The following is a 72,089-nucleotide window of genomic DNA, read 5'->3' as shown; positions in this document are numbered from 1 at the left end:
AAACTCACTTTACCACTTATTTGCTAACTGTGAATTTGGTGTCAGGAGGTCCTTTGACTGGCCTTAAAAACTGACTCGAACACCTGATCGAGCTTTGAAATCTGGCATACTAAATCTCTATACCATGCACTTGCACCCTATCAAATATCATCTCATGATGAATTTAGGGTCAAAGGATATTCACTATCAAAGTTAACCTCTCAGAAGTACCTACAAGAAAACATGTCAGAAAACAACAAATTGGGTTTGAATTTGGCTTTGAAAACTAGGTAAACGGACACTTGGGGAAACAAAACTTGGGGTGTTGGTTCTCTATCATGAGGTGAGTATGAATCTATGATTTGGGATAATGAAAAATAATTGGGCGCGAATGGCTAGTGGTTTAAGTATGGTACTTGGATTTTGTAAATTGGAAACACTCACAGAAAGCAATTTTTGGAAATAGAATGGACTTGGAAAAGTGTGCATACAGATTGGTTATGTCTTGTAAACTGACACACTTGGAGTATTTTTAGAGAAAAACATAGTGGTACAATCCATTTGGTCTTACCAATCACAGATCCTAAGTTATAACATCACGAATAGGGGTTTCGACAAATCTACAAATGCTGCAACCAGTTAAAAGATAGAAATTGTGTTTGGAATCGCATTTGAAAATTGATCAAACAAATCTGTCATAAGTTGGAACTTGAAACATAAATTTTTTTTGATGTCTACAATACAACACAAATAGAAATTTAGCATTTTGGTCAATTGGTCAAAAGTTGTAGCATGTCAAACAGGGCTCCCTAGAATTTTGAACTAATTGCATTAGCATGACAATGATAACTGACCAACTTTGAGGGATTCAAAACCTGATCAAATAAACTCAAAATGACTCAAAATCTGAAACATAGGTTCTTAGGTATGGACACTAGACACTCTCAAAGCAGCTTGTCATGTAACATTTCTGGGTACAAGATATTTAGATGCAAACAAGGCCTCCTATCGCTGTCTGACACTAAGGGTAAAATGCAGATTTGAAACTTGCTCAAAATAAGACTTAATGAAATGATTCAAAATGTCAATTTACCATCATGGAACACTTAAATGCACTAAAAGAAATGTGTTAGAAAAATTAAACACCTTAGGGGTCTCAAAGGTACAGCCAAATACAATCTCATTCAAAAACATTTATAGGGCTCAATTTTCTCAATAGTGCTCAAAATTTTGACTACAATTTTGAGAGCCAATAGCGGCTCTATCTAGGGATTCATGTCCCTTGTAGGCATGGCAAGGATTTAGATCTCTAGGAGAAGCAAACCACACACCCGACTTCAAAAACTTCTCTCGAATAGCTTTATTTAAAGTAGGGAAACAACTAAAACTACTATATACAAATGATGACCCCGAGCCACCAAACTTCAAAAAAATTGTTTACCTCTATCATATACCTAATTTTTATTCCTTTCCTCATCAGGTAAACTAAAATTTCTTCTCCTATTAGTTTCACCAATTAGATAAACATCATGAAATGAATCACTTGGCAAAACAAAATCATCACCTTTACTTTCATAGTGCATATAAGAACTTACTTCATTTTCAACCATTTGTTCATAATGAAATTTTTGATTAGCATGCTCAAACATATTAGGCTGGAACTAAAATTCCTCTTCATTTAATAAATCATGCATGCTATCAACTGTGAATATGAATGCATCATATTCAACATGGAGAAAAGGATCACTCATACCTTCAAAATGTGAATCCTTATGTATGAGTAGATGATACTCAAATGAACACTCTGACTTGTACTCACACATGTCATCAACATTAGAATCTGAAGCTAATCCACAATCTTCAAATGGTTCTTCACAATCAACAAACAAATTAATCTTCACATCAGAGAGTTCATCATAAAACTCATTGCAAGGTGCACATTGATTTTCAATAATATCTTCATCAACCACCTTGTTATCATAATCAGATGCAACATAATCATCAGTTTTACCATCAAACTCGAAAGAAGAACATTCTGATCTCTTACAACAGTAAGACAATGTATCATCATCAAACTCATTGTCAACTAAATCTGAATTTTTCATGTGCTCTTCAAAAAAAGGATTGGTAACTCCATGCAATGACCCTCTTTGAACATTTTGACAAAAAATGGGTTGATCATCATCATCATTCTCATCATATAAAGCATTGGCATATACTTTAAAACCATTACCCATGTTGTCTTCATGGAGAGTTTTAGCATGTGAAGAAAAATCAAAACTACATGTGGACTCACTTTCTACTCCATCAACGAAGCATGTAGAATATAAATCAAAGTTACTTTCATTGTCTTCATGTAGGTGATTCAAATGTCTTGGAAACCTGTCATTATTTATCTTACCAATAGGTGCTGATGCATTAACCTTAGAATCATTTGTCTACTGATTATCACTGCATGTATCCTCAAGACATTCATCGACACAACCAATCAATTCTTCGTTATAAATAATCCTTTTATCTTCATATTGTGTAGACAACTCTTCTTCATAACTTTCAACCTCAAACTAATTTGCACAATTCTGAACTAGAAATTCATTTTCAGATTTAAGAAAAGAACTCATTCCTCTACCATCATAAGAGTTACAACTTCTGTCATTGCTTTCTTCTTCCCAATCAGCACCTGATTCACATGAAGATGCATATGTACTAGCATTTTCCTCTTCTTGACTTAACCAACAAATCTCGTCATCAACTTCATATGACACCTCTTGATAATATATTGGATCAACAACTTCATTATCATCATTTGAAACATAACTTTCAGCTTCTTCATACTCACATAGAGATGACTATCTTTCAAATCTAGATTTAATACCACTTTCAACATGATGTAATCTCTCAATAAGATAATTCATTTCTTGCCTATCTTGCTGATTAAGAAAATGCATCTTACCCTCTACTACTGAAACATTAGAAATATATGCACTCTATTCTTCTAATTGTGACTAAGATGAATGTGACTCACACTCTTTATCTTGTGTTTTCTCCTCATAGCATGTCAAATCAGAAACACCAAACTCATGATCATAGACATAACTCCTAGCATCCTCACTTGCACAAAATTGAGATCTAGGTGTAGCAACCTCATTAGCAACATCATTATGTACATGATCATCACGAGAGGAACTTACTACTCTAACCAAACCTTGATTCATAAAACCAACACAATGCTTAAACCTATCAAAGTCTAAGATAGTTCTTACTGCTATAACACTAGGAACATGTGTAACTTCATTTGCAACTAGACTAACCTTCCCTATACACACATTCTGATTTGAATTTTCAACCTGATTATACATTATAGTAGGGGCGTTGACATTATGATTTGAAATTGAAACATCTACACCACACTCATCCTTTCTTTCAAACACATTATACTAGCAATCATTCATAACAAAATGACCTCTAGTCAATGCATACTTCATATTATTTTCAATATCCCTAGTGGTCATGAAAGCTTGATATAACATCTATGGTTCTTTATCCCTTAGTAGATAATTCATTTTCTTGTCAAATGCATCAAAATACACTGCTAAACACATTTGATCATTAGGTCTATAACTCTTAAGGATTTCATTTAGAACCTTTGCAAATCTGATATTAAATTGAGGAACCAATTTACCACCTTCAATGTGAATCTTCAAGAACTTATCATAAGAATCAGATATGCTTACCTGTTCTCCAAATTGCTCCATGAAGGTGGAAAGCAATTCACCCCAAGATGAAATAGAACATGATGGTAGAAAAGAAAACCAGTCTCTAGCATCACCTTGAAAAGTTTGAATGAATAACTTCATATGAACGTCTTTATGAGCAATCTCATAGTCACCCATCAAATCACTAAACAATTCAACATGATGACCGGCTGAAACAAGATGATTCCCATTGAACTTAGGCAAACATTTTCTAACATCATTAGGAATGACATTCGGGAAACCATGAATACCATCAAAATTTAATTGCATATACCTCTTAGTAGAAATGGATCTAGGAATTTCACTAACTGACTGCATATTAGGTGAAATGAATCTTGACATCTTTAAAAAAAAATGAACCTCATTCACCCCTATTCTAATTTGTAATTTGCAGAAAATCTACACCCTTTACCAATGAATCACTTCAAACTATACACTAAAAAAACTTAGAAACAACAATTGAAATTTGATCCAATGAAGTGTATGAATCCTATTACGCTATTCTCCTATTCTTAGTGCTAAAATTCACTTGATGGACAACACTTTTCACAATCAATTTTCATGAAAAGGAAAATACATGAATATGAGAATACTTCAAGATTTGGATGGCTGGAAGTTCTCTATCTACTTTTTACAATAGTAGACCCAAAATTTTATCAAATCCTTACTAAACCTTTTGAATCAACATGCCACAAATCTTGCAACCATTAAATGTCTCAACCTTTCTAGATTTGTTCTTCTCCTGCAACAACTAATCACAATTCATGCATAAAACTGCACTGGTACAGAGATTAACTTAAAGTCGCCACTCACATTAAGTGAGACATGAATTGAATTAGATTTGAACAAAATTACTAACTGATTTGTAACAACAATAGATAGAATAAACCTCTCCAGATTGATCTTGACTTTGAAATCTCTAAACAAAGTTGAAACATAACTTCTCCACACATTTAGATCAGAACTACACTTCTCTTTTCAAACAAAACCTTTCAACAACAATTCCAGATCTGGCCAACAATGTGTTGAAAGCCCTTACCAAAATACACAAAATTTTTAAAGCCACTGGTTGTAGAGATAGAGTTGTCACTCACAATTGTGAGAAAAGATTTTGAAACACAAGTTATTACTGATCTAATTCTAAACCAGACTCTCAACATGAAACAAACTTGCAGATCCTCAAATATTTTGGAAAGAGAACAAGATATTGATCAATCCTTCGACTTTGAAACTTTATAACAACACTTGTAGAGACTAAACTGATTGAATACAAACTTATGGCATTCATAAAACATAAATTAAATCCAAGTCTCACAACATACTGCCGTAAAGGGATAAAACTTACCGGGGTGCATGAATTTCAGCAAGGATATGGAGAACACGTCACAACCTTGCTGCTGTAGCAAAAAAATTTTGATATATTGAATCCTCTTCAAATTCTCAAGGTTTTTCTACCATTTAGATTAAATACAAGTCCCCAGCAGAGTCGCCATCTTGTTGGTGTTTAAAAAATGTAGAGGGTTTTCAATTATCCCACTGAGAAACTAACATATCTAGAGGCAACTAAGTCCCATTTTCAACACGCCATTTCTAACAATAGGCCAACTATAAGGCATGCCCCTTCTTCTACTTTAGGCTCTACTAAACCTAGGCATGTAGACCTTAGATTTGATTGATACCATACCAGTGCAAAAGCATATCCCTGAATCTATTACACAGATTTTACCCTTATTTCTCCTAAAGAATTATGAAATGTCATGGACCTATAGTAGCTAAATGTAGATTTATGAAATTCATAAGTGGAGTGAGGGTTAAATATTTAGGTCCTTCAACATGAAAGGGAAAGAAAATTTGATCAATAATGTTGAATTCAACAAAACCTCAGATATGTAGCAGTAAGACCTAGTGATCCTGTAGCTGACCAGTGCCTAATCAATTGGAAAAATCTGTGAATCAAGTGCATACATATGGATATCTGATACTTATTTATATACTCAAATATACGATCTATCTATTTACCTTGTAAATAGACATCTGTGCTTAATCTGAACCTCATTCTTACATGATATCCTCATTAGTAAACTTGCAACCCTGTTAATTCCCTGAAGCATTTACATAACTTCTTGAGTCATAAGCAACAATGAAATAACATACAGCCTTAAGGGACTACAACTACAACCTAAGCCCTTTGTTCAAAGATCATAAAACATTGAAGATCATTGATAAAGGGAGATGAGAATCAGAATGAAACTAATGAATATGTTGTTCTTTTTATTAATTTCCTTGAAACAATACAACCATATGCATGAAATGAAAGACATGAAACCACCTAATAGATTTGAACTATCTATATATTCCTTCCTATTGTTGTTCATACAACAGAGAATATGCTGAAGAATGAAGGTGGAATCACAGTTCTGGATCCAAATGGTCTCACAGAATGATTGAAAATTTCCTACCAACAATGGTCTCACAATGAAAAAAAATTGGAACCTGTACAATGAAAAAGAAAAGGAATGATAAAGAGGAAGGAATTCCTGGATTGAATCTGCAATTGACATTTGTCCACTTGGAAAACCTTCTCAATAGGTTGAAACATCCTTTTGATCTTCTCCCTCAACTGGTGAATCAAATCTTCAATATTATGGCTCTACAAGGCAAAAATATCTGAGATATTTGATTCACCATCATAACTGATTTCTGATGTTAAAGATGAGTTCACGGTAAAAGGTGATAAACCAGTTACAAAGTGACTTCAAAAAGCTAATACAACCTTTTGACATTATTTTTCTCCATATTTAGGTTTCAAAAGGTTTTCTAATCTACCTTCTAGAAATCTCTAATGCTCAATCATCAAATCTGCCTATTATACTGCCAATGCCTCAGAAATCATAAATTGACCTATAGCAGGAACTGGTGAACACTTGTGCTAAAACTGACCTTAGATTCAAAAAATTTAGATCTTCACAATTTTGACAATATATAACATCGCCATATTTGCGTACTAGAAACCCCCTGAAAGCTAGTTTGAAAAATACTCCCCTGTTACAAAGCTCAGGGCTGCACTTAAAATATTTTAAATTTTGAGAATTTTAAAATAACATAAATTTTTAACTTTAGAAAGAGGGCCCATTTTGAATTTAAAATGATCTGTTGTGCACATATTTGAGGAAATAATAAAATATTATTTTTTATTATTTTCAAACTTTTCCCTCCTCCTCAATCTAGGTCAACAAACTTTGACTAGGCACCATGTGGCAACACTCAATTGGTCGACCTTTGAAGCCACATCATCATAGGTCAGGATTCACTGCCATGTGGTGCGTCCTTGCTTCCCCGCATTCCTTAACCTTTGGGCATCTTCTTATTGCAGGAAAGTAATCTCGAGCTCCTGCAGATCTCCACGCTGCCACTTGTCACTTCATGACTCACCTAATAGATGCCACATGTCATTTTGAGATTCATTGTTGGGTCAACCTCATCTTTATGTAGCAAGTATGCCACATCACCATGCTCGAGCCCACGACACCACATGTCATATGCCCACATGCCCACATCTTTTTATCTTTTGGGCACTTTGTGTTTGCAGGCGTGCATTGTTCATCAGATTGTGACACATATCATGAACTAAGTGATTCCTTCAAAGACTAATCTATAGTGCCACCTTGCTAAGCGAGACCCACTTGATACATGGCACACACCTGAAATCTCGCACTATTTAAACTCCGGGCAACTCTGGGAAGCAGATATCTGCCAAACCTTGGATCACGACACTTGGTGCAATCTGGTGCTTTCATCGCCACATCAGAGCACTTGTTTCTTTGTGTAAAATTTTGCAAGGGCTTGAAATTTGATGTCATCTGGCTGACCACGGGCCCCACCCTTTGATCAGCGGCCTCTCAAAAGCCTCTGCCTTCAATTGACAAGGCCTCTTGTGTACATTTCTATTTAAACTATTAAAATTTATTTGCCCAGCCAATGTGGGATATACTGATTTATTCCTTTGACTATGGCTAGCATGGGCAACTTCTTTTAAGACTGTAGGATTGCCTTTAACACTGGTGTTCTCACCTTTTTAGCTTGTTGCTGATGGTTTCATCTTACACAGGTAGATTTCCTTTTTCTTGGCAACTTCCTTTTGAATCTACATTTGTACTATGATTGGCGTGGGCAATTATTTCTTTTAGTGTAGGGTGCTTCTTCCAATAATTTAGCGTGAGCTTCCATGGTTATGGGCATATCTACTTGCTATGGTTCCATTGCCTTCTCTTCATGTTGTGGCCTCTTACGTGAGCTCTCTTCAATGTTTGGCATGAAGGGCTCTTCTTTCAACTCCCTTATCCATTGACCTAGGGCTTTGCTTTTCCTTTTATGGCGTGTGGATTTCTTTGAATTTGTTGATTCAGTGCCTTCACATGGTTTTCAAATGGCTCCCCTGTTTATTTGAAAATGTGAGACTTCCTCTTTGTAAGGCATGGGCATCTTCTTTGAAATTGAACCTATGGTTTCTACTTTCGTTTATCTGTGTCTCCTTCACTTACTAGGTGGCTTTCACTACCTACCACTTCTACTTTGTTCAATGCCTCCCCTATTGCTTTTTTCAGCATAGGCTGGGTGTTCTTTTTAAATACTTGAGCATTTTTTATATTGCATGTATTCTCAATGCCCTTGTTCCTCCCTATTTTGACTTAAAATGGCTCCTTCTTCTAAAAGGCGGCTTTTCTTTTTATCTCCCTCCCTATCGTGGAGGACTACCCTTTTTAAATTTAGAATCATATGGTAATACCAGCATATGAATATGTGATTACTAGTAAAATTTATGATAGATCATCATTACTTCTTGTAATACCAGTAATACTACGTTTTGTAGTAATACCAATAAAATCATATGGTAATAGCAATAAACTTCATGATAGAAATATGTACTATTACTTTCTCCTTCTTGGCAGTTTGGATGTATTCGCCCACACACACTCCAAAATTAAATCCACACTTTTTTTTATCAAATTCAAAACCTTGTTTCCTCTTTTATGAATGGATCTCCTCTAGATCTTCAAATGAAATTGCATTTTCATCACAAGTGTGGGTAAATAAACATAAAACGTTCCACCTCCATTGTAACATCTTTGACTTTCAACCCACCTATAAATCTCATTTGCTCAATCCTTGATGGTTGTCACAAGACTCAACAATTATAACAAAAGTTATGGAGCAAATGGATTCATCAATTCTTCTTCTAGCCTAGAGAGATATGCGCCTTTGGATGGAAAATTAATTATGAAAATTCTATCTCTTCATAATCTATTTCACAATGAGAACTTGATGTAGATGCTAGACCCAACTTATCCTTTTCCTAAAAGATTAGTACCTTAACAATCTGACAGGACTAGTCAGACTCCAAAGAAGGTCTAGCTAAAAAAAAATTCATTTCCAAACAATTGATCCTTCAGATAAATCCTTTTGGCATCTCGAACTGATTGAAAAAAAATCCATCATTGAAACAACATTTAAAACTCACTTTACCACTTATTTACGAACTGTGAATTTGGTGTCAAGAGGTCCTTTGACCGGCCTTAAAAATTGACTCGAACACCTGATTGGGCTTTGAAATTTGGCATACTAAATCTTTGTACCATGCACTTGCACCCTGTCAAATCTCATCTCATGAAAAATTTAGGGTCAAATGATATTCACTATCAAAGTTGACCTCTCAGAACTACCTCCAAGAAAACATGTTAGAAAACAACAAACTGGGTTCGAATTTGGCTTTGAAAACTAAGTAAACAAACACTTAGGGAAACGAAACATCGGGTGTTGGTTCTCTTTCATGAGGTGAGTATGAATTTATGATTTAGGCTCATGAAAAATGACTGGGCATGAATGGCTAGAGGTCAAATTAGGCTACTTGGATTTGGTAAACTGGAAACACTCATAGAAAGCAATTTTTCAAAATGGAATGGACCTAGAAAAGTGTGCATACAGATTCGTTATGACTTGTAAACTGACACAATTGGAGTATTTTCAGAGGAAAACATAGTGGTACAATCCATTTGGTCTTACCTATCACGTATCCTAAGTTATAAGATCATGAACATGGGTTCTGACAAATCTGCGAATGCTGAGACCAGTAAAAAGATAGAAATTGTGTTTGGAATCACATTTGAAAATTGATCAAATGGATTTTTCATAAGTTGAAACTTGAAAAATAACAAGTTTTTGACATCCTCATTACAAAAAAAAAGGAAATTTATTATTCTGGTCAATTGGTTAAAAGTTGTAGCATGTCAAACAGGGCTCCCTAGAATTTTGAACTAATTGCATCAGCATGAAAATGATAACTGACTAACTTTGAGGGATTCAACACCTAATCAAATAAACTTGAAATGAATCAAAATATGAAACATAGGTTCTCAAGTATGGACACTAGACACTCTCAAAGTGGCCCTATCATGAAACACTTCTGGGTATGAGATATTTAGATGCAAACAAGGCCTCCTATCACTATTTGACACTTAGGGTAAAATGCAGATTTGAAACTTCCTCAAAATTAGATTTCACGAAATGATTCGAAATGTCAATTTACCATCATGGAACACTTAAATGCATTTAAATAAAGGTGTTAGAAATATTAAACACCTTAGGGGTCTCAAAGGTATAGTTGGGTACAATCTCATTCAAAAGCATTTATAGGGCTCAATTTTCTCAACAATGTTAAAAAAATTGGAGTACAATTTTGAGCTCCAACAAAGTTATTCTATCAAGTCTAACCTATATAAGACCATATCCTTCTCTTTTGTTAGTCCGAGTGAAATTATCCCCCCAAGATCTATGCCAATAATACTAGAACCAATGAAGAATTTTCTTAACTTTGCCATACTTTCAGAGAAACCTTCACTACCCCCCATTTCCTTTAAGGGGTGGATAGGGGAGTTGAAATATCCCATAAAAATCCATTTATTATTTCAAGATTTGTAATGTTGTTACAAATGAATTCATTTGGGCACGATTGTTAGGGGCACAAACATTCACTAAGTTCCAAGATAAGCTAGAGATGAGATCATTGAAATTAATAGTGGAAAAGTTACTAGAGGAGTTCAAAAAAGTACCTGAAAATTTGTCAAGGTTCCAAAAAACTAAAATATCACCCAAGGCACCCTAAGAATCTTGGGATAAGAAAGAAGCATTAGGCCAGACAAATTTAACCACCTTTTCTATACTTTCTCTATTCATTTTAATTTCCTAAATCAGGAGGTTATTTTCTTTGAGATCCTGAAGAGCACACTTCAATAGATGCTATTTTATGTAACTATCCATCCATCTATGATTCCATGATAGAATTACAACCACAATTTTTTTTAATATTGTACCAAAAATGTGACCATAAGAACTATTGATCAAATAAATAAGATTGAAAAATGAGTGTCAACACACTTAACTATACATGTCAAATACACAATGGGAGCCGAGCTAGAATTTCTTTATATGCCAAGTCAGTGAAATTGCCGATAAAACTATAGTTGTTGCCGAGAAAAACACATTTCAATATATGCTGAGCTATACAGAATTTAACATGTGCTGAGTAGATCAGAAGATAGTGTGTTCCGAGCATTGCGAAGTTAATAAGAGCCAAGTAACATAGGAAACATAGTGGATGCCGAACATCAGTATTACCTCATGTCCTGAGCAACACAGGATTAGCATAAGAGTTTATGCCAATACAAACCAAGATGTAAAACAGTAATGCATGACTCATGACAGGATAAGGTGATAAGATCAAATCCTTCCACTTACCTATGCGATCCTCATGCAGCCAATCAGAAAATTGGAATTGCATGCAACCAATGGGTGAATTTCAAGGGTTTGAGTAGGAACACTTTATCCAAGGATGCATAATGATCCACTAATCTTTATAAAGGAGTCTTGATGCCATTGAAAGATAGTAGTAGAAAAGAAGAAATTGCAGAGTCTTTTTAAGGTTGTTACAGAGCTTTGGTATTAAAAAAATTAAGTGGATAGGACAACAATTAGGCATTCAGTTGATTAGAACAAAGTAAGGGACATGAATGAATATCAGATCTCAGGAGATCAAGATCAGGGAAAGAAGATTAAGTGCCTATATTCAGCAATCAAGGATTGTAAGCTATCAGGTTTGTTATACCTAATACTCTTTAGCCATTGTATTAGAAAGGAAACCCTGTGTTGATAGGTTAGCTTAACAACTATCTTGTAGATCCTTTAAAAAGGTGATTAAATCCTTTAATAGGGTAACACTTCATGAAAAAGTGTTTGTAAATCCTTTAACCAGGTCACTATTGACACAGTGTAATGCCTTTAACAGGGCAGGCCTTTAATAAGGCAAACCATCAGAAGTGGTTGAAATCGATTGCTGCAGTTTTTTCATGGGTATCATCCCCACCCCAGTTTTACCTTCTTATTCTTGGAGGGTTTTTGGGTCACCAAAATCTCAAGTGTTATGTGGTAATGAATGTTTGTTTCTCATGATTGTTTAATGTTATCTGCATACATGTTAATTTCAGTTATATGAGTTTAAAAGTTGTTAACCGACTAGTACTTCTGATTCACCCCCCCCCCCCTCCCCTCTTAGAAGATATCTTCCCATTAAGACATTCCAATAATTGGTATCAGAGCTAGGTTCTGTCAAGGAGAAGCCTAACAACTTGGAGGAAAAGATCTGAAGATGGAAGTCTTCAAACTTGGGAAGATCATTGAGAACCAGGTGATAGATGTGCATCTTTCTCTACACAAGGTAGAAGAAGCTAGAAAGGAATTGAGAAAATCCTTAAAAGGAAGGAAGGAAATAGCTATAGCCGAAAATGATATTCACTACAAGGAGATTGACACCACACAAGTATTTTCCAAAGGAAATTCCAAAGAATTTGATGCAGCAATAGCAAAACTGACAGAGAAAAACAGAGCTCAAGTAGAAGAGATAAGAACTCTTAAGATAGAGCATGAATCATAGGCCATGATGCTATGTGAAATTATTGAACAAAAGAAAAGAGGAGTTGAGGATAATGTTATGATGGAAGATGACAAAATCAATCTTGCAAACAGACTTGAAGAATGCACTGAATTAACAAGGATCTCAAACATGCAGATGGATACACTTGCCCAAATGATGAACCTTCATCATGAACTTAATATGAAAGATATTGAGATCTCTACCTTGAGGATATAGAATGAACAAGTGCAGAATGAATTAAACAGAGAAAAAGAAATAACAGAGAATCTCAACAAGTCAAGTGAAGCCATCAAGTACTTTGAATAGTTGCTTAAATTTCCAATATCATCCCATGATACATCAGGACTTGGATACAATAGCACTGGAGTTGGGGAATCATCAAAGAGTGTCGAGAAAAGGAGTGAGTCATTACTGTAATAAAAAGGGACATACTGCTAATGTTTGCAGGAGTAGAAGGATCAATTAGCCAAACACATCCAAAAGAAAGGGTTACTGTCACAAGTGCAACATGCAAGGACATATGACACAAGATTGTAGGTCCAAAGTCACAAGGACACAAATATTTGATGGACATTTCCATAATTGAAAAAAATATGGACATAGAGCCTTTGAATGTAGATCAAAGCTTATGTGGACACCAAATCAGCATGTAAGAAGGGACAACTATGAACATCATTACAATTGGGACTATAATACAAGGAAAAGTTGTCACTATTGTCAAGAGTATGGACATATACTGCATAATTGCATAAGAACACATTTCAAGGGGAACTATAAAAGATGGTTGAACCAAACTACTTGCTTCAGTTGCTTGAAAACTAGACATGTTAGCAAAAATTGTCCAACAAAGGCCATGGCACCCAAGACAGAAATAAATAAGGGAAAAGAAAAGATTGATGTGGAACACATCAGAACAAACATGAAGAAGACATGGAAAAAAAAGGATGGATCAAGTACATCTAATGAAAGGGTCACTTCACCCATGAGGGAAAGTGATCATTTCTCATCTAACTAATCACAAGATAAGCCTATAGGGCAGATACATAAGGAAGTATCACACATCAGCCCTAAACCATGAAGAAGCATTGCAAAGTATAAATTGGCATGAGACAAGATGCTAAGAATAAACTTAAATGATGATACCGAGTTGTCTCTGGATGCTGAGTGAAACTGCTTTGGGTGTCGAATTAAGAAGTCAAGAGGAGACCGAGTTACTAACAAAGTATTCAGATGCCAAGTAAGTATAGCTACTGAGTGGATGCCAAGTTGAAAAATATTTGAAAGTCAAGTGACAGATGTAAGTACAAAAATGCATTAAATGCAAGGGTTTTTGTGTCACATAAAAGGTGAAAATTGATTTATTTTTGAGCCATTCAAACAAAGAGCAATTACCAAGAGCACGACTGAGTGATTTTCAAGCTTTCAACTAATGTTTTGCAGTGATTCAGTATCTACCCAAGTGATCTAATCATTTATCTAGGTATTTCCTTCAGGTGCCAAGTTTTACAGTTTGAGAAGTTTGCTTTAATCATTAAACCCTAGTTTAGATATAAATGGTGTGTAGTTTAAAGATCACCCAAGGAAAAGTGAGCGATGAGATTCAACTTGTTAGCAATGAGGTTAAGCAACCTCAGTTTAGACCTATACCAGTAGTTACATATAAAAATGATCCCACTGGTGCCCTATCCGCCATCCCTGAAAAATTTGTTATGGTCCAAGATGTGCAAAAGTATTATAATTGTAAAATAGGAGCCATAGGAGACTTGGAAATCATTGATGCCTTTGACAAACTCTTTGATAATGGTATATTGAAAGATGAGTTTTCTATCATAGAGAAGAAGGATTTAACCGAAGCCCTAGTTTTTTCAATCATATTCAAAATCGAGTGGATATGCATAATACTCAACAGAATCCATGATGGGTCATTCTGGTTAGAACAAGGACCAATCAAGATTACCAAGAAGATGGTTCATAGGGTTATAGGTTTTCCAACCCTAGATCAGCCAAAGACATTGAGAAGTGAAAAGAAGGAAACAATTGAGAAGAACACAGGTGCAAAATGGAACAATAGAGGAATGACCATAGATACCATAACTAATCCCATTCTAGACTTTGCTATAAGGATCATATCACATAAGTTTTATCAATCTAGCAGGTTAAATAATTTACCCTGCATAGCAGTGGATGTGGCATATAAGCTTGTAAAGAAAGACCACACCTATGACCTTGAAGAGCTCTTGTTGCAACAGATCAATGAAAATCTTGGAGCTATTAGAAAGTCCAAGGGAGCACAATGTAAATTTGGTTCAGTGTTGGTTTGTATGTTCTTCTATGTAATTTGGTTCAGTGTTGGTTTGTATGTTCTTCTATGTAATGAAGGAATTCCCTTCATTTGGAAAAATTAACTGGAGTTAGAATAGAACCATTGTTGATCAAATTAATGATTTCATTGCACAAATGGGAGATAGCTTTGATGATCAAATGTCTATCTATTTTGATGATTTCAAGAATGCAATGAAGAAAAGAATGAGGATACCAGTTTCACTGGTAGAAAAGCATGTAAATGACATATGTTTTCTTGTTGATATTGATTATACTTACATTCAAGTAGTCCTTCCAAGAACAAGATGGCTTAGACCATTGGGATATGAGCTTGACATTGACCAAGCTTCTGCAGCCATCACAAGATTATTTGCAGAGGAAATGGACAAATCTGCAAAGGCATTTGGAACATATGACACTATCAAATCAAGACTTATTATAGAACTCAAGACAGCCACAACAGTAAAGAAAAATGACAAGTTGGTAAAGAAGATAAAGAAGAAATTTGGTGTTGGAGAATCAAGTATGGTAGGTGAAGTAGAAGAGATTAGTGAAGGAGAAGAAGAAGGTGAGCCAGAACAAGAGCCACTTGAATTTTCACAAGGCCAAGGTGAAGACATAGATGAGAGTGCCAAGGAAGAAGTAACCAAGGAAGCACCCATCAAAGGCAAAGTCATCAAAAGGAAGAAAAAGACACCTCCTACTTCTCAGCTTTCACCAAAGAAAGTTATTGTACAAACACCCAAGAAGCCAACAACCAGAGCTACAACAAGGGCCTCTACACAAAAGACCAAAGAGGAAGCCACAAAGAAGAAGAAGACAGTTAAAAAGGCACAGGAAGAGCCAAGGAAAAGAAAAAGATATGTGTCTCAACTTGATACTGATGAAGAAGATCAGAAGGAATAGGTAAGTCATCAACCTAAGTCTTCAGTTGATATATTATGTGAGAAGATTAGGAATGGAGACTTAAGTAAAATAAAAGGGATTGATTTCAATAAGTTTAGTAGAGAGGAACAAAATAGCATAGAAGAATCAGTCAATGCATCAATGGCACAATTCAAGTATACACCTCTTGAACTAAATGGACAATTGCCAAAGGAGTTGTCTAAAATTGTAGAAGACAGAGGGCATTTTTGTCTAATGATAGAGAAGGAGATGAGGGAATCAACCCTAGCAAGCATATTGCCTAATTTAACCAAAGAACAGATAACTCAAGTAGTCAAAACGCATAACACTAGGTTGACACCCAAATATAGGGTATTCTCCATCCTACAAAATAAAATGGAAGAAGTTGTACAGAGAACCACAAGAGTTTGGAAAAACTTATACAAGAAAACTGAAGATGTCCTTGAAGAGGAATACAAAGAAGAAGCTGCTGCTAATCCAGAGGAAAGAAGGAAGAGGAAAGAAGAGAAGACAGAAGAAGAGAAAAAGGTTGAAGAAGAGGAACACAAGGAAGAAAGAGAGGAGGAAGGAAAAGATGAAGACAAAGGCACTGATGAACAGAAAAGTGTGCAAGACACACAACTTTCACCTCCTAGCCCACCTCACTCTACTACCACACCTGAAGAGATCATAAAGATTAAGGATGTTGTTGACACCACATGTCAAAAAATCAATCCATTAACTGTAGAGGATCTTACTAAGATCCTTGACCAAACAACTCTATAAGTGCAATTGTGTACAAGTCCTATATTGGTCAGTGCGGATGATCTCCAAAAGTCAGTAGACAAACTCAAAGAAGCCAAGGTGTCACCACAAGAACCACCTCAAATCATTCAAACTACTGGGCTTAGATTTCTACCATCTCCATCACCACCAAGAATAGCCATTCAAGCTCATCATGAGCCAAGTGCAACAATAGAGGTAGTCATAGGAATAACAGTTTAGACAACAAGTATACCTCCAATAGCAGTGACATAAGAAGAAGAAGAAGCCAAGAAAGAAGAAGAGGAAAAAGAAGAAAAACAAGATAAGGAGGAGTCTACAATACAAACTTTGGTTGAATTACTAAAAATAGGAACTCCCACCAAATGCAGTCATAAGCTAAGTACTAAAATAATGACCTTACATCTCAGTACACCAAGCTCAAGTTCTACAAGGGTAGCGAGGACCATTCATTATGGAATTCCTGAGCTTGATGAATAAATTAAAATACCCTATTATGATTCTAGCACTCTAAATGAGGAAAAGATGAATGAAATACAGAGTGCATTGGACAAAAGAATTAGGCAAGAGGCAATGAGGAAAGACCACAAATACAAGCAGGAAATGAAAGAAATCAAAGATATATTCATGGATGCCTTTAGCCTACAACCTCCAAATTCAAGCAAGCCAATCCTTGAGAAACTATCTGATATAGTTGACCAAGTAAATAATGAAGACCATGATATGAATGTAAAACTCATGGACTAGTCAGATAAAAAGTTTGAAGGAAAATTTACCTAGAAGATAGCTAATAATATCATTTTGGGACAGGTTGATCTAGCCAAGAAATTAGATAATGTAAAGATTGTATTAGGGAATATCTTTTCCCTTTAAGTATTTTTTGACACTCATGTCAAAAGGGGAGATTGTTGATCAAATAAATAAGATTGACAAATGAGTGTCAACACACTTAACCATACATGCCGAATACACAATGGGAGTCGAGCTAGAATTTCTTTATATGCTGAGTCAGTGAAAGTGTCGAGCAAACTATAGTTGTTTCCAAGAAAAACACATTTTAGTATATGCTGAGCTATACAGAATTCAACATGTGCTGAGTAGATCAGAAGATAGTGTGTGTCGAGCATTGAAAAGTTAATAAGAGCTAAGTAACACAAGAAATACAGTGGATGCTAAGCAATCTAGAATAAATGGTGTCGAGCATCAGTATTACCTCATGTGCCGAGCAACACAGGATTAGCATAAGAGTTTGTGCCAATACAAACCAAGATGTAAAATGGTTATGTATGACTCATGACAAGATAAGGAGATAAGATCAAATCCTTCCACTTACCTATGCAATCCTCATGTAGCCAATCAGAAAATTGGAATTGCGTGCAGCCAATGGGTGAATTTCAAGGGTTTGAGTGGGAACACTTTATCCAAGGATGCATAACGATCCACTAATCTTTATAAGGGAGTCTTGACACCATTGAAAGATAGTAGTAGACAAGAAGTAATTGCAAAGTCTTTTTAAGGTTGCTATAGAGCTTTGGTATTAAAAAGATTAACTGGACAAGGCAGTAGTTAGACATTTAGTTGATCAGAACAAAGCAAGGGACACGAACGAGTATTAAATCTCAGGAGATCAAGATCGGGGAAAGAAGATTAAGTGCTTGTATTCAGCAATCAAGGATTGTAAGCTATCGGGTTTATTATACCTAATACTCTTTAGCCATTGTATTACAAAGGAAACCCTATGTTGATAGGTTAGCTTAACAACTATCTTGTAGATCCTTTAAAAAGGTGATTAAATCCTTTAATAGTGTAACACTTCATGTAAAGTGTTTGTAAATCCTTTAACTAGGTCACTATTGACATAGTGTAAAGCCTTTAACAGGGAAAGCCTTTAATAGGGCAAACCATTAGAAGTGGTTGAAATCAATTGTTGCAGTAATTTCGTGGGTATCATCCCCACCCTAGTTTTACCTTCTTATTCTTGGAGGGTTTTTGGGTCACCAAAATCTCAAGTGTTATATGGTGATGAATGTTTTTTTCTCATGATTGTTTAATGTTATCTGCATACATGTTAATTTTAGTTATATGAGTTTAAAAGTTTTTAAAAGACTAGTACTTCTAATTCACCCCCCACCCCACCCGCCCCCTCCCCCCCACCCTCTTAGAAGATATCTTCCCATCAAGACATTCCAACAAAGAACCAATACCCAATTGACTAGTTAGACTTTGCCCTCCCCATAGGGATGCCCATTAACATCAGAAGTGCCTAGCTTCCTTTCAATATTATTTTGATAATGAACCATCTTCCTTAGTTATTGTGACAATTTTTCTCCATTCCAAACATCAACTTTATACTTCCTTTGTTCTTCTTATCAACCTTAGTCCAGTCACTCTCCTTAGTAAAGTCACTTTTTGAGATAGTTGCAATCCCTTAGAGAAGCTATGTTATCAGATCATGAGGATCTATTCAGAAAATTATAGCTTCCTTCCACACTCAAGGACTTGGGACAAGGGAGAACAATTAAAATAGTCAAGGCTGAACTAAACAAGGTGCGGGTAGGGGGTGTGGGTGTAAGGGATTGGTTGGAGGGGGTACTTACTACAACCTTTGAAGGAGTCACTAATTTAGGCTTAGAAGATCTGAAAGATTGATGTTTTGACAAGAAGTTTCAATAACATCCTTTATTTTGATACTCTCTATAGGTGTGATAATAGCATGACGAGGGCTAGGAGGTGATAGTTGTGTGTCTCACACACTTTGTTCTTGCTACTCATCTGTACCCTTTTCTTCCTCTTTCTCCTCTTTATTCTCCTCTTCATATTTCTTTTCTTCTTCGACTTTCTTCTCTTCCTCAAGCTTCTTCTCTTCTTTCTTCTTTTCTTCTCCCTTCTTTCCTATCATTTTTATTTCCTTTATCTTAGCACTTTCTTCTACCTTGTATTCCTCATCAAAAACATCATCAATTTTCTTATAAATTATTTTCCACAACTATGTGGATTTTCTCACAACATTTTCAATTTTATTCTGTAAAATACTAAATGCCCTATGCTTTGGAGTAAATCTACTATTGTGCCTCTTGACTAAATTAGTTATTTGACCCTTAGTCAAATCAGGCAAGAATCTAGCTAAAGTAGACTCCCTTATTTTCTTTTCCATTTGCAAGCAAAAATGCCATTTGTCTTCTACTATTTTATATAACTCTTTGGGCATTGAGCCATCTAGCTCTAGAGGTGTGTGCTTATACTCTGCCATCATTGTATACATAGATTCTGTTAGTGTAGTTTTTTATTTTTTCTATTTTGCTAGGTTTTTCCTACACTTTTAATAATCTCGCTTAGGTTAATAAAGCATTTCTTATTAGGTGAATGATTGTGAGGTGTCACCTTCCTACATGTGAGCATCCATTAGCTATCTTGGGAAGATACTTTTCTATCTTTAGTCCAACAGATGGTTTCTCCTCATTGGTTGGTGTTGCCATCTCCTCCCTCTTCCTAGCCTATATAAGCATGCTACCTGGCTTGTATTTGTATCTCTTATTTTTGCATCCTCTTAATGCTATTTTGCTTCTAGCATTTGCATTACTCTCTTTGAGACTAACTCTATGATGCTATTTTTATTTTGTATCATTTGTATTCATAGTTTAGATATTTACTCTTTGCACTAGTTTTCTGGGTTATTAATCTTTTCAGATTCTAACATGGTATCAGAGCTTTTCTATGTGCAAGAGTAGATTTTAGTTTCCTTATTTGAGAGATTCGGGGGGGGGGGGGGGCAAATAAAATTTATTGTAGTTTTTTGAAAAACGAAGTATGCTCTTCTCTTGCATCTTTGGATGATCCTGAGAATCAGAAAAGTTTTGACAAAAACAATTTTTCTCTGGGGTTTCAATCTCAAATCTGACAACCAACTCGCATATTTGGAGTTTTCAATCAATTTCGCAGGTTCTAGCATGCCATTGATGGACTTGAGAAGCTAATCCAACATTTGCATGTCATATTTTAGTTGCTGGGGTTGGTTTTTGATTTTTGGAGCCATTTTTTACTGTTAAAGGCATCTGATTTACACTATAGCAAATTTTTGGAGCATTTTCAGCCTAAACTGACATCACCATTGGATCTGGAAGGCCGTTTGCAGTCAGGATTCATATAAAGCTTTTCGATTTTGGACACAGGGCATTTTTTGAGATTTTTTAACCCTCCAGGGTCGCTGTCGTACGGATCGTACGGTCGCAGTGTGAAAAAAAAATTTGAAAAATAAAATCAATTTGCAGCGCACCATCGGGCAACCACCGCCGCACCACCTAGCGGCCACCGCTGTGAAGCTCACCGACCGTTGCCACTGGCAACGCCATCGCAGAGCCGCTGCGGATCAGCACCTCCCCTGGGCCACTCCGGTGCTGCTCAGTCTCTGCTACTGCGGCCACCTCTGCCGGTGGTTTTTTTGGCCGCCGCTTCAGTTTTGCCATTTCCACCGAAAGTCGCCGCCCATTTGCTCTGCGTCGCCCAGTCCCAGTCAGCAATCTCCAGTGGGTGCCCCATCAATGACAGCGTGGCTTTTTTCGCCCAATGAGTAGCCAGTGCGCGTGACACGTGGCAGGTGTGCCACGTGGCACATTGCCACATGGGCTCTATCACGTCATCAGCAGTAGATGCCACGTGGTGACCTTTTTTTGCTGCCATGGCTAATGGGCTGTCAATTTTAATGTCGTGTTCTGCTGACATCAACATGACGTCATCCTGCATCAGCACCTTCTTGCACCTCTCCTAGGGTCATTTCGGACCTACCTTCAATTTTTTGGCCATAACTTTTGCATACGGAGATATTTTTCTGTTTCAAAAGAAGCACCGAAAAGCTAGTTCTGAGACGGAGATGCTGGTATAGGTCTTTTTGAGTTTTGATGTAGTTTGGTTGCCTGTTATGGTAGTCAAAGCTAGATGTTCTATTTTGCACTATGGGAGGCGTATCTTGAGCTTTCGATCTCTGATTTTGGACTTCTTTATATTGCTAGAAAGCTCTTTCTGTGCTCTTTCCAATGATGCTAGTTGTTATTCCAGATTCTATTCTAGACACATCCTATTCAATCTTTTGCGTTTTAGCATTCTGGTGGATATTCTGTTTGTTTCAGGTCCGGAGATTGATTTTGTTGCTTCAGTTGCTTCGTTTTGGGCTTTACCTTCTGTTGTTTCAGCCTTATGTTTTTTTTTTATCATTGTTGATATTCATTGTAAGCATCTTTATGCAACACACTGAGATAAAGTGCCACTCTTGCGTTTCGAGATCCTTTTCATCATTGTGATTCATTGTACTCACACTATTATATAAAGTGCCATGGTGGGGATAGTTGTTTGCCACTTATAGGCCCTCTTTCTCTAATTCCTCATGCAGTGTCGATGACACATGCCTTTATTTATGTTTGTACCTCACTCTCGATGTGTTTGGCTCCTGTGTTGTAGGAGATTTTTGGCCCATCTTTTTAGCTGCCTGTCACCTCACCTACCTTAAGGGGAGGTTATATTGTTGTTCTATGCTTCTTTGGTTGATGGTTCATGCCTTCTATTTCCATGGAGGTTCCTTTGGTTGATGGTTTGTGCCTTCTATTTCCATGTAGGTTCTACAGATCAGCATTTTGACAGAGTTTTGCGGTTCTTCATGCTTCAGTGATGTTGCTTCTTCATGATCACTCCTTGTTCCTGTTTTAGGGGACAATTTCCCTAGCAGGAGACTTCTTCAGTTCTTCACTAGGTTCTTACCTCTTTTTGGGGGAGGGTTTTTCCCATGTGGTTTTCTCTCTTTCCCTGCTTTCAGAGGTTGCATCTTCTTGCATTGTACTTGGGTACCTAACATGGCCTCGTTGTCGGGACCCATTTCTACATCCACCTAAGCTTCGCTTATGGGGGGGTTTTAGTGTAGTTTTTTATTTTTTCTATTTTGCTAGGTTTTTCCTACACTTTTAATAATATCGCTTAGGTTAATAAAGCATGTCTTATTAGGTGAATGGTTGTGAGGTGTCACCTTCCTACATGTGAGCATCCATTAGCTATCTTGGGAAGATACTTTTCTATCTTTAGTCCAATAGATGGTTGCTCCTCATTGGTTGGTGTTGCCACCTCCTCCCTCTTCCTAGCCTATATAAGCATGCTACCTGGCTTGTATTTGTATCTCTTGTTTTTGCCTCCTCTTAATGCTATTTTGCTTCCAGCATTTGCATTACTCTCTTGGAGACTAACTCTATGATGCTATTTTGATTTTGTATCATTTGCATTCATAGTTTAGATATTTACTCTTTGCACTAGTTTTCTGGGTTATTAATCTTTTCAGATTCTAATAGATTCGTCTATTTTATTTTTCTCTTCCTTTGTGAGCTTATTGAAATCTAAATTCTTCAAATATTTTAAGTCTCCATTCCTAATTTTTGCACATAATCTATCAATTAAAGCCTTGGGTGGATGACTTACCACTTTGAACTGACTATTATTATCTGACTTTTTCTTTTCTTCATTTGAGTCAGGTTGAGCTACATATTTTCTTCTCTTCCTTAGCTCCTCATTAATCTTCTTGGTGGATTTATTCTTCTTTTCTACCTCTTTTTTAGCCTTTTGAGTAGTGGCTCTGGTGGTGGCTGTGGTAGTAGGCTTCTTTGCTATAGGTTTTGTCAGTTTCTTTGCCTTGGGTTGAGGAGTAGGTTGAGCTTTAGCCTTTCTTTTAGTGACCTTGGTTCTAATAGGTGCTTCCTCGGCTTCTTCTTCCTTTGCACCTTCTTCCTTGTCCTCACCTAGGCCTTGTGTTAGTTGTAGAGACTCTTGTTTAGGCCCATCTTCTTCATTTTCACTATCATCCTCTTCTTCATCTACTTTCTATTCCTCTTTTATGCCTGTTGCTTCAACACCAAATCTCTTCTTGATCTTCTTGATGAATTTTTCCTTCTTCTTCATTGTAGTGGCCATTTTAAGGTCTGTGACCACTCTAGATTTAACAACATCATAAGTTCCAAAATGTTTTTCTGCCTTGTTAGTATCTTCTATAAGTAGTGTTGTTATTGTTGCTAAGGCCTGATCAACATCAAGTTCATAACCTAGTGGCCTAAGCCATCTCACTCTAGGTATGACTTCTTGTATATAAGTTTAATCAATATCCACAAGAAAGAAAATTTCCTTTACATGTTGCTAAACTAGTGAGACTGGTATCTTTATCCTTTGTTTCATGGACTTCTTGAAGTCCTCAAAGTAACTTGTCATCTAAGAATCAAAATTTTCTCCCATTTGATCAATGAAGTCATTTATTTGTGTGACAATTGTCTTGTTAGGATCCCATCTAACCTTTCCAACTAATGGAAATTCCTTCATAACATAGAAAAATATGTAGATCAATAGTGATCTAAATTTGCATTGGGCTCCTCTTAATTTCCTTATGGCTCCTAAATTTTGATTGATTTGTTGTAGCATGAGCTCTACTAGATCATATGTGTGGTCCTTATTCACAAATTTGTATGCTACATCCACTGCTATGCATGGCACACTATTCAATCTACTTGATTAAAAAATTTGTGAGATATGACTCTAACAATGAAATCAAGTAGTGGATCAATAATGGTATCAATAGTCATTCCCCTCCACTAGTGTTCTTCTCTATTGCCTCCTTTTTATCACTTCTCAAGGTCTTGGGCTGATCTAGGGTTGGGAAACCAGTAACCCTATGAAGTATTTTCTTTGTAACCTTCATTGACCCTGTTTCTAACTAGAATGAGCCATCATGAATTTGATTCAACACTATACAAATCCATTCTATCTTAAACACAATGGGGAAAACTAGGGCTTTAGTTAAACCCTTATTTTCAACTATTTGAAACTCATCCTTCAATATACCTTTGTCACATAGCTTAGCAAAGGCATTGAAAATTTCTAATTCACCTATGGCTCCAATCTTAAAGTTATAGCATTTTATGACATCTTGGTCCATTACAACTTTGTTTGAAATGACTGACAAAGTACCAACAGGGTCATTTGTATAGGAAACTTTAGGGATGGGCCTAAACTCTGGATATTTGACTTCCTTACTAAAAAGTTGAGCTTCATGAATTTCCTTCCCCTTAGTGGTTTTTGACCCAAATGCCATCGTTTATCGAACTAGGGTTTAAAATTAAATAAACTTTCAAGTTCTATGTAGCTCAACACTTGAGTTAAATACATGTTGATTGATAAACTAGAGTTGAATTATGGTTGGGATCATTGCAAATTGCTACTAAATCATTATGTGATTGCCTATTCACTCTACTCAACTTCGCTCTTTGTTCGAATGGCTTGAAAATGAACGATTTTCACCTTTATTAGGTTTTAAAACCTAGCATTTATTGTATTTGTGCTTATAGCTATATACTTGGCTTCCAAATATTTTATCAAATCGGCTTCCACTGAAGTTCATCTACTTGGTAGCTACTATCTAATTTCACTCATCATTAACTAAAATTTTCAATTTCTTGACAACTACTAACATCTCTTACTCAGCATCCACTAGTCTATTCAACTCGACATGTACTAAAATTCTACTTGGCAACCAAAGGTAGCTCAACATCATCTTCTAACTTTTAACTTGGCATCTTTTCTCATGCACATTTCTTCTTTGTAGTACTTCTATGTCTTCTTGGGCTGATGTATGATACATCTTTATATGTATCAGCCCCATGTATCTGTCTTGTGCTTAATTGGATGAGGTGTGATTAGTTGACCTCTTGGGTGAAGTGATCTCTCCATTTGATGTGTTGCATTCACCTTTCTTCTTCCATGTCTTGTTCATTTATCCTCTTATTTTTTCAACATCAATCTTCTCTTTTCCTTTGTTAACTTCTATCTTTGGTGCTTTTGACTTTATAGCACAGTTTCTGCTGATATGACTAGTCTTCAAACAACTAAAACATGTAGTTTGGTTTAGCCACCTATTGTAACTTCCCTTGAAATGTGTCCTTATGAAATTATCAAGAATGTTTCCATAGTCTTTACAATAGTGACAGCTATACATGGTATTGTAATCCCAATTATAGTGATGTGCATGATTGATTCTTCTTATAGGCTGATTAGGTGTCCACATAGGCTTTGATCTGCATTCAAATGCTCTATGTCCATACTTTTTGTAGTTGTAGTAGTGACCTTCAAATCTTGGTGTCCTCATGGTCTTGGTTCTACAATCTTGTGTTGAATGTCCTTGCTTTTTGCACTTGTGACAAAAGTTTGCATTTGTAGGCTTATCATGCTGATGACTATAGTTGCTTTTGCACACATTAGAGGTATGTCCCTTTTACCACAAAAATGAAAAGTAGGTTTAGTGTTCTTACCTTTGTTGCTTCTTTCTTCTGCAATCTTGGATGATTCTCTTTGTTCAGTGCTGATGTAACAAAGTCCTGAAGTATCATTACTAGCCCTTGGTAATTTTAGCAAGTGCTCAAAGTACTTGATGGCCTCATTGAGTTTGTTGTAACTTTCTACTATTTCCTTTTGTCTCTTCAATTCATTCTGCAATTTTTCATTTTGCATATTCAAGGTGGAGATCTCAATGTCCTTCATGTTTAGCTCATGATGAGCATTCATCATTTGGCTTAAGCTGTCTAGCTGCATGTTTCAGATCTTTTCAAATTCAATTGTCTTCTATTCCAGCCTATTGGTGAGATTTCTCTTGTCATTTTCTATCATGGCCTTGTCTTCAATAGCTCTTTTCTTTTGTTCAGTCACTTCACAAAGCATTATGGTTTGTGATTCTTGTTCAACCTTGAGTAATCTGATTTCTCCAGCTTGTGCTTTATTTTTCTCCACTAATCTTGCTATTGCTACATCAAATTCTTTGGAATTTCCATTGGAAAACACGTGTGTGGTGTCAATCTCCTTGTAGTGTATGTCATTGTTACCTATGCTATCTCATTCCTTCTTTTCAAGGATTTTCTTAGTTCCTCCCTAGCTTCCTCTACTTTGTGTAGAGCTAGTTGCACATTAATCACATGATTGTCAATGATCTTCCCAAGTTTGAAGACTTCCATCTTTTGACCTTTTTCTCCAATCTATTAGGCTTCTCCTTGTGAGAACCAATGCTTTGATACCAATTGTTGGAATATTCAAATGGGACGAGTACTTCTGAGAGGGGGAGGGAGGTGAATCAAAAGTACCACACCTTTTTCCTATCCTTTAAACATATAACCAAAAAAAAAAATTGCATGCATGTAAACATATAAAAGAACATAAAATCAATCACATCCAATAACACATAACACTAGAATTGATAACCTAGAAACCCTCCATGGATAAGAAGGTAAGACTGGGGTACAAAAATCACTATAGCAATCAATGTTCAACCACTTCTAATGTTCTTCCCTGTGAAAGGCCTGCCTTGTTAAAGACTTTACACTATGTCAATAGTGACCTGGTTAGAGGATTTACAAACACTTACATGAAGTGCCACCCTGTTAAAGGATTTACAATAGGTTGTTAAACCCACCTAATTTAATAGGACTTTCATGACCTTCTCCAAAGGCTCTCCTACCTAGCTGTTAAGCTAACCTATCAACAGAGGATTTCAACCTCTAATACAATTGTGAGAGAGTATTAGAACATTTGACCTGATTGAATGCAATCTCAAATTTTTTGATTCAGGTACTAGATCTACTCTTCTCATTCTAATCCCTGCTTGATCTAATCTCTGAATGTATCCCTTTCTCTGTTCTAATCAACTAGATGTATATTTGCAATCCATTTCACTAAGTCCTTGATACCTTTGTTGATTGCTCTATTCTGCAATTTGATAACTCCATCAATAACCTTCTCAACTCTTGTCTTAGCAATCTCAACAACTTCAATATGGTTTTTTGGTCTCCTTATAAATATATTGACAACTTAGGGTTTTCTATACATTCACAAACTTGAAATTCTTGCTCAAATCCTTTGTTTTCACCTATTGGTTGTATGTTGTCTCAAATTTTCTAATTGGCTGCATGTTAATTTCATAGGTAATTGCAAAGATTTGATCTTATCTTCTTATCCTTTCATGTTTCATGCAAAAACTATTTTACATCTTAGTTTGTGATGGCACAAACTCTTATGTTGATCCTGAGTTACTTAGCACATATTGTATTCTTGATGCTTGACACATACTATTTCTAGATTGCTCAGCATCTACTACATTTCTAGTTTGCTTAGCACCTGTTATATCCTGGTTTGCTTGACACCTGTTATATCTTGTACTCGTTAGCACATAAATGTTCCTAGATCACTTGGCATCTGAACAATTCTAGATCACTCGACATACATTGTGTACTCAACATATATAGTGAAAATGGTTAAGTGTGTTGACACTCAATTGTCAAGACTATTCTTTTGACGAAATTTTTTTTCAACCTTTCTGTAGGAGCTCTTGATGAAGCTCAAAAAGAGGAAGAATAGACATGCATATACAAAAAAAATTAAAATTTGAACAAATTTAAAATGTGCCAATAGAGGCAAGAGCTCAATTATCTAATATAATAGTTGGTTCTTAATATATAAGAAAGATAATTTAGCCAAAGCTCATAGAAAGAAAAGGGTATGCTCAAAAAGTTTAAAAATCTAAATTTAAAACTACTCTAATCAATTATTAGAGAATCTAGGAATGTAGCTCAAAGAAAGGATTTTCTATACAATTGGATTTTATTTCAATAGATGGTAGAGCAAGTGGCAAGGAAAGATGGATAAGACTTTTAAGAACCATCTAAATATTCTTCTTATCCTCAATCAAAGTCATAGATGAAGAATGGTTATGATTATATGCTTATCACCTCTCGATTTTATAAAGTCTATCGTCTTTATGCATATTTCAAATAATAGTACGTTATAACTAATAATAGACTTTTAGTTATATTTGCATATCGAATCTTACATATGGTGCCCATCCACCTTCTACTATATCTTTATCATTTATTAAGATATTTTATAATGGTTTGGTATATCTATTTAATGTTCCTTTCCTAGTATATTATAGTTTACATTTTTCATAGTTCTTAGTTCTTCAAATAGGCCCATTAGCAAAAACCATATTGATTTCAACTTTAATAATTCTTCTTACTTTTCAAAAACCTTTTCTAAATTTCTATTATAATTGAATCAATAAATTATTATTTTATACAAATAAGTAAAAATAAATTGATTAATAATTTTATAAAAAATTAAGAAATAAAAATAATATATTATTATATTTATTGAATTTTTATATAAAATAGTATAAACACTTTAAAAAATATTTAATTTAAAGTATAGCATAAACTTATTATAAGAACTTATATGCTAATATAAAATCTAATCCACTATATAATTATTTTAGCCATAAGAAATTACACATAATATTACAAATAAATAATACATAAATAACTAAATCCTTTATAATAGAATGAAATAATAAAAAAATATTTTAGTTTAGGATTTACCTTTCATCTCATGTTATATAACAAGTATACTTATTATATATATATATATATATATATATATATATATATAATATCAGATATAATTTTAATATTTAAATTTTAATAAGAGGAAATATATTTTGTAAGAAAAATATACTTTTATATTATTTTTGTGTTTTCAAAAACATTTAAAATATATATTTAATATAAAATAATAAAAGAAGATATAAGAGTTGAAGTTTCTAAGAAAAATTAAACTAATGAAAGGAAAATTATAAATGAGCATTAAAAGTTATCCTAAAAAATAAATTATATATTCTCTTTGTATTTAATTCATTTTTATAATTTTGTGTATATTTATATATTTATAAAAAATAAATTTCAGTTAAATTTTTAGTATTATTTTTATTTTAAAAGTACAACAAAATTTGAAAATTTATGTATTTTTAGAATTAAAATAGTATTTGAAAAAATGAAATTTCATTAAAAGAATGTTGTTTAAAAGAAGAAATATAGAAGGGATATTATATGGTTATAGAAGACTGCTCAATTAGTTCAGACCGTAGTGGTAGTGGGAAGAATAAGTAATTTACTAAAATATAGAAAATAAAGCTGACAAAAAGAGGGAAATTGATCTTATGGAGGAGGATAATGTGAGTGAGGGTCCTCAAAAGGGGAGTTACATAGTCATATGGATAGCCATCAGAACCCCATACCTTCCTATGTTTCTAACACTCTTAAAAATTATACCCACACCTAGAGGATATCAATGTTGGCAGTGATAATGGTGAACCTAATACTATCACCTCCCCATCTTAACAACAAGATAAGGATAAGAAAAATGCCAAAGGGGATGGGAATGATCCTCAGTGACTCCCAAAATGTGTGTTCATGCATATGCTGAGGATAAATTCATGAACAAACAAGATAACCTTGACCGAAGACTTAATGAGGTGGCCAAGTTTGCTATTAAGGTACTGCATTCATCTACTATCACTCTTCATCTCATTCATGCTGAGAAATATGGGTTTGTTGCTTTTATTGGTGTTCATACTATGAGCTCTCTGTACCTATTTCTAGCAAATAATAGACTTCATCTTTTGTTGGAAAGGCCTAATAAATAGAAGAAAGAGAGCTAGCTCTTTGTGTGTTTTTATTTTACTTTATGAGTTCTATTACTTGCACTTTGACTAGTGGGCTTAAACTATTGTCTTTAATTGTACTCAATTTAGTTTTTTTTGGTATTATGAGATCGGGTAGGCTCATAATGCACTACTAGTGGCTTTCTATTAAATTTCACCCATTCCTATTATATTTTGCTCCTTCTTCATAAAAAAAAATTTAAAAAATGATTGAAATAAGAGAAACATAATTCATTAGAATTACATAGAAATTAATAGAAATATTTTAGTATACACTTATGTAGCTTATACCCTAAGTTGAATATACATATTTCAAATTCTTGATAATATTGTTTAAAATATATCATATCTAGCCATTTAAGAAATAATATGTTTTTAACGAGCTTTAATATTTGATCAACATAAAAACTCTATCATCTTAAACTGGAGAAAAGTCACAGTCAAATTCTCATCATGGGGCTCTTTTTGTAGCAACATTATTTGACATGGATGAGATTAAAACAAAATAAGATTTATGTTTCAAATTTATTAGACCACAACGCTCACAGATATCAAGAAACAATGATATATGTTATTAGTCCCTGCCTATATATAGGCAAGAAACTAATGTTCACGGATGACTTAGACAATTAATTTATCCTACTAAAATTAATGAACTTCTAAAATTCAAAATCTATTGTATTTTTTAATTAATCTATAGTCAACAATTCTTATTTTTTGATTGGGTAAGAACAAAAAATAAATATCTAGAACTTTCTTCTAATTCTAGAATTCTCCATAGAATTGGCTCAGCTTCCTCAGTTGCAGTAGGGCTCCTATGTATTGTGGGTTTTCCAAATGCAGAGCTTCTGGCCATGATCTCTCTGGCCATATAATCGTGGAGAGTAGCATACGTACGGAAGGTAGCAAATTACGTTCTGAGAGAGAAGTGCGATGAAAGGACCGAGACCGAGAATAACACCATCTTACCCTTGGGAAGTAATCTTTTGTCCCCATGAGATCTGTTAGATGGTGTTCGGGAGGTGCCCAGTACAGTTTCCTGGAGCAGTATTTTACCTTTATTTTGGAAATGCCAATTTTTCTGAAGAGCCACAATCGTCTGTTGTCGTTCGACTATATTACACCATTGCCATCGCTTGCCACCGCTATCTATGGGAAATCGCTTGGCTCAAATTGCCCATTTTGGTGTTCTCAAAAAGTATCTTCTAAGAAAATTTTCTTCCCACATGGATAATTAAAATAGTCTGTAATGGAATCCTGAGTGACCCTTAGCTGCTCAGGACTCACCTTCACAATCTGGTAATCCATCAAAACAGTGAATCTCCCAAGATTTCATGAGATGAAGTATATCTTGCTTTACCCTTCCTTTAGATGGCACACTACTATAGAAAGCATATTTCATTCGTAGAGCTCCCCTTTCTCCGAGGATCACGTAGTTCTGTCATTTTCACAGTCAATTCTTCAATTCTTTCACACGATTGATTTTGGATTGCCTACTTGCTCATGCAATCTTAGATATGATTGATTTCAAGATGAATTTGTTTTTGCCAAATCTATACTCATTAATCAAAGAGCTACCTCAATTATCAATTTGCCTTGAGTTCTTAAGCTGATAAAGTTTTTAACCCTGATCTTATCTAAGCAATTACTTCTTCTGTGCCAATCATATCGATTACCTGACAGAATTGGAAAAGGTCTCAGGAAATGAGATGATTATTTCTGATCTAGATTGGAATGTCTCGAGAACTGTGATGGATATTTTTAGAAATGTTTCTAGATACTAGTATTAAAATATGTGAATAGTATTAAGCTAGTTTAAGGTTGTTGCAGGTTCGATTTGTAAAGGTTGAAATTGATCTTGTATTAGTAATATAAAGAATGCGGAAAATAAATACAAGACAACGTGTATGCATTTAGAAGAATGACTGGTGATTATACATTTACAGTTACATATTCTCCTTTTAAATAATTTATTTATTTATATTTAATCCATGTATTCTTCTCAATGCATAGACAATTGGTGGAAACAATAATGTCTAGTAGAAACAGTAATAACTAGGTATAGAATGAGTTTGAATAGGTAGGCTAAGAATGGTATAATGAATATTGATATTAAATATATGTTTAAATGTGATTGAAGTGGAATTAGAGTGTAAAAGAATTTGTAAATGTGTACTAATATATTTAATGCAAGAGAAAAATTGAACTTTTTATAGATCTTTTTATAACACACATTTATTAGTCCTTGCCTATATATAAAGAGGAAACTAATGTTCCTGGTGCCTCAGACAATTAATTTATCCAATTAAAATTATTGAACTTCTGAAGTTCAAAATTCACTATATTTTTTAATTAATTTACAGTCAATAATTCTTATTTTTTGATTGGATAAGAGAATTTTGCTAGGGTAAAATGAAATTTTCTCAGCAAAAATTTTGAAAAATAAATATCTAGAATTTTCTTCTAATTCTAGAATTCTCGATAGCATAACACTGGAAATGTATTACAACCTATCGAGTATAGACAAACTTGATGATTCATAGACATCTCAAGATTCCTCAGTCTATCTAGATCTCTCAATGCTCTCCCCTTCAATTGTTGATGATGAATTGATGCAAAACTCTTCAGCCTCCTGATCTCCAATAGAATGCTTGTCATCAATCTATTCTTCCTCAATTCCATGACAATTGAAGACGTATAATCCCCAATTTCTCTCTGAATACTCCCACTCAAATTAGTGTCCAATACAACCAAAAATTGCAAAGATGTGCCTATGTGCCCCAAGCTAAGAAGAAACAAAACCACCCTGCTCATTGATATTTTCAGGCTAGCAATACTACCTCATAAATCGCTCGCTAGAAGAGCCACTAATCCACTAGTCTTTGTGTCTCTTACTCCAATACTTTCTTTATTCCAGAAATTCTGGAAATTTCTAGTCAAGCACTAATGGAAACACTAAGCAATTTATTCCTTAAATCTTACTCCCCTAAAATTTAGTCCCAATTGGCTATCTAGCTGACATAGTAGAATTTATTAATATTTTATACATTATAAAATTGTTATATTAAAAAAAAAACATTTAGTTTTAAATAATAATAAAATGTCCATTTTGTTTGCTAGATAGATGCTTCTAGCCACTAGTTTTGTTGAATGCACAACATCTGTATGAAGCTACTAGTTCCTTCTATCTTATCAAAAGAATTTTTCCTCTTTTTTTTAATTTAATTTTTTTTGGCAAATTACTCTCAATGTAAAAAAATCTTGCCTCAAATTTGTTTAAATTAACTTGAATTGTAATCATGTAAATATTAAATTAAGGAATAAATAAATAAATAAAATTTATAATATTCACTCTTTTCTAAAAATATATATTGCATGTATGTGAATATTAAATATACATAGTATGTATAAAATACATTTTAATATTTAAAATAAGAAAATTCAATTAACATGTTAAGATACACTAAATCATTTATCCCTAATGCTAATATACATGTCCTTCTAGTTAAAGTTAAATTGTAGACAACACACTATAGTTAAAAGTAGCTTAATATTTATATAGATAATAAGAAATGTTTTTGCAAATTTAAATTGATTTTTTGACAAGTTAATTTGTGAAAAAAAAAAAAATAGATCAAAAAGTTTTAGAACTAATCTGTATTGAGGTGCAATCTCATCAAGCTTAAAAAAGTCCCACCAAAGGACCTCATGGACCTTGACAAAGGAATATTCAACATTGGTCTATATTACAAATCCATATAAATATATATTATTAATCTATAATATTAAGTGTCTAATATTATCTCTATTTTTTAAACTTTACATTTATTTGATTCATGTAATTACTTTTGTAAATCACATTTCAAATGCATTGTACCAAATTTGTGGTGGTTGAGATTATGAAGAATATATATAGACACTATATTTTAAATTTACTTGCAGGCGTGATGTGAATGCACAAGAGATATAGTGTACCTACAAATTCACAAAATAAAATCACATATATTTTGCAATTAAGCCAATTTAATAATTTATATTTTCCTTCTTATCACAATAGGTAGGGACTTTAGCTCCTACAAAGCTCTTGTCCTAACATTGTTTTTGTTCTTCATAAGTAAGTAGAGGGCTGGCTGTGAAAAAATAGTTTTTGTTTGGATGAGATTTTTTTGGCCCTTGTATAGTCATGAGGTGTGATAATGTTGGTGGTCTAGATAATTTATTGTCTTTGTTTGAAAGACAAGTCAGTATGAGTGGCTAGCTATTGTCAAAATGTTCAATCAGATTAGCTCGGGATTAATGTTGTAAATTTGGTCGAAGGTATAGTTTATGATAATTCATAAAATGATCAGTTTTGTAATTTTATGTATTTAATTTTTTCATATCAGAATGTTGATTTGATTATTCTTTAATTTTTTCATATAAGAATTTTGATTTAGATTATTCTTTATCTATCACCTATTAATATTGGATATGACATTTTTAGGGATTTTTCCATTTAGTGTTTGGTAGACGTTCTTAACATTCAATGGTTTTAGAAATTATACATAGTTTTAGTTTCTAAGCTAAAAGTGTCAAATAGTCAAAGTTGACTTATTTTTCCATTAGCATGTTATGTAGACCATCAAAATCATGTAAAAACTATTAAATAGGAATCATTGAATATATAACATGTTAATTTCTAAAGATGTTCAAAGCTATAAAAGTAGCCTCAAAATTCTTAAATTGCAAGGGTTGATAAAAAAAACAACCATAAAACAAAGCAGAACAACTAATGTGGGATGTCTGATCTTACTCTACTTTACAAATATTTTTATTATCTAGTTTTTACAATGTACATTTCTTAGTAATAATATTATTAAAAAATTAGATTATTTTATTAGACTGTATATGGAAAATATTATGTATAAGTATATTGTAAAATATAGTTATATAATACATACAAATAAGATGTTATCTTCTATTTGATGTTAGCATACAAAAAAATGTTTAAATCCAATGGCATACAATTTATAACATAGAGTGTTACATGCAACTTATGATCCTAATGGTAACCCCTCACTAACATGATAGTAATTTCATTATCACCCATTATATTTGTTCCTGTCTATTGGAATGCCACTCAAATATTGGATTCCACCATGCCAATATGAAAATGCAACATTTCTCTCCTTCAAGAAATATAATATAGATTCTTTCAATATAAAAAGTAGTTGTTAAATTTTCATTAAAACTATTAGCTAAAATTTTATATTTTGTCAATGGGCCCTTGGTTTATTGGTGAAGTTGAATGGCTCCCAAAGAGCCCACCAAGGATCAAGTCTTGCTAAGTGCAAGGCTTTGACACCATAAGTGATGAGGCCAAGATCATGCCCTAGGTAGTTTTGATGTCGTGAATGCCTTAATCTTTAAGTGGTGGCCTTTGTTGGTAGGTGGCCTTATGCCTCCCAAGTCTTAACCCTCCATTAAAAAATAATTATGTTTCTAGACACAACTATGAAAATAATAGTTTAGATGAATAGCATCTCGTGGGAATTTTGTATATGCCCTAAATTTTAGCTATTAACTAACTTCTAATTATTTGTAGGTGAATTTATTTTTTCCAAAAGCTCATAGAGCTCGATAATGTGAAAGGTGGAGAATATGAACTTGTGGTAACCACATACGTAGGTAAATTATAAGACACATAAAAATCTTGATATAATCATTATTAAAATCTTGATATAAGCATTATTAAAATCTTGAAATAAGCATTATTTGAATATATCTATCATAAATGAGAAAAGTGTTATACAATGATGATCCAATGTTAGTTTGTGTGCTAGAAAGATGTGATGTTGAGCATTGACTCTAATAAAATTAATGAAGTGGAGCTGTAAAACATGATGGATAAAACATCTAGATAGTTATAGAGCTTAGCAATTAAGTAACCAACTATGTTGATGTGCTTGGCACTCCATGGCACCGTATTCTTCTATGGAAGATCAATTCACAAGGAACTACTTCTTGCGGAGAGAGTTTATACATCAGATACAAAGTTCCTAGATTGAAAGTATTAATACCTAGTGTCATTGGTTAAAGTATAATCCCTACTGAAATATTGTGATACTGTTGTATCACTTGTGAAGAGAATTTAAATTCCATACCCAATCAAGTAAGAGGAGTAGACATATTTATTAGTTCTTTTGAGATAAAACTACGAAAAGTGGGAAATTTTAGAAAATGATGGATGTAGCCTTAACTTGGGTCAACCCTATTTTTAAAATAGGCTAGAATATTTTTGGATTTATGCCTCAATTGCTAAGGTTTATACTGGAATGGTTTTTTCTTTGATATTACCATGTCATAATTTTCACCTAAGTACAAAACCCTAAGTCTATCTAGTGTTTCATGCTTGTCTTCAAAAGTTTCAATATTATTTGGCCTATGCTTTAATAGTTTCCACTTTTACCCTTGTTCGCAACTTCACATCTTGTATAGCGTTTGTGTTAAGAAGTGTTGTGGAATAGCCATCAGACTTAAATTCATAACATCTCTTGTCATTTTCTCATACCCATATTTGAGGCTACGATGTAGCAATCTCAAGTGATCATAACTTCTCTGCGGACTTTGGTCTTATGATGTTGACAGTAGTCTGTAGTAACCTCTCCATAGTAAAGTGAAAGTAATAAGAAATGTTGCAAAGTCACGATGGAGTATTATCGGCGGTTGGCGTGACTTCTCTATGGTTAATCCTTTAATATCGTTCGATGTAGAGATGTTGTGATAGACTAAGGAAAGGGTGGAGTGACACTTCAATCCAAGTTTTCTAAACAAGACTTGGAGTGTTGCGATGCTATGGAAATGTATGCAGCGTCACTTTGCAAGATGATGTGTGGGGTGGATTTTTTGCCACATGGATGAAGGAGATTAGAGAGTAACTGGAGATCAATGATGCACATTAGCGCACATTAAATCATGTAGGCCATTCCTTTATGGTTACCGCATGTGTTCGGAGTATTTTGAGAATGGTTAGAATTCTAAATTGTGAAGTCATGATGAGTCTTATTTGGTGTTGAATGCAATATATGTTGCTTAGTCTAGCATGATGCATTAACCGTTGTAATGTTTCAAGGGAAGCCTTTCAAAGTAAAACGCAACTTCACGGATAAGGAGAAAAATGATGATAATATTGCTGCAATCAGGTGATTTAAAGGAAGGCATAACTTCACGGCTTGAGTCTCATAATTAAGAAAAGGGGATGTGAAGATATGAAGGGAAGGATATGTGTAAAGTGTAAAGTTGTAGCTTCCCTACGTGATCAATGGATAATAGTTGCGAACTGCAGATTTTTTGTATAAGTGCAAAATCACAAGGGCATAGACACTGTTACAATTTAGGGCAGTGCGATTTTGACTAAGGTTGACTGGTTAAGATTTTAAGTTAGTGCTACATCATAGTAGTTAGCGTTGGTGATATGGATTAGGTTGCAAAGTTGCAAGGAGTGTGAAACTATAAGAGTGTAGTTTCCGAGGGGATTAGAGCATTAAGAGATAGACTTTTGTGATGATGGGATGGGGCTCAAAAATCTATATAGCATATAATCCTAGAATTCCATTTGAAAAGTCAAAAAATAGATTTCAAGGGATAGATAGGTGGGGTCTAGACAAATAAATTAATGACGTGGAGTAAAATCATGCACAAACACTACCAAATCTATACTAAGATCATTTTCAGTGAAATTTTTAAGGGAATTCTTGTACACAAAATTCAATGTAACTAATGGTTTTTTTTACTTAATAACACGACTACATTTGAGTTCGAATTGTGAAGATGATGACCACCCATCATCCAAGCAATAATACCACAAATTGGCTTCTGTTCGGTAGGCGTTAGACTTTTGCTATCACAATTTGTGATGACAAGGGCGTCCATTGCAATTGTGATGGAAAATGTCATCATAACTTGGAAGGCAGAAAGGGAAAGGGTTCATCTTTATGCCATCAAAATTGTGATAGTAGACTATCATAAATACAACAGCTATCTATTGGATCAGGTATTGAAAGAGAGAAGGGTATGCGATAGTAGTGTTGTGGGAGCAACAACTTCCAATTAGAATAGGACATCGCAAAAATGATGACTTGCTAAATTATTTTTGAAAAAATTGGCAGAAAACATTGAATAAGTATTCCTAAATTCTCCACAACGACATCACAATGAGGCTCAAAATTAGGATGATGCTCTAGGGAAGCAAGAGAAGAAGATGTTGTTGGATGCACCATGTTTCTTCATTGGAGAAAGAAGAAGTGTGGCCATTGCAACATGGTATGCTAAGGTTTATGGAACACTTAGTTGGGGAACTCTTTTCAACAAAGGTCTTGTTGAGGAGGATGAAGATAGTCAGATAAGAATGAATGATCACTTGAGGGACATGGGGAGGGACATTGCAAATATACAACCACCATTCTAGGTTTGGTCTCCAAAGAAGGTTATTGAGGTGAAGTCAATGCCTTCTTGTATGGATTTATTAGTCATGGCATGGTTCTTCCTTTTGTCTTGAGATATTCCTCCTCAATGGGTGAAGTCAATACCTTCCTTTTATGGTTTTAATAATCATGAAAAGGGCACCTTGCTTCTCCAGTTATAATGAGCTCTAAAATGTTCCTTATGTTTACTTTGATAATTTGGGAAGCAATAGGAGTTCGAGGAATAATCATAGATTCACATAGTTAGTTGTCATGCAATCATAGGTTAATGTTGAACTTCACTTGGTTTCGAAAATAGTTTAATATTCTCTACCAATCTGGGCCAATCACATGAAGTTGGAAGCTCATCCCCCTTACCCTCCCAACATCTAAATTCCCTATTAACATCTAAAATTCTTACATTCCATTAATAAAATCCCTACTAATACCATACCATTGATTTGATGAACTTGTGAATTACACTCATAATTGAGAATGCATGCGCAACTACATTCTATATGCATTGACAATAGGGAGAGTTGGAAAAAGCAACCACTTTTACATGTATTTAATAGGTCTATGTAAACCTCTAACTAAAACACAAACCTTTTAGAAATTTTCAGCTCCACCTGATGTTGTATACATATGAATTGAGATTTCACATTGAACTATGGTGTCCTTCTGCATTACCTAAAACCAAGAGATTCACATAGTTAGTTGTCATGCAATCATAGGGTAATATTGAGCTTTACTTGGTTTCGAGAATAATTTAATGTTCTCCACTAATCAGGGCCAACCATGTGAAGGTGGAAGCTCATTTGGACCCACCCCCCCCAACATCTAGATTTCCCCTAAAATCTAAAATCTTTACGAAAGGATCAAGCTTTAAAGAACCTTGAATGCCCTCATCACCTCCTATTATTCTCATGAAAAGTCTATCTTCATTTCTCATGAGTAATTCATCACAATTCTTTATCAATTCCCCTACATCTAACAAAGGTACATCTAGGAATGTCCTCATTGCATCCTACATAAAATGAATCCAATATTAAAAAATGCCCCCTAAGAAATAATAGTTTAAGTAAAATAAACACATGTAAAATGAGAGAGAAAAAGAGGAATCTACTTACCAGTAGGGATTGCCATGCTACATGATTAGTGAGTTTTATTGCTTTTATATTGTGTCAAGATCTCTATGTTTATACATACATACAGATACATGTGTGTATGCATGCATACACACACATATATACATATGTATCTATGTATATACATACATATATAAACAAAGATCACAAGGGCACGACAACAAAATCCTAAATCTCCACTGGTTGTTAGGATAAACCACTGACAGAAATAAAAACTACATGCAAATATAACCAATAACAAAAATAATAGAACACACAGAAATAAACACAAGGCACCAAGATTTAACGTGGTTCACCCAATCCCTGGGCTACGTCCACCAAACAGCAAGTCTGATCTTATTACAATCCAGTGATTACAACCTGATTACAATCTGTAATCCCTTACAGCTCAATACCGTCGCAAGAACCAATTTCGTATCACCACATATAAAAAAAAATACCCAACCCTAAGCCCTTTTTATACAAGTATTAAACCGCTTTAGGGTTATAACATGTTGGCCATATGTCGGCCATAATATGTCGGCTACCATGTCGGCTACTTCCAAAATTTTTTTTTTTCGGGGCGATGCCCTGAACCCCACTATTTATGAAGTATGTACAGTACTTTCCTGATCAGTCACCACAATCTAACAATCTCCCACTTGGGGACTGATCAGGCTCCACACTAAACAACAATCTCTCACTTGGAGACTGATCTTGTAGCAATACAACTACCGCATGGGGCTCCCACTGGATCAAACCACCCTGGACTCTGCTGTTCTTTTATTCACATTTAGTCTAAAAGACCAACTGAAGCTGAAGAGGAGTTCAGCTTCTCCCTTGTTACAACCTTTGTCAACATATCTGCTAGATTTTCATTGGTATGTATCTTCTCCAGCTTTAACTGTCCATCCTCCAAAACTGACCAAATGAAATGGTACCGCAACTGTATGTGTTTGGTCTTAGAATGCAGAGCTGAATTCTTAGCAAGATGAATGGCACTTTGACTATCTGTGAACAAATAATTATCCTTCTGAGGATGTCCCAATTCTTCCAAGAAGAACTGAAGCCATATCATCTCTTTGGCTGCCTCTGTAAAAGCAACATACTTTGCCTCTGTAGTGGAGAGAGCATTAATCTTCTGTAGCCTAGAAACCCAGCTCACGGCTGCCCCACCAACAGTAAAGACATAACCTGTAGTACTCCGCCTGGTATCAATATCCCCAGCCAAATCTGAGTCAACATAGCCCTGTAAATCAGTAGTAGAGCCCCCCAAGTGTAAACACTTATTGGATGTTCCTCTCAAATATCTGAGAATCCACTTGACAGCATTCCAATGCTCAAAACCTGGATGACTCATATACCTGCTAACGACTCCCACTGCATGTGCAATATCTGGCCTAGTGCATACCATAGCATACATCAAACTTCCTACAGCTGAAGCATAGGGTACCTTGGACATCTTATCCTCCTCTTCCTGTGTCTTGGGACACATCTCCTTAGTCAATTTCAAATGACCAGGTAAAGGTGTGCTGACAGCTTTAGCATTCTCCATAGAGAAACGTTGCAACACCTTCTCAACATAATCAGCTTGAGATAGCGTCAATGTTCTGTTCTTCCTATCTCTGCAAATCTTCATACCAAGGATTTGTTTTGCTGCCCCCAAATCCTTCATAGCAAATGCATGTGCTAACTGGCATTTTAGCCCCTTAATATGATGCATGTTAGACCCAGCTATAAGCATATCATCAACATATAGACATAAAATAATGTAGCTATCATCATCCAACCTCTTAAAATAAACACAGTAATTTGAATGACACCTGTTATATCCATGCTCATGCATAAAACTGTCAAATTTCAGATACCATTGCCGAGGTGCTTGCTTCAGGCCATATAAACTTTTCTTCAATTTGCACACTAAGTTCTCCTTACCTTTGACCTCAAAACCCTGTGGCTAAGCCATATATATTTCTTCATCCAAATCACCATAAAGAAAGGCTGTTTTAACATCCATCTGTTCTAAATGCAAATCTTCAGTAGCCACAAGACTTAAAACAGTACGAATAGAAGTCATTTTAACAATAGGAGAAAATATCTCATCAAAATCAATTCCCTTTTTCTGTGCAAATCCTTTTACAACTAACCTGGCCTTAAATCTTTTCTTACCTCCTTCCTCTTCTTTCAACCTGTAAACCCATTTATTTTGTAAAGCCTTTTTACCTGCAGGCAACTTGCACAAATCCCATGTCTTATTTTTCAGCAAAGAGTCCATTTCATCTTTCATTGCAGACTCCCACTGAATCTTAGTATCCACCTGCACAGCTTCATCATAACTTTCAGGTTCACCAGCATCAGTAAGTAAAATAGAATACAAAGAGGGAGAAAACCTTTGTGGAGGTCTAATTGGCCTTGTTGACCGTCTAACATTCACTGGTGTGTGTGGTATTTGTTGTTGCAGTTGTTGCACATCATGAGGAATGGCTAGAACATCAGCTTTTGGAGTATCATCCAGCACTACATAATCATCTTCTTTCTTCTCATGTTGCTGCAACAGATCTTTGTACAACACTTTTTCATTGAATATGACATCCCGGCTTCTTATAATTTTATGATTTTCAAAATCCCAAAGCCTATAGCCAAATTCATTAATCCCATATCCAAAAAAGACACATTTCTTTGATTTAGCATCTAGCTTGGTTCTATTTTCAGAGTCTATATGAGCAAAAGCTTCACAACCGAAGGTCTTGAGAAAAGAATAACTCACCTTCTTACCAGTCCATGCTTCCTCTGGAATACCACAGCCCAAAGGAGTAGAGGGACCTCTATTAATCAAATATACTGCAGTATTGACAGCCTCCGCCCACATGTGTAAGGGCAACCCAGCATGCAACCTCATGCTCCTTGCGCGCTCCATTATAGTCCTGTTCATGCGTTCAGCCACTCCATTTTCCTGTGGAGTCCTTTGAACAGTTTTTTGTCTACGAATACCATTAGTGGAGCAATAATCTTCAAATTCATGACTGCAATACTCACCACCATTATCAGATCTGAGACATTTTAATTTCTTACCAGTCTCATTTTCAACCAAGCATTTCCATTTCTTAAAAGTTTGAAATACATCAGCTTTCTGTCTAAGGAAATAAACCCATACTTTTCTAGTTGTGTCATCAATAAATGTAACATAATAATGAGAGCCACCAAGGGAAGATACCTGAGCCGGTCCCCATACATCTGTATGCACAAGCTCTAATTTCTCCTTTTTGTTTTCCTTCCCTGTCTTTACAAAACTCACTCTCTTTTGTTTTCCATACACACAACTTTCACAGAAATCCATATTCACACATTTTAGACCTGGTAAAACTTTCCTTGAATGAAGTATTTTCATACCTTTCTCACTCATGTGCCCAAGTCTATTGTGCCACAGCGCTGTATCAGAATCTACAGCAGCTATTTGTTCTCCCTGCTCAACTGCAGTAATTGTTCCTAAATATTCATTTTTCTCTGAAACAATCAAAGTAGAAGGAACAATATGACCTGTACAAAGATATAAGGTGCCTACTTTCACACCTCTTGCTACTACAAGGGAACCTTTTGAAACCTTCCAATTTTTATCATTAAAAGTAATTACACAACCCTCATCACCGAGTTGCCCTGCTGAAATTAAATTTCTACTTAGTTTTGGAACATGTCTTACCTCATGTAGTAGCCAATGATTCCCATTCTGCAACTTAATCTTAATTTTTCCCTTTCCAACAATCTGACAGGGTTCATTATCCCCCAAATAAACAAGCCCAAAATCCCCTTGGACATAATCAATGAAATAACCTCTGTGAGGTGTAGCATGAAAAGAAGCACCAGAATCTAAAACCCATGAATCATCAACACTCTCTAAAGACAGAAGCAAAGCATCCTCTTCGGATTTATTACTTACCACATTTGCCTCTTTGTCTCCATCTGATTTATCTCCTTCATTTTTCTTTCGAGTCTAGCAATCTTTCTTTTTGTGCCCTGGTTTCCCACAGTACCAGCAATCATTTGGTCCTCTCGATTGAGACCTCCTCCCCTTTGACTTTCCTCTTGATTTTCCACGATTTCCAGAGTTACTTCCTCTTTCAGTCGTTCTGCCCCTACTTTGTGCATTTAAAGCACTTCCTGATATAGATCCACCTGAGGATTTGCTACGAGTTTCCTCACTTAAAATAACACCGATCACATCATCATATTTTAGGGTACTAGATCCAGGAACAGAATTACTCACCGCCATTACCAAGCCATTCCAACTTTCAGGCAAAGAACACAAAATCAAGAGAGTCCTAATTTCTTCATCAAAACTGATACCCACAGAAGATAATTGACTAGTAATAGTATTAAACTCATTTAAATGATCTGCAATAGATCCACCTTCTGCCATTTTCATATTAAATAAACGCTTCATGAGAAATACCTTATTTGAAGCGGAGGGCTTTTCATACAGTGTCGCTAGGGTTTTCATCAAATCTTCTGTTGTCTTTGCTTTTGTAATATTAAATGCCACCGATGGTGCCAAGCATAACCGAATGCTTTCGAGTGCCTTTCTGTCCAAAAGATCCCATTCAGCCTCTGACATAGTTCCCTGATTCTTGGCTTTTCCTTCCAACGGCTTCCATAAATCCTTCTAATATAAATAGTCTTCCATTTGCATCTTCCATAACTAGAAGTTCTGCCCATTAAACCTGTCAACCCTCAGCTTACCATCATCTGCCATTGCTCCCACTCAACCGTGAGACTCCCACTTAACCGTGAGACTTTCTTGCAGAGGATAACTAAAAAAAAACAACTAGGCTCTGATACCACTTGTTAGGATAAACCACAGACAGAAATAAAAACTACATGGAAATATAACCAATAACAAAAATAATAGAACACATAGAAATAAACACAAGGCACCAAGATTTAACATGGTTCACCCAATCCCTGGGCTACGTCCACCAAACAGCAAGTCCGATCTTATTACAATCCAGTGATTACAACCTGATTACAATCCGTAATCCCTTACAGCTCAATACCGCCACAAGAACCAATTTCATATCACCACATATAAAAAAAAATACCCAACCCTAAGCCCTTTTTATACAAGTATTAAACCGCTTTAGGGTTATAACATGTTGGCCATATGTCGGCCATAATATGTCGGCTACCATGTCGGCTACCATGTCGGCTACTTCCAAATTTTTTTTTTTTGGGGCGATGCCCCGAACCCCACTATTTATGAAGTATGTACAGTACTTTCCTGATCAGTCACCACAATCTAACACTAGTCTCTACCATCCACAAGATCTCTCTCTCTCTCTCTCTCTCTCTCTCCCCCTCTCTCTCTCTATACACACACACACACACACATATACATATACATATATATCCATACATAATAGATATATACATATACATATATATACACATACATAGATACATATACACATGTACATACATACATACATACATACATCCGCATATGCAATTTTATTACCTTGGAAAATAGTATTTGATCCTGCTACCTGGGAACAACTGATTCTTCCTGCTATGATATGTTTTTGTAAAAATTCTTGTGAACTCTACCCATTTTTCTTGGTTTGCATTATTATTGTGTAAGATCTTGAGGTAAGTTACTTAGAATGGGTTGGGTAAGTTTTATTGTTCTATTATTTGGATTTTGGAATATGTATGTAGCTAGATCAATTTTTTTTGTTGTGCCAAGATCTCACTCTATATATACATACATAGGCACACACATATGTGTGTATGTATATATACACATACATACATACATACATACATGTGTGTGTGTGTCTGTGTAGATAAATTCAAATACATAAATAATACTAATATAAATATTAGGGTATGTGCAGGATCATGGTGTGCCAAAAAGTGGCAATCTAAAAAATTTATAGTTCTAAAATATCTTAAACCATTTCAAAATCTATTCCAACTTTTTTCCCACCCACCTTGATGCTAAATGAAAACAATTAATATATTTATAAGGTCTAATATATCTTTTGATACCAAACCTATATGGTCAACTTTAAAAACATCCTTAAAATGTGATTTTGGCCTACTTTTATGTGACTTTTGCTTCAAACATGTAGCTGATGACTTTTTTTTCACAAAAATTTGATGAAATAAAAAGGGTTTCTTAGGAATGTTCTTATCTTTCCATAAATGTAAGGTTTGTCAAATTATGAGTTTAGTAAGTAATGATTACTTATTTTCTAATAGAGTTATATTTAAAGTGTTGACTAACACACTACTTGAAAAACAACTATAACTTTCAAATGATACAACATTTTTTAAATTCATAAGATGCATCACATTCTATGTTTCTTCTACTATAAGAAAAAAAAATGAAAAATTGAATTTTACAGAGTTTTGAATTAGTTAATGTGGTCAGACACAAGAGTTTTTTCATTTCAAACATACTAAAGTAAAAAATTAGTTATTAATTATTTATTTAGAATAAAAATACCCAAAAATGTGTGTCACATCCAGGTATGAGTCTACTACTTATATCTAGAATATTATTAAAAAATATTATCATTTGATGTTGATTAAGATGGTCAAACATATGTCTACTTCTTATTTTTGTTCTAAAATTTTTAAAATATTGCATTAAAATTCAAAATTTTGACCAATCAATTTTTATATTTTTGAGATAAGTCCTAGTAGTTTAGAAACTAGATTCAATGTGCTAGAGATTCTTTTATCTCAACGTTTTGATATAAAGTTAATAACAAGTAGAAAATTGCAGGTCAACTTAACATAACCTTGATTTCCTAATTTTTTATAGCCACTTAAGAGCATAGTTTGGTTGACCATGATCCTGCACATACCCATTACATCTACATTTTCTTTTCCATTGATTATAAGAGTGTTTCAAGGTTGGGAACCACTTCAACATCCTTTTCATGCTTTAGAGGTAATTTCATTGTGGTACTAAGAATAACTTCAATGAAGAGTTGACTATAAGGAGTTACTACCTTGAACCTATGCTACAAATTCCTAGGAGCCAAGGGACCCCAAACCTATGATATGTTTTCTAGAGACATAGGAGAAGTTACTACTAGCTTCAATACTTCATAACATTTTAGATCATATAGTGTTGCCCAAATTAACAAAAGTAGTAGATAATTGGGATCATCGTAAGGAGACTATGCCAATACATGCATGGTTACCTCCTTGGCTTCCATTGTTGGGCTAGTGTATGGAGACTTTATATCCAACCATTCATTCTAAATTGGGGATTGTGCTTCATGCTTGGGCTACAAGTGATGCATGTGCATATGCAATTTTATCACCTTGGAAAACTATATTTGATCCTACTAGCTACACACAACTAATTATTCATTTTATCATACCTAATCTAATTACAATTCTATAGGAATCTGTAATCAACCTAGCTATTCAACAACTAGATCAATTGAACTAGTTTATGGCTTGGGCATGGGTTATTCCCATTTATCATATGGTTGCAATTTTGGAGATAAAAAGTTTTGTATCATTGGGTTTGTTCAAGTCCTAAATTAATGAAATAAAAAAGTGGTTTTTAGGGTAAAAAGCACTATTATGCCCCAAGCTTCTTGCTAAAGAGAGGATAAAAATTCAGCTAAATGTAGCCCTTGAAATGATAAATCAAGTTGTAGAGGGTACAACTATGGAACAACCTGGGGCTAGAAAGAATGTAATCTATCTTAGGATGATGGAGAAACACAAATTTTAGGTACCTCAACAGTGACAAGTAGTAACAACATATGCTTGACAATAAGCCTTATCTTGCATTGTTAGTGGGATTCACTTGAATAATTCCATGGGTGGACCATAGTTGAGTTTGAAGGAAGTGATTGAAATATATACACTATAACAACACATCCAATTTTTCCCTAAATTAGGATGCATACATGATGGTCTTTGGGTTTGTAGCTTTGGAACTCTCAACACCTATCTAGATTCTGTAAAACAACAAGCACTTGCACAATCTTGAGATAGATGGGTGATTGCATCATTGGAACAGCTAGTTGAGATGCACCTTTATTGAACTAGAGGAAATCATTGATAAACCAAACATATAATGAAGAGAAAACTTGAAAACTTAATTCTAAAATATTGAAATGAAATCTATTAAGGAAAAAACACCTATGCTAGAGTTACAACACAATGTGAAGTTGATTTTAGATATTTTTAAAAAAGCATGACATAAATCATTCTCCATTTTTTTAATTGTGGAGAGCAAAAGAAATAAGGTGGAGAGCTTTGAATGAGGTTGAAGAGCTCCGAATGTTGGTGAAGATTTCATTGGCATGCCCTTGTGATCACTTCATTTCATTGTCATTCCCTTATGATCTTTACATTTCATTATCATGCCCTTGGTAGAGACCAATGGAGATTAGGGATTTCATTTCCTAGCCCTTGTGATCCCTACATTTCATTTTCATGTGCTTGTTATCTTTGCATTTCATTGTCATGTTCTTGTGATCTTTGTGCTCTTGCTCTATGGTTTTGTTGTTGTGCCATGCCCTTGCAATCTTTGTGCCCTTTCTATGTGATTTTCTTCAAGGGGAGAAGAGATACCAATGTAAATGTTCTTATCGTTTCCTTCTAAATATGTATCTCTTTATATTTCCCCTAGCAAGTGATTAGAGAAGCTTCTCTTTATGTATATGTTTGTGCGCACACACACACACACACACACACACACACACACACACACACGTGTGTGTGTGTCTATGTATTAATCTATATATGTATATATACATAATCTTGTCTTTATATATATATATATATATATATATATATATATATATATATATATATATATATATATATATATATATATATATATATATATATATATATGTATGTATGTATGTGTATTTATACATGCAGAAACACACATGTGCATGTCTATGTATGCATGTAAGTATATATACATAGATCTCTCTATTTATATACATAAATACATACATAGACACATAAATATATGTGTGTGTATGCATATATACAAATATATACATCTATACATATGTACATACATACATACATACATACATATATAGAGATCACAAGGGCATGACAATGAAATGCAGAGATGTAGAGATACATACATGCATACATACATACATACATACATACTTCTACATATGCAATTTAATCACCTTGGAAAATGGTATTTGATCTTTACGGAATCACCGAGCGATAATATAATATATAAGTACAAATTTTTGCATACTTAGTTTTGATTGAATTTATTTGAGAAGAGTGAGTCTGCTCATTATGATAATGGCTCAGTGTATTGGGTCTTTAGAGGAGAGAGACTTACAAAAGATTAGATATTGTTTCTAGCTCAAATATTCCCAATTTAATGTTCATAACTCAAATGCTCTCCCATGGTCTGAGCTAAAACCATCATTACTACATCAAAAATTAAGAAACAAAATATGATTACCTCCCCAACGGAGAACTGAAATGCATTTTTTTGGATTCCAATTAGCACTATGTTGATAATGTCAAATAATTCTACTACCATGCATATTAACTTACATTCATTTTGAAGCTTAGGCCCTAATAATAGTCAAAAGGTAAATTATTGTCAAAGAATGTGATGAAAATAAGCAAGAGTACATATTTAGAATGGAAAAAGATATTGGCAACAATGAAGAAACATAGAATCATCTTATACATAATAAAAATTATGTTAGAGATGAAAATTGAGCAAATGAGTAATCATAATTTGACCTTTCAATTACCACACTTTGTCCATCATTATCATTCTGTCAAACTGCATAGTAGTTCTAGAGATTTACCCAAGTAATAAATTACACTCATATAGAAAGATCGTACCATGATTACATAAAATAATATACTTTTAAATGTAGATGATAAAATAAAATAAACAAGAGTACTAGTTGTTGTTGTATAATTTTAGTATTATTGATTATGTCAAACAAAATGTTTAATAAAATGAGTATGTAATAGCATAAATGGATCATCTACTTGATTCTATTATGAATTAATGTGAATGCATCCAATCATTACCTAGATGATATTATGCATGATATCTTTACTTAGTCACCAAGAGATAATATAATCTATAAGTATAGATTTCTGCATACTTAGTTTGGTATGAATAGTTTTGATTAAATGAAAATATAATTGCTTCTGTGAATTCAGGACATTAATGATTAATTTAATTTAGCACAAGTAATATGCAAGTGCACGTATGTATGTGTGTAAAGTAGTTCACATACTGTTCAAATTGATATACCTACATACATGTACATATGCGTACAATTATCATAATTAGTTATCCTTGAATTTGACCAAAGTTATTATATATGAACAAGAGATATGAGTTTAGAAGGGAATTTTTTTTTTTACATAGGTACCTCTTCTCCCCTTGAATAAAATTGTAGAGCAAGGGAACAAAGATCACAAGGGTATGACATAATAATTAAATGTAGTGATGGTAAGGGAGCAAGAACAAAATCCTAGATCTCCATTGATCTCCACCCTCTTTTGCCAACAACTCTCCACAATAAATCAAAATAAATGGGGAATGATTAATGTTGTGTTTTATTTTCTTTTGTTTTTATAATCCATAATCCATAATCCACAAGATCTCTCTAAATATATGTACATATATACATAGAAATTTAGATATGTGTGTATATGCATGTATATATACACACAAACATATATATGTATATATATACATATCTATACATATATATATATATATACAAACATATGTATACATACACACACACACACACACACACACACACAGACACATATATATATACACACACACACACACACATACATACATCCATACATACATACATATATACATATATACATGAAAACAATAATGCACTTTCTAAGAGTTTAAAATTGTTCAAAAAATTTATTTTTTACAAGAAAATGCACTAGAAGAATTGTTAGCTCAGAAGCAAGGACATGTTGAAATAATACAGAAAGTTCTTAACATTAGAGGTCTACAAGTGACGGTGTTGACCAATCTTGAAAACTTGAATGCTAAAATGAAAACTATCGATGATCAAAAATCTATGCTATAGTTACAACACAATAAAAATTTGATTTTAGATATGTTAGAGGCATATATTCAAAAATTTGATAATCAAAATTTAAGGCATGAGAGAGGAGGAGTAGCTTTAGAAAGAGTCTCCATGGAATAAACAACGACTATACAACATAGAGGTTATTATGGAAGCCACTAGATAGAATCCAAAAAAGTGTTGTGGTAGGTACTATCAGATTGGAATCACTTTCAAGTGTCTTTGAGAGGACTACAAGTTGTGCAGTTTGTCATTTATTGCATTTTCTTATAAGAGTGTTTCAAGTATTAGCATAGTCTCCCTGTGATGATCCTAAGTATCAAATGCTTATAAGAGTGTCTCAAGGTTGGGAACCACTTCAACATTCTTTTCATGGTTTAGAGGTAATGGCATTGTGGCAGAGGCTTCTACAAGGGAATTATTCTCCTGATTATGTCATTTACATAGAAGAAGAATTTGCTTCTTCAACTCCTTACACTCAACTCTTCACAAAAATTATTATTTAATTCCTTGCATATGTAATTTTATCACCTTGGAAAACTGTATTTGATCCTACTAAATGGTAATAGTTGATTGTTCATTTTATTATACCTAATCTGATGACAATTCTATAGGAATTTTTAATCAACCTAGCTAATCAGAAACTAGATCCATTTAACAAGGTTATGGCTAGTTTCTTTCTAAAAAGATCTTCTATGATATGTTTTTGTAAAACTTCTTATGAACTCTACTCATTTTTTTTGGTCTGCATTTTTTTTGTGCATGATCTTGAGGTAAGTCACTTAGCACAGGTTGAGTGATTTTTATTGTTTTATTATTTTGATTATGGAATATGTATGTAGTTGAAAATTTTCTATTCTGCTAAGATGTAATAAAAACCTTAAAAAAGATATCTAAGATATATATGTTTAGAAGGAAATATAAAGAGTTGCCTATTTAGAAGGAAAAGAAATGAACATTTACACAACCCTTGAAAAAAATCATAGAGCAAGGGCATGGCAACAAAATCCTAGAGCAAAGGCATGAAAAAAAAATGCATAGATCACAATAACAAAATCATAGAATAAGGTCACATCAACAAAATAGAGAGATCACAGCAACAAAATGCATCAATCACAAGGGCACGAAAATGTTCAGAGCTCTCCACCCTCTTTCATGCACAAATCTCCACAGTAAAAAAAAACAATGAATGATTTATGTCATGTTTTTTTTAATATATTTATACTCATGCAGGAGTCTCAATTATGATGCCAACATTGGTATTGCAATGGCATCACAGAAAATTGCTAAAAAAACATAAAAATGACCATAAATTACACCAACACCGCAAACTATTGTCACAATTTGACCCCAAATGTTTCAGTGTATAGGCTATTTAATTTTCATAAAAGGTTGCCATTACAAAAATTTCAATACCAAGAATTTGTAGAGGTTAGATAATTACAAAGATTTACAAAGCTAGTTGTTGAGTTAAAAATGGTAGAGAAAAAGCACATCAAAAGATGAATTTGAGATAGAAGAGGTTCCTACAACTTCAAGTTAGATAAAAATGGAAAAGCTAAGTGTGTGTGTTAAAGAATGGCTAGCATTGTTTCCTAAACCCTCAAGCACACAATATATTAATACACATAAGTAGAGAGATCTGTATATCTTCTACATAGATGCCATAGTCCTAGATGCTAATGGGAATATATTATTCATTTTTTCTACAATAATAGGTTGAAATCATCTCTAGCTTCAAATTCATGGGACAAGAATTTAGGAAAATTGATTATACAAAAGATATTTGTTGATGTGGATCTTGTTAAAAATCTTTGACTAAAACCTATAACCTTGCTACTCACTCTTTTCACAAAAGGACTAGAGTATATTGTGCACATTAGACAGGGGAACATTTCTTGAGGAATTTGGACTTCAAGTTCCCATTGATATAGAAATTGAATTGGCAATGTTTGAGGAGAAATTTGAAATGAAAAAAAACTTTTCCACTAGCAACGATATGAGATGCCATATCCATAGGAGCAAGAAGTAAATGAGAGAAACCCCAAAGAAGATTTACAAACTCTTGTCATTGGAATATTTTTGCAAATACTTCAAGAACACAACATTTTGTGTGCAATAGGTGTTGGGTATTGATGGGTCCATGAATGTAACTGGTGATGTTTATATGATGGATATAAATATAGAAGACCAATATAAAAACATAGGATGTGATTATGTGAAGCACATAATAATTGTGATCGACAATGAGATTATAGCTGCAAAAAATGGAGAAATAGAGAATTTCAAGTTCCACCATTATTCACTGCTCATGCATATGATCTTGTATGAAAATATTAGCCATGTCTACCCACATTTCATTGAAAAGACTGAAGAGATGGGAGAACTACTCCCTGTTCAATTGTGGACTAGGGTATGGATCCATTTTTACCCTTTTGCTAATTTAATTTTACTTTAAAATTATTTTGTGTTTCTAATCATGAATATGTTCTGAGTTGTAATTTAGATAGAGTCCCACATATTTTGAGGAAATTACTCAAGTTTAGTTTGTATTATGATGAGTTTCAGTTAGATCATAACTGGGGGCATGTGTTTTTATTTTGTAATAGTATAATAATGAGAGTATATGGGTGCCCACAAGATCCTCATGTTCTACCAAAATATGTATGAGATAGATTAGAAAATGTTGAATTCACGTGGAAATACATTTTGATGCATTTAGAATATTTAAGCCCTTAGAGGAGAAAAAGGAACATTTTAATTTAGAATTTTTAAGATAAGAGACTTTACAATTCGTAAAGATGCCATTGATGAGATTCATGAGTTCCTGGGGCATTACAAGTTGCCTTTGTTTGTTGCTAGAACTTGTGATCCTAAAGCTATGTTTAAAATGGAATTAAGATCTATATAAGAGGTTATAACTTCCCTATAACCAAACCATTATGGGAAGAGGATATAATAAGAATTTTTTTGTTTGAGTATGTTTATAGAAATAGGACCATGAAGTGGGAAGATATAATGAAGATGGAAGAAGAAATGGGAAGAGTTGATTCTACATTCTCAGAATTTTATAGTAAAGATAAATATTTAGATAGATTTAATAAATTTATTACAAAGCATCAAGAGATCATGGTGAAAATGTTTGAGGTTCCTAAGTAGGAGGAAGGAATGCTAAACCCTACTTTTCATGAACCTAATATATTTCTTGAGGAAGAGGAGAATAGAGGGCTCAAAGGTACCCCAAGAAACAAAATTTATTTGATGTACCACAATGGGATATGGAGAAGGCCATACAAATATTTCCTGAAAAAAGTCAATATTTTATGATTTAATTTTTTTTTTAATATACCAAACCACAAAAGAGGAACATACTCCTAGTGTTTTGGAATTGGCTACCAAGATGAAATTAATAAAGATGCCATTGATGAGATTAATGAGTTCCTGGGGCATTACAAGTTACCTTTGTTTGTTGCTAGAACTTCTAATCCTAAAGTTGTGATTGAAATGGAATTAAGATCTATATAAGAGGTTATAACTTCCCTACAACCAAACCATTATGGGAAGAGGATATAAAAAGAAATTATTTGTTTGAGTATGTTTATAGAAATAGGACCATGAAGTGTGAAGATATAATGAAGCTGGAAGAAGAAATGGGAAGAGTTGATTCTACATTATCAAAATTTTATAGTAAAGATAAATATTTAGATAAATTCAATAAATTTATTAGAAATCATCAAGAGATCATGGTGAAAATGTTTGAGGTTTCTAAGCAGGAGGAAGGAATGCTAAACCCTACTTTTCATGAACCTAATATATTTCTTAAGGAAGAGGAGAATCATGGGCTCAAAGGTACCCCAAGAAACAAAATTTATTTGATGTACCACAACAGGATAGGGAGAAGGCCATACAAATATTTCCTGAAAAAAAAGTCAATATTTTATGATTTAAAACAATATTTTCTAATATCTCAAACCACAGAAGAGGAAAATACTCCTAGTGTGTTGGAATTTGTTACCAAGATGCTAGATGATAGAGTCATCCAAGCCCATGAATTTTTGTAGAGTGATGAATTTGTTAAGACTCCTAAATTTAAAATTGTCTTCTTTAAATTAAAGAAAAATAAGTTTACCTTGATACTTCAATAAGGACTGTTAGATGAGAATGTTGCTGAGCTTATGGGCAAGTTGTAGGCTTATGATCCTAATAGTGAGATGTTGACTATATGGGAGGTGAAAGACCTAGTGAGAAGAAGTGGAATTTTATTACTCCTTGGATGGGATTTTAGCTCTTCCTTCATGGTAGATCAAATTATAAGGAAAGACAAGTCAATATTGTATGACACATTTTGACCTAGAGGCCTACAAAGAGGATCTAGATATCATATAGAATCACAAACTATGATAGTTTGGAGCATTGTGCCAGAATACAACAAGCCAAAGTTAATGGAGATACATGAAACAAGTCAAGGAAGTTTGATTTTATAGAATGTGTAGTCTACATCTTGTGGAGAACTCTAAGGTTTATTGAATGAAATTGATGTAGGAGCATCATAGGTTGCACTTCTATACTACATGTTTTTAGTTTTTACCTTGCTGAAGAAACTGCATTTTGCTGAAACTATGTTTTCTAGTTTCTAGGTGGCTATTGTAGACCATGCAATTAATGTTTCATAATGAATGAAATAATGTGCACCTCAAGGATTGAAGAGGGCCTAGATTAATATTTATGATCCAAGATGCAAGTTATAAATCCTCATAAGTTGGGAGATATGGTAATTCTCTCAGAGTATCAATTTCGAGTAGTTTTGTACGTCAATTTTCTATGCTTTACTTTTGGGATGGATGCACACTTATCCTTGATGAATCAGACTTTTGACACTTAAGGGGTTGTATAGGACCTAAAATACTACTCAAAATTTTAATTTCAAGTTCTAATTCAATCGAATCTAGGAGATATCACAATTTTTCTCAAACATTGATTTTTGGACATTTAATTGCTGATGCAAGTTGACTTGTGGCTCTTCAAGTATCTAATATTAGGTTTATTTTCATGATGGGTATTTAATATTTTCTAAAATCCAAATAGTGGCTTCTCTATGTTCTAGAATGATCTGTAAGACATTTTTGCTAGCATAAATAGAGTGTTTAGGCTTAGAGCTAGTGCAATTTTGAGAGATGATTAGAGAGTTGAATTGGAATGTGCAAATTTAAAGCTAGATCTTAGATCATGAATATATTTGTTTCTAGCTATAACCTAGAAGGCCTTATAGTTGGGCATGTATGATGATATTTTCATGAATCAATAAGGAATCTTATTCTCCCTCTTTGTAGTGTTGTTCTCTTTTTTGTTTGCTTCCATTGTGTTAACTCTTGTAGGGTGGTTTGGGTAGCTAAGTGTGCCTATTGGCCTTAGTTACTCCCTATCTTCCCTGCATGAGGTGGTATCAAATCTTGAGGTTCATCCTTGTGATGATTGGGTTGTGTAGAACCCTATTTCAAATTTGGTTTGAGGGTTGTAGACCTACATATTTGACATATAACTTGCAAAGGGTTATGATCTTGTAGGAACTTGATCTGTAAAGATGGTTCATGGCAGGTGAAATTCTAATAATTCTATATTGGAAAAATTGAGACAAACTATATCCATATTAGATGCTATGGAGACAACTTAAAGGAGAGTTGCACATCTTGATGATGTAAGTGATGATGAAGTAGTAACACCAAACCCTGATCTAGAACTTGATGAAGATTAAGATGAGGGAATATTGTTGAGAGTATTATATAGGGCACATTCAAAGCCTACTATAGAAGTTATTCCTTATGATGGAAAATTAGATAGCAATACTGTGCTAGATTGGATCTTAGATATGGAGAAATTCTTTTAGTATGAAAACACTCCTAATATTAAGAAGGTGAACATTGTAGTTACTAGGTTGAAAGGTGATGTTTCACTATGGTGGGAGCATTTACAAACTAATAGACAAAGAAGAAGAAAGGAGAAGATAAGAAATTGGCTGAAGATGACAAACAAGGTAAAGAACAAATTCCTTCCTACTAATTACCAAGTTAGCTTGTTAAGAAAGATGCAAAATTTCAGACAAAAGGACACGATTGTGAAAGAGTATATTGATTAATTCTATATATTGGACATCAGATCTAGACATGTCAATGATGATGTTGAGAAAATTGTAGGGTGCATAAACAGATTGAGATCTAGAATTCAAGATGAAATAATTTTTGTGAAGTTGGAAAGTGTGGAAGAAGCATATCAATATGCCTTGAAAGTTGAGGAGATCTTGACAAAGAAAAGTGAACAAAGACAAAGAGGTAGAGGTGGTATATTCTAAAGAGGTAGAGGTAGATCTTAAGGTGAAGGTAGTAGATCTAAAAGTTTTGTGTAGGATAAAGAAAAATCTAAATGGAAAAATGATGACAAAGACAAAACCAAGTGGAAAGGTGGTAGTTCTTACTGTGGACGTACTAGATCTTACCAAGGAAGAGGTAATTCTTATGATAGAGGTGGTTTCCATGGTAATTTTTTCGATGTAGTAAAGAAGGACATAGATCTTTTCAATGTATGTCTTTTGAAAGTACGCAGAATAATAGAAATATTGCAATTCAAGGAGAGATTGAGAGTTCACCAAGTGGACCTAAGGGTAGAGAAAATATGATGGTGAGAGGAACCTTATGTAATAACGGAAATAGCGAGGAACTTATCCTTAGAAGAAGTCTTTTCAAGACTAGATGTAAGATGGCTGAAAAATGCTGCAAGGTGTGATTCAAAGTGGAAGTTCTAAAAATTTGGCATCATAAGAGCTAGTTACAAAGTTGTAGTTGCAAAGGCTGAAACATCCCAAATCCTATCATATTTCATTGATCAAAGATGAGCATAAGATATTGGTAAGTGAGCAATGTATTGTGAAGTTCAAAATTGGACATTACTTTCATGAAGTTTTGTGTGATATTATCCCCATGGACTGTTGTCATATTTTTTAGGGTAGACCTTGAAAATAAGATAGATATGTTGTACATGATATAATATTGAATCAATATAATCTTTAGGTAGATGGGGAAAAACAAAAATTGTTACCTTTGATTGAAAGGCCAAATGAGGTCAATTGTACTGCAATAAATGTTTGTATGGTTAATGGGAAACAATTTGAAAAGGAAGTAAAGAAGAATCAAGTTTGTTTTTCTATAGTTCGTAGAGGACCGAGTGTTGGTAGTAATGACCAAGCATCAAAAGTTCGTAATGACAGAGTGGCAATAAAAATTATTGAATTTTTGAATGAGTATAAAGGTATTGCTACCAAGGATATTCTTGATGGTTTACCTCTTGTAAGAAGTATAAGTCATTGTATGGATATTATTCCTAGAGCTAGTTTGTAAAAAAAGCACCATACAGATTGAAACCTATAGAGAATGAAGAACTTAATAGACAAGTGCATGAATTGCTACAAAAGGGATTAATTATAGAAATTTTGAGTCCATGTGCTATACCTATTGCATTAGCACCTAAAAATAATGGAGAATGGAGAATGTGTACTGATTGTAGAGAAATTAACAAAATCACAGTGAAATATAGGTTTCTTATGCCGAGGATGGATGACATAATGAATTGTTTGAGCAGAGCAAAGTATTTTACCAAGATTGATTTGAAGAGTGGCTATCATCATATCAAAATTAGAGAAGGAGATGAATGGAAAACTAATGTCAAGACAAAAGATGGTTTGTATGAATGGTTGGTTATGCCTTTTGGTTTGACTATTGCACCTAGTACTTTCATGAGGTTGATGAATGAAGTTCTAAAAAGATTCTTAGGTAAGTTTGTGATTATTTATTTGGATGATATTATGATATTCAGTAAGACCAAGGAAGAATATCTTGAGCATAGTAGACAAGTATTATAGAGGTTGAAAGAGAAAAATTTGCTGATTAATTTGAAAAAGTGTTCTTTTATGCAAGAGGATATTGTGTATTTGGGATTTATGATTTCAACTAATGGATTGAAGATGGATCCTAAGAAGGTTAAAGAAATTTTGAAATGGCCTACACCTAAGAATGTGGGTGAGGTAAAATCATTTCATGGTTTGGCTAGTTTTTACAAAAAGTTTATAAAGAATTTCACTATTGTTTGTATACGACTGATACAATGAGAGGAGATAAAAAGGAATTCAAGTGGACACATAGAGCTGATAAGAGTTATTAGTCTTTGAAACAAAATATTTTTGAATTACCTGGTATTGGATTTGTCTAATTTCAATAAGGTATTTCAAGTTGAATATGATGCAAGTGGTAATGCAATAGGAGTTGTATTAAGTCAAGAAGGTAAACTTGTTGCTTTCTTTAGTGAAAAGCTAAATGATGCTAAAAGGAATAATTATGTGTATCATCAAGAATTTTATGTTATTGTTCAAGCATTGAAGAAGTGGAGACATTATTCTATTCCTAAGGAGTTTGTGTTGTATACTAATCATAAAGCTTTAAAATACTTGGGAAGTCAACATAAATTGAATTAGAGACATATGAAGTGGGTTGAGTATTTGCAAAATTTTACATTTTTCATTAAGCACAAGAGTTGAGTTACTAACAGAGTTGTTGATGCATTCAGTAGCAGATGTTCTTTGTTGACTGAACTGAAGGTTGAAGTTCTTGGTTTTGATAAAATGAAAGAGTTTTATGATGCTGATATTGATTTTTCTAAAGCATGGAGAGAGTTTAGAGCACCAAATTTGACCAATCACATAAGTAAGTATGATGAATATTTTATTCAAGAAGGTATGTTTCTTCAAAGATATTCAGTTGTGTATTCCTAGAAGTTCTATGAGGTTGAATCTGATTAAGGAAAAGCATAGTGGTGGATTGGCTGGACATTTTGGAATTGATAAGACATTGAGTTTGTTGAAAGATAAGTATTATTGGGCACAAATGTATAAGGATGTTCAGAAATTTTTAAATAGTTGTGTATTTTATCAAGCTATAAAAGGAGTAAATCAAAATAGTAGTTTGTATGCACCTATTACTATTCCTAAGAAACCTTAGAGTGACATCAATATGGATTTTTTTCTTAGATTACCTAAGACAGTAAAGGGGTATGATTCCATATTTTTCATAGTGGACAGATTTTCTAAGATGGCTCATTTCATACCATGTAAGAAGACATTAGATGTTGAGCATGTTGTAGGACTTTACTTTAAAGAGATTGTGACATTGGACGAACTACCAAAAAGTATAATTTCTAACAAAGACAATAAGTTTGTTGGATTTTTTTGAAAAACTTTATGGAAGAAGATGGATACTGAGTTGAAGTTTAGTTCTACATTCCATCCATCGATAGATGGATAGAAAAAGGTTGTTAATAGAAGCTTGGGTAATTTTTTGAGATGTTTAGTTGGGAATAAGCCAATTAATTGAGAGATGGTCTTTGTACAAGCTGAATTTGCATATAATAATTTTGTGAATAGGAGTATAGGGAAGACACCTTTTGAGATTCTTACTAGAATGAAGTGTAGAGGAGTATCAGACTTGAGAGATATTGTTGGTGAAGAAAAGAGTAGTTCTATAAGAGAAGAATTTGCTAATTTTCTAAAATCTTTACATAAGGAAGTGAACTTGATAATAGAACAAAGTAATTAGATGTATGAGGAGAATGTTGATCAGTCTATGAGACATCATGATTTTTAAGTTGGTGACAAGGTGATGGTTCATCTAAAGGAAGGGAGATTTTTTGTTGGAATATACAGTAAGCTAAAGGTGAATAAGTTTGGACCTTGTAAGATCTTGAAAAATTTTGACAGTGGAAACACATATGAAATTTAGTTAACTAAAGACATGGATGTATCTCCTATAGTCAATGTTGCCGATTTATATAAGTATCATGAGTCAAATGATGAAGTTATTATATTAGAGAACTATCCTAAGAAGAATATTGAAGAAGTTAAATAGATATTGGATTAGAGAATTAGTAAGAACACAAGGAAAAAATATTATTATGAATATCTAGTGAAGTGGAAGAACCAACCTATGGAAGATGCTTCATGGATTTCTCAATCTGAGTTGAATTCAACTTAGGTTGTGACATCTCAATGATTTAGGAGAATCATTTCTTTCAACTCTGGTTGTTTGATATAGGAGCATCTTGGGTCACACTACTATCGTACATGTTTTTCAATTTTTACCTTGATGGTGAAACTTTGTTTTGCTGAAAGTGTGTTTTCTAGTTTCTAGGACCCTGCTCTAGATTGTGTAACTAATTTTGCATAATAAATGAAAGGATTTTCACTTTGGTGATTGAGGAGAGCCTAGATTACTATCTATGATCCAAGGTGTATGTTCTAATTCCTTATAACTTGGAAGATATGGCAATCCTCTTAGAGTATCAATTTTTGGTACTTCTAAGCATACATTTTCTTTACTTGATTTTTAGGATGGATGTGCACTTATCCTTGATGAATCATCCATTGTGGACATAAGGAGATTAAGAGGACAAAAAATAAGACCTAGAATTCAAATCATGAGTTCTAATTCAATTAGAGCTCAGAGATATTATGATTTTTATTGGAAATTGATTTTTGGACATTTAATTGTTGATGCAAGCTAACTTGTGGCTCGTCAAGTATTTAATATTAGGTTTTTTTTCATGATGGGTATTTAATATTTTCTAAGACTAGAATTTTAGCTTCTATATGTTCTAGAATGCTCTGTAAGCCATTTTGGCTAGTATAAATAGAGTGTTTATGCTTAGAGCTAGGGCAATTTTGAGAAATGATTGGAGAGCAGAACTTGAAAGTGTAAATTTAAAGTTAGATCTTAGATCATGAATGTATTTGTATCTCATTGTAACCTAGAAGGCCTTACAGCTGGGCATTTATGATGATATTATCATGAATGAATAAATAATCTTGTTCTCCTTCTCTAAAGTGTTGTTCTCTTTTGAGTTTTCTTCCATTGTGTTAACTCTTCTTAGCTGGCTTGGGTAGCTGAGCATGCCTATTAGCCTTAGTTACTCCCAACCTTCCCTATGTTAGTAGTGAAAAAATTGAGCTTAGAAAAAATGGATCAAATTGATGATTAGTTAGCTAAAACATTGAAAGACTATGTTACATAACTAGAAAACATCATGATGAAGAGCTTAAAAAAATTTATGTACTAGAAGAGAGAGTTAAAAAATTGGAAGGAGAAATAAAGACTTTGAAAATTTTTTATAGACTTCTAACATAGATGAGTGACAAGGACCAATGGTAACAAAAATTCATCCTGTGATCATGGATGTCGATACAATAGAGGAATGAAGAAATGTAGAGATGGATGTAATGAGGGGTATGCTACATCATAAAATAAGTACATTGAAGAATATCTCTTAGAATGTCTATATCATTTTTATATCTATCTAAGGAACCAAACACTAGTATTCAGAGGCCTTATCTTTGTTAACTCCTTTTTTTAATTGGTGGAGTTCATATATCTTTTTCTTCAATAAGTTAATTCCAATAATAACTTAGAAGGAGTTACCAAGAGAGATTATAAACACAAGAAAAATGCTCAATAGGGTAATTGAGCTATATGGTTTCTTCAATGGTAAGTTACATATAGTGCAAAATATGATAAAAGTTCTTGTTGATTGTTTCCATGATTTTATTTCTCCTATAGTTGATGTTGAAGGAAATCTAAAGTTATATCAAGAATGGTCTATCTCTTTTGACCATATTTTGAATAACAAGAAAGTTGTTTTGGATTTTAATGGAGATATGAAAGTGTCAATTTTCTATGAAGTTGTTGATACTTTATACAATGTTTAGGTGGACATGAATAAATTCATTGCTGATATAAAGGACATCATTGATGCTAGGTAGAAAAAGAGCTTGAATGAACTAAAAATGATTTGAGATGCTATATGGCTAGATGTGGAAAGAGACATTACTATTTGGGAAGCCATATTAGAGATAGAAGCTTTTCCTATGGGCACAATTAGTGAATAGATTTGGAATAGAAAATGAGGAGCTAAAAGAGAGAGTATAGTTGTCAAAATAGGATACATTTCTTTTGGAGTTCACACATTATGGATATGCCTAGGATATCCATTGTTTTGTTTTATATGTAACAAGTCTCATGTCAAATAAATGTATAACATGTGTCATTACTTCCAATATAAATATTGTTGTAATCCTTGACTATAACATGATTTCCAAGGCTTTGAAGAAGGATAAAAATTTTGAAGTGAAAAAATATAATAGTGTCAAGTCAAGACAATCTAGTGCTGTGTATTGCTATATTATTTTGATTTTTCTAATGAATGGAAAAAGTAGAGTTGCAATAGTTTGAATCCATTATGAGTTTTTTTATTTCACATATTTTATACTCTAATTTTATTTCAAGAAAATTAATACAAATGAAGAAGTCATTGGAGTTTCCCAATTTGGATATTGGCTCTATTCATAGTGTTCTTTAACTTTCATTCTTTTAATAGCAAGTAAATTGACTTCAAGTTCTCATTCACTAAAAAATATATCTCATGTCATGTTTATTTTTAATCAAATTGATAAAGTAGATGTTTACATTGCTATGAGAGAATCAAATGGTTTCATGAGAAGATTTTGATAAGTATGAGAACTTAATTGTGCATTGATCTTATTCACAAAGTGAAGGACTAGATCTAAGATTGTATTATGAGATTTATAAGTAAAACCCCATTGGATAAAACACTAGTAATGGTGTGATTCTAAGAAGACATCTAGGTTTGTGCATAGTTAAAATATTTATTGAAAAAATATTTTTAGAATGTGTTACAATACAGATATGAAAGTTCTTGACCATACTTGACTTAAAAATTACTAAATATCGAAGAGTGGCTATCTTGCATTTCTTTTAGAAGAATTAAGGAAATCATCTACTTCATAGGGATTAATATTTGTGTTTTATTATATAAGGAATGCTCATTAGTCCTAGGTATACCCAGCTAAAATTTGTAGAGTTCAAAGGGAAGAAGACCATATTGTCTTGTCAGTTGATCCTATTGATATGATTGTATATACTTATCATTATTCTCAATCAAATCCTAGGTATATTACACTTTCCAAATGGCGACTAAAACCATGTCAAGTTAAGAGCCAACATCTTGCATAAAGTTTTCTCTAATATTTGAGCTCCTCATTTCAATAGTCAAGGCATCCTATTTCATCCCTAACTATCCCAAATGGACTTGTACATGTATTGAGTGGAAAACTTTTGCTCAACTATACTAACTAGCCATTTGATTTGATTTATACTCTTTTGAGCTATCTTTATATCCAAATTATATTTAATGTTATCATACCTAATTTAGTAGATATGGAAGAAAGATATTCAATACATGAAGATAAAAATTCTTTGAGTTATTTAGTACGTCAATCAAAACTTATTTCTTAAAAATAAATTTTAAATTTAGTATTTATTTAATATTTTCAAATAATGATAAATGAAGATTTTGAGAGGTTCAAAAACCTCATACAAATAGATTTTATAGGAGATATAAAACCTCACTAACATGAATCTTGATACCTAATAAATAGAGAAAGGCATAACAACCCAAAATAAAATGATGAACAACAACCAAGAAAAATTTAACAGAGATAAAGTTGTTGCAACATTGAAGCCAACTACCAATTTTGGCCATATAGTCTATATAGAGAGAGGGGCAAGAGAGTTGCAACAATCTCTATATAAGATGAACCTTTGCACACTACCACATTTGGGCCCATTTTACGATGATAGGCCATCACAATTGTGATGTCCACCAATTTTTGTACTGATAAAACCATTGATTGGCTCCCATGGGAGTATTGTTAGACTTTTACTATCAAAAATTATGATGGTGAAGGCATTCATAATACTTGTGACATCAAAAACTATTGTAAGTTGGAAGAAGGATGGGGAATGACTTCATGTTCATGACATTGCAAGTTAAAATTATGCCATCATAATTATGACATTTTACGCTTTCTCTTTATTGCCACATTTTTGATGTGTATGTGAGAGTTGCACTATAAAAGTGATGGTTATCTATCAAATCTTATTGTTGTAGTTATGAAATTACTATGATAGATGTGTTATGCAAGGGACAAATAGCCATTGGAACTAACCGTCACAATTTGAATTATTATTTTTTTAAATAATTATTTTGTGCTCTTTCAAGAGAAATGGATAGCCTAACACCAAAAGTTGTTTGTTTTTAGATAATTTTTGCTCCGTGGAAAAGCTTGTGTATTATACTTTAAGTTTTATTTCTATAAGATGGGTTCTTATCCATGTTCTAGTCCTTCTTGATGTTTAAGTGGTTAATTTTCACACATCTCCACCTTTGTAATTACTTAGATGAAGTAGTTGCAATTGATATAATATTGTTACCACACAACATGTTGCATATAGTTTCCTTTAATATTTTTTATGGTTTTTTTTCATGATGCTACTTCATATTCAGATTTTCTCTTTATAGATTATAGAGTCCGAAGAGAAAAGGATGTGACACAACATAATATGAATATCTTGAAGAAAGAAAAACTTTTAGCATGCTTAAACCCAAAAAAATTTATATGTTCATAGGCACTTAGCAAAGATAGTTTTTGACATTGTTGACATGGTGTTCTTAAGATTGCACCACATATAATCTTTCATCAAAGGGAATCAATCCAAGTACCCACATATACTATTTAATAGACCCTACAATGTATTAAGGAAGAGATTGGTGAGGCAGTTTATGAGGTTGGTCTTCTAGCTAGCAGAAGAATTCATAATATTCTATATGTTTCCTATTTGAAGAAAGTCCTTAGATAGAAAAATGTTCCTTCACAATGTGCTTCCATTTGTGGATGATAAAGGAAAATTGATCTAAGAACTTGGAATGGTCTTGGGTGGGAGGGAAAAGAGGTCGATGAACAAGACTCTTTTGGAGTATCTTATGAAATTAAAGAATCTTTCACTTAAGGATGTAATGTGCGAAGCAATGGAGATTTTTGAGCATCCTAGTTTGAAATTCCTTTAGGTCAAGCAGTTTAGCTAATTTATCAGTTTAGAGTTTACTACTGATTTGGGTTCAATATTTACAAAAATTTATTTGAGTTGGGTTTGAATTCATTTTTGGCTTGCATTACATACAAATATATATATATATATACATATATATACATATATGTATATATATACATATATATGTATATATATATACGTATATATATCTATATATGTATATATATCTATATATATATATATATATATATATATATATATATGTATATATATATATACATATGTATATATATATATATACATATATATATATATATATATATATTTATTTATGTATTTATGTATGTATGTATGTATGTATGTACATAGATACAGATGTACATAAGTCCATTCACCACTATGCTAATTTTAAAGTAACATATCAAAATACTCCAGCATATCAATGTTTCAGTTAAAAAATAGTAATGTAAGCATTACTAATTGACCATAATTGAACAAATATCATCATGGGCCATCAAGAAAATCATCATTTCCAAGTTACTCATCATCATTCTATTGTTGCAAATGTGTAGTAAAAAAAGTATTGATAGAAGCCTATTTAAGGTAAAGGTTTTGATTGTTACAATATTGTAAGCTTCACACATTAATTACCATACTTGATTTGGATTAGATTGGATAAAACCAAGAAAGAAGGCTTTGGAGTTACTTTCCCTATCATTACTTTCTCTTTGACAACTAATGAGGGAAGTCAATTAAAGTCATAAGTCTAGTAGCTTAAAGTAAGGCTGCTTTTTTTGGACATAATAGAACTAAATGATTTGATGTATTTAAATTATGTTATACATATGAATATTGCAAAGGGAATCTTTTAGAAAAAATAATAGGTTATAATACCATATTTTAAACTTTTACAATTGGTGTTTTGATTGTGGAAATCAATTTAGTTTCTTTTTTTATTTCTCTTCTAACAAATTATTCCCCTTTTGTAGGATTTGATTAGGAAGCTTTTTATCTAAAGTAGTTTAATATAAGATCAATAGTCATACTGTTGCATATGTTAATATTACCCACCTAGTTAGTATTGATGACATGGTCAAAAAGGAAAGGATTGACTGATGCCAATGTCACTTGTCCATTGAGAATATCGATAGTAGCCATGAAATTTTTACTATGATTGTAGAGAATTTTATTTTAAAAATTGATTGTAAATGGTACTTGTAATATTATTGTACATTTACACTAAATTTCATATTTCTTGCTAATTTTTTCTTACCAAAATTCCTTAAAAAATCATCATTATGGGTTATTGATACTCATTATATTCATTGGAATTATTTTTAGTGGTTTCTTTTTAGATGTATACTTTCCTAGTCTAGTTTCTTGGAAATATGTGTATCGATAATTTGAACTTAAGAAGATGGGATGGATTATCGTGAAGTAGGTTTTGTATTCAAGTTAATATTAACCTAATTTATGCTCTTAAATGTTAACAATGATAATGATCAAATGCCTTGGAAATATTCACATGTACTAGTATTATTACTTCTATTTTATTTTTCTTCAAGCTTGTTAGCAAAATGGTCTCATTTTTGGGTGAGTGAATGAAGGAACCGCAACAGAAATTTGAGCATGTTCTTTGGTTATTTTAACTAAAGCACTTGGAGGATTGGGCCTAACCACCTTTCTCCTGATGGGTTGTAATATTTTATTCCTAGATTTTCTACATTAGCTTTAAACTCATAAACCATTCAATGGGACAAGAGTTCTAACAAGATCTCAAGTAGCATCTTAATTGTTCAAAAAGGTGCAATGCCTAAACTGGTACTCAATTTGTAATGTATAATGGCTAACAAATATGTAGGAGCTATAAAAGCTTATACTTGCTGTAGTACTAGAGGAAAACATAAATATGACACATGGATATAAAATAGATGATGATAATTCCAACAATTTTTGGTATGAACATTTTGTGGTTAGTATTTTATGAACAAAAGTCCAACCAAATATATTTAGAGATGTGACTATAATACATATTTTGACAATGTTTCTTGTGTCCATATTCTTAGAGGAAGAAGCATTTTGATGGAATTATGAAATAACTACTAGGTGTATATTTAATGATTTTTTTTTCAGAGTTATTAATATTATTATTGTAATGTTAGTAACATACCATTACTAATTTGTTCTAATTTTTTGTCTTTGGTTGGTTCTTTACAAATTTGTCAATGACATTTTTGATGTCTTAATGTCTTACTAAGGATTAACTTGCCTTAATTTTTTTGAAGAATATATTAAAAATATACATATTTGTGAATAAATATGCAAGTTATATTTACACATGTGAATGCTTGAATGCCATACATTAAGACTTGTTTCATAGGTAAAAATTGTTTAAAAAGTTAACTTTTTAAAGCTCTTTTCCCTTTAGCGTGTGAAAGTGTGTAATGTTTAAGGGTGATTTATATACACTACTTTTATGATCAATAGAATAATATGTTGGGTGAAGATTAAGATACTTGGTGAAGATTTTACAAATGGGGTTGCAAGAGTTGGAGTAAATTGGGATGGGTGAGAGCATCACCTAGATCCAATGAGTGTTATATTTTCTTGAGCAATGGAATTTGTGCAAATCACTTGTCATGAAATATGAGTAAATGAGTTCAACTCAAAAACTACACAGATAAAGGAAAGTCCTAGAGTGAGCATCACCTAGATCCAATGAGTGCTAACTGATTTATTTATTCTCTTGAGAGATGGATTCATGTGTGAGTCAAAATATGGGTAAATGAGTTTGACTCAAAAACTATATAGTTAATTCCTTATAGCATTTTCACAATTAAATACTATGTCAAACAAAATACTCCAATGTATCTTATAGGTTGATAACTAATGTTAAGCTTGAAATAATTCAAAAAAATCTTTATATGAATGATGTATAGACTAATCAGGACATAAATGGAGGTGTATGCTAATATAAGGATAATCCATGGATGGTCCCTCAAAACTCCCACAATTTATTTTATATAAATATTCATTGGAGTAATTAGCACATGTCTTTTAGAGCTCCCACTTTTTCTTACATAAAAATACTCATTTAGGGGCCATTTGAATGGTACCTTCTCTCTAATAGAACCAATTTAATTTTTAACACCTATAATCATTTTAAAATTATGAAAACAAATGATTGTATCTAGAAATTGTTTATCTTTCCCATATCACATCAAATGATGAAATTATACATGAAAAAAAAACACATAATACAGCATTGATAAGTTGGTTCTTCTAAAGCATACATCTGTAAGAATTCCTACATCATCTATGAAAAAAAAAAAATCTAGAACATGTACCTTGCAACACATGTCCTTTGGTGAAGTGGGCTATCTTAGCTCTCTAGGAACTGCATGATTATCAATGAAAAAAACACCTATTTCAACCAAAAATATGAAGAAAATAATTTTTCTGAATGATGTGTGATAAAATATTAATATTCATGTGGATACATGTGATGAAATATAACAAAAAAAGGTTCCAGAATTGGAAAGTGACATCATTTTGTGATCTTTTGGTTTATGTATTTTTCCATCGCATCCAATATAAGATTATGCCAGTTTGAATCAATAATGCATGTGCAACTGCATTCTATATACATGGATGATAGGTGGAGCTGAAAAAATGCACCATGTTTACATTTATTTAATAGCTCCATTAAGTTTTTAAAATTATACACCATCATGAATATTAGAACTCTAATTGCTATGGCTGAGAGAATATCCTCAACAAGCCAACACATAGAAAGTCTAGATTTTCTTGCATGATAAGGACATTACCCTTTCCAATAAGATTCAAAGTTATAATGTTTGTGATGCTCTACAACTTAAAATAAATAATTAAAGATCTCCAACAAAAATGAAAAATATTTTCATTTTTTAGCTCCATCTGATGTCATATGCATATGAATAGAGATTGCATATTGAACTACAACTTCCTTCTGCATTGCCTAGAACCAAGAGATTGACACAATTAGTTTCCATGCAATCATAGGTTAATGTTGAGCTTCACTTGGTTTCTAGAATAGTTTAATATTCTCTACTAATCACAACCAACCATGTGAAGGTGGAAGCTCATTTTTCCCCACACCACCCCCACCCCCCACCCCCCAACATCTAAATTCCCACTAACATCTAGAATCCATTCATTTTATTAATAAAATTTAACATTCATGAATTATTGCATGATAAAATTTATTAACACATAAGTTTCATAGAACATTCATATAAATATTAAAATATAATATTCATTAGAACGTTTGCATGATCATTCAATAGAACATAATTAAAACATCAAGACATAAACATTGGTCATTATCAAATAAGTTACATAACCAAGAATCATTTCATTTTTATCTTTTTTCTTTTTTTTCCTTCCCTATACTATTGCAAAGGCATATCCATGTCATCATCCACATTTCTTCTCACCCATGCATGTGATCATGCTATCCTTTGCAAAGGTGGGTCCTCTGCAATAACAAATAAAAGGGTTGAATTTAAAAAGTTTGAGACTTTAAAGAGCATAAGTGTAGTTCTCTTTACCTTGTCCAACCACATCATCTTTCTTGATGGGTTGAACCTCAACATGCTCATCAAGAACAACCTCTACATCCCCTAGAACTACAATAGAAAATGTTTTATTAATTGCAACATATATTATAGTTAAATTTGTATTAGTACACAAAATTCAATTTAAAATGTTTACTTGTATTAATAATTTAGAAACCAAAATTCAAATAGAAAATATATACCTTCAGTACTAGAATGCACATTTGAAATCGATGCCTCCATGGTGCTTGGATGGTGTATTGCATAGGCTACAATCTAATATAAATAATCAGTGCATTTATCAACAATATATACATATAAATACAAGAGAAAAATTAAGAAATTTTGAAATCATACATTTTAATACATATAAATATATTCACTTTAAAGTTTTAAAAAAATACATAATCATTGTTTCCTTACTTAAAATAAATATAATGATTTATATTTTTTGAAATTAATATTAGATACAATAATTGCTAAAGTATTCAATTTGAAATAAAAACCAATTGACTTTTTTACCTCATCAATAGATCCAACACAAGAACCTTGGGCACTAATTGCTCAGAGTCATCCAACCATGACTATATAACCTTGTTTGTAGGCTAATTGCTTGTCCTCTTCAAAAGTTGTTTTTTCAAGTCCAAGTGCTTCATTTTTTCTTGGTATAATGGTTTTTTTCTTTAAAAAATTTCATCAAAAGAAAATTTTTACAATTTAAATAAATTTATCCATATAAATTCTCATTTATTTATACTTACAATTCATGTAGCAAGATTTTAATATCAACTTGGGCTGACCTTCTGTTGTCTATTTCTCTGTTTTCTTGCTTCAGTTGCTTTTGATGTGTTAGGACACCTATGTAAAGTTTGAAATATATTAGATTGCATAAGTATTGTGATTAATTAGTACATAATTTCATTCTTAATATTATTGTGTACCTTCTTTCCTTAGGTGGTACTATTTGTCCATGATGTCTTGAATTTTTCTCAGTGGCATCCTTTTAAAGACTCTTCCACTCAATAATAGGAATATAGGGGTGCCACTTATAATAAGGGTTGCATTCCATTTGACTCATGTAGTTGTACCTAATATACTTCAAATCTTGGCACATTTTCTTAAGGAGCCTATGTTTTTGAAAGATGTTGGGTCCAAAAAGTATTATCACCACATCAATGAGTTTATCCTTTAACTCTGTAGTTTCTAAATTCCACCTTTTAAGAAAAGAAAAAGCTTGTTAAATCCAAAAATTAATAGAGGCTACCTTTTATTTTACTTGAATAAATTTATCAAATGAAATTTGATCTACCAATGAAACCAAAATATGACACTCTGTGCATATGGTCCGCCCAAATATGCACAAACATTCATCATTAAGTTTTCCATAAAATAGATTATTCCTTGCAAAATAATAATGGGATTAATAGTTATTTCAAGGGACTAAAATATAGGTTAGTTCATTTGATTACGCATATAAGATTATATATTAAAAGATAGGATCAATTTTTAAAATAACTGGAAGTTGGCTACTCTCAGAAGAAGTCCATCTTCATTTCTCAC

The sequence above is a fragment of the Cupressus sempervirens genome, chromosome 4 (assembly GCF_028749045.1).
Source record: "Cupressus sempervirens isolate cs-2001-9-10 chromosome 4, ASM2874904v1, whole genome shotgun sequence".
Classification (NCBI taxonomy): Eukaryota; Viridiplantae; Streptophyta; class Pinopsida; order Cupressales; family Cupressaceae; genus Cupressus; species Cupressus sempervirens.
This window is presented reverse-complemented; position numbering follows the sequence as displayed.